This window comes from Geotrypetes seraphini, chromosome 6 (assembly GCF_902459505.1).
Source record: "Geotrypetes seraphini chromosome 6, aGeoSer1.1, whole genome shotgun sequence".
Classification (NCBI taxonomy): Eukaryota; Metazoa; Chordata; class Amphibia; order Gymnophiona; family Dermophiidae; genus Geotrypetes; species Geotrypetes seraphini.
Window position 1 is genome coordinate 236,999,802 of NC_047089.1, and position 72,089 is coordinate 237,071,890.

General features: G+C 44.5%; 1 long non-coding RNA gene across 1 annotated transcript; it reads left to right on the top strand.

Moving 5' to 3' along the window:
- Nucleotides 1-16,355: 16,355 nt before the first annotated feature.
- Nucleotides 16,356-32,100, top strand: LOC117362063. Its single transcript, XR_004539792.1, has 3 exons — nucleotides 16,356-16,493; nucleotides 16,584-16,675; nucleotides 31,433-32,100. It is a non-coding gene; the product is annotated as an uncharacterized LOC117362063 (long non-coding RNA).
- Nucleotides 32,101-72,089: the final 39,989 nt, after the last annotated feature.

The following is a 72,089-nucleotide window of genomic DNA, read 5'->3' on the forward strand; positions in this document are numbered from 1 at the left end:
CCAGCGTCCGAGATGGAAGAAAAGGCGTCCCGGCAGCCTGGAAGAAGGTGAGGACAGCGCCACATGCGCTGCAAACTGCCACAGGCCACACACTCTGTAGTACCATACCCTGTCTCTGCCACGGAGCTACTGATCACGGAGGCAGGGATCATGGCGTGTCAACTGCGCATGTGCGGTAAGGGTTTTATTATTAGTGATGAGGATGGAAGTAAATGATTGTTTAATGTAATAATTCTACTACCACTTATGTAGAGGAGTGCATTCACTATATAACGGGAAAAGGCCTCAGAAATGGAGTCTACGCACAGTCATAGACTGAATTAATTGGATTAATCGGCGTAATTGTCCCGCTCCTTGCTCCAGTCATCGGCCACCAAAAACCCGTGTATTTAAATTAAGTTTAAATATTCAGATGCTTAAGTCTTCCTCTGTTATAATAAAATATTAACTTTATATTGCTTGAAACTTAACTTATATCAAACTTCCTAAAACATTTTTATACATTTTTCTTTTTTATCACTCTTTTATCATTTTCTGTATTATGGTTTATCCCTTGTTACATGCACAACTCTATATTCACTGAAAAAAGTGATGCTTTTGTAACTTAGCTTAACACAGTGATGTGAATGCCACATACAGATGCCAACGCGGAACTGTCAAAAACCGCTGCGTCAGGGCCGGATTCAAGGCATTCCAAAAAAGGTTTCTGCACTGTATTGTTCCATGAACTATTAATCCGATTAATCCGATTAATTCAGTCTATGACTGTGCGTAGGCTCCATTTCTGAGGCCTTTTCCCGTTGAGTAAAAAAGTTATATAGTGAATGCACCTGGAATACTGTGTGCAATTCTGGAGGCCGCATTACCGTAAGGATGTGCTGAGACTGGAGTCGGTCCAGAGAATGGCCACCCGGATGGTCTCGGGACTCAAGGATCTCCCGTACGAGGAACAGCTGCAGCTGTACTCACTCGAGGAACGCAGAGTGAGGGGTGACATGATCGAGACATTCAAGTATCTCACGTGCTGCATCGAGGTGGAAGAAGATATCTTCTTCTTCAAGGGTCCAGCGGCAACAAGGGGGCATCCGTGGAAAATCAGGGGCAGGAAACTGCACGGGGACACCAGGAAATTATTTTTCACTGAAAGGGTGGTTGATCGCTGGAATAGTCTTCCACTTCAGGTTATTGAGGCCAGCAGCATGCCTGATTTTAAGGCCAAATGGGATAGACACGTGGGATCTATTCACAGAGAAAGGTAGGGGAGGGTCATTGGGGTGGGCAGACTAGATGGGCCGTGGCCCTTATCTGCCGTCTATTTCTATGTTTCTATGCTTCTCTACATAAGTAGTAGTAGAATTTTTTCTATTATATTGTTGGTTTATATACACCACTTGGGTTGGTTTATTTATGTATAATGTAATAATTGTATAGTTAATAGTGCGTTTTATGCAGAATTTATGATTTACCAATTGTATTGCACTATCAAAGTTTGAAAATCAATAAAGATTTAAACAAAACAAAACAAAAAAAAAGAAAAATAGTAAACACTGGGTTTTTCTTATTTTGTTTTAGACCAGTGTCCCGCAAACTTTTCCGGCCGGCGGCACACTAAATGCAGTGCCACGGCCGGAAGGCACCTGGAAGTCGGCGCAATGTCTTCACGCGCATGCATGACGTCTTTGCGTCCACATCTGCGCATGCGCAGAGGCCCGTCTTGCCGCGACCCCGCTGCAGGAGGTGCAGGGAGAAGAGGAGAGACGCCGGCCAGGAGGAGAGTCGTCCTTGCCGGCTGACTTCCTACAGGGCGTGCCTCTCACCGCAAGAGCCACGTCCTGTAGGCAGGCAACCGACATGGCTGACTCTCCTCTTCGCCAGCGTGTCACAGCACGCCAGAAATCTCAGGCGGCACACTGGTGTGCCACAGCACACAGTTTGCGATACACTGAGACAATATCACAAAAACAGGACAAAGTGATTGTAGGGTTCAGTGCCATTCATACATATAAAACATTGGTTTTGAAGAGTTTCAAGTTTCAAGCTTATTAGTGTTTTTGATTAATCGCTTAATCATACTTCAAAGCGATGAACATAAATAATAAACATTAAAAATTACAACATTAAGGAGTAATACAATATTTAACATAGACTTAAAATCAAACCAGACTATTAACAAACTTCACAAACAAGGAAAAAGGGAATTGAACTACAAAATATTATAAATAGAATAGTCAGGGAAAAAAACACAAGGTAGGGGATATAAAATTCCATAATCAAAATCAACACAATTAATAAATCCAAGAGGGAAAATTATCACTCAAAAGCATCTTTGAAAAGAAATGTTTTTAAATTAGTCTTAAATTTATCGAGATTGGACAGTCCTCTAAAAAGAGATAAATCCAGATGTCTGGTATCCCTAACCATTTTTCCTCTCTTCACTGCCCCGGGGCACATTTCCTCAGTAAGGCTTTATGCATTCCCTTGCTCCCCCCAATCTAAAGGGGTTCACAGTCCCTGGGATTGGGACTGGGATTGGAGTTGGGTAGGGCAGGAGGGAATTGCAAATGCAAACGTGCACAGACTCGGGCATGAAAGATCCAGGATTAAGATTTTTTTTTTTTAAATAGAGGGTCCCTGATTTAAATGTTAGACAAACCCTCAATCGCATTAATTCTAATTCTTGGAATTCCATTCCCTCAATGCATTCTTTATGAAACACGAGGCACAGTTCTACGGCAAAAGGCAGTATATGACCTACTACGCCCATTTTTCCTATGAACCACTTCCTAGAATCCTATGCAAGCAATGAAATGCGGCAGCTGACCTATTTAAGGTAGGAATAACACATAATTTTGCAAGTTTCCTTTGCCCGTTTTCTTTGAAATTGCTCTAAATCAGGGGTGTCCAACCTGCGGCCCAGTGAAGTATTTTGTGTGGCCCCGGTCGATGGCGATGTAGTGTTTTCCTCTGCTGTCCTGGGTGTTTACCATCTTGCCGGCTCCCTCCTCTGTCTTGCTGCAGCGTTTGTGCGGCCCCAGAAACATTTTTTTCCGGCCAATGCAGCCCAGGGGAACCAAAAGGTTGGACATCCCTGCTCTAAATGAAACATGGATGCAACCGAACAGCTGTCTACTCGTCGAAGCATGTGGCAAGCAGTAGATTTAAAAGGCTGTACAATTCCTTAATCATAGCTGGAATGATTTATTACGGTGCTGCTGTTAATGTGCATTTGGAGTGCGTTTGGGATGATATTCAAGGACAGCAATCTGATTAGCCAGAGTTGCTAACCAATAAGTGCTGGCAAGAAGAATATTCAGCAGACACCTGTGTTCTCTGACTGCCTCGGGACCAGGATGTGACGTCAGAGGTGACCCGTCAAATGAGCGCAGGACAATTCCGCTCCGACAAAAGCGCCCTGGGAATTGCACGCGGGGCCAATTGCAGCGGTGGATACTGTTTGTCTTTTTGAGGGTCACGAAGTAACCCTCTTTTTTGAGGAGGGTGGGGAAGGACCCCCCCCCCACTACACTTTAAAAATTCACTTGCTATCTAGTGTTCAGGTAAGGTTTATATCATGATATGGGAACCCTAATCATGAAATAAACTTTACCCTAACACGAAGGCCCTGATTTGCTGACACTCCTCAGGCCCCATCCCTTGGGAGGGGCTTGAGGCGCCTGAGATGCCAACCTCCCTTGCTACACCACTAACTGCTGCCTCTTGTTCGCTGCCCAGTCGGGCCCAAGAAATCTAATCTAATCTTCTATTTGTGCATCGCTTATACCGGCTCAAAACGACTGTACAGAGAGGTAAAAGGGGAGAGAGAGAGGAGGTGGATAGGTAAGAGGGAGAGGAAGAGGATAGAAAAAGAGGGGAGGAAGGGAAAGGGAGAGAAGAGAGGGTAAAGGAGATTAAGTATCGAACAGATGGGTTTTCAGTTTTCTTCGGAAGATGATGTGGCAAGGTTCAGTTCTGGTCTTTTCTGTGAGGCCATTCCAAGTTTTGACTCAAAGGAAGGTAAGCATGGAGTGGAAAACACGTTTATAGTGAAGATCTTTAGTGGATGGGAGATTTCGTAGCATCCGGTTGAGGGTTCTGCGGGAAGTAGACCAAGCTATTGAGAAGAGTTGGATGAGTGGGGCCGCAGAGTTTCCATAAACTATGCGGTGAATGATACAAGATATTTTGAATGTTGTTTGTGATGGAATGGGTAGCCAGTGCATTTGTTTGATGAAGGTTGTGACTGAGTCGTATTTTCTCAGGTTGAAGATAAGTCTTACGGCAGTGTTTTGGATGAGTTGCAGTTTGTGAGTTAGAGCAGTGTTGATTCCCATGTAGATGGGAGTCATGAAATGAATCTATCGTGTCTCCAACACATGCTCACGCCAGGAAAGCATCATATCTCTGCTTGAATACTGCAACCTATTTGAATGAGAAACCAAAAATTACTACTCTAATAATAAATCTGCTATTTCATTTTTGAGGTCTTTTGGTATTCCGGGCGGGACCGTCCTAAGCCTCAAATGCGACACACCTCCTAGACCTCCTATTCTGGTCACTGAGTAGCAGCCAAGCAGGGACGGCAATGGAAAGGACACAATTTTGGAGCCCCCACCTCCCTTGCCCTCTGTGGCCACACTGCTGCATATAAGAACATAAGAATTACCGCTGCTGGGTCAGACCAGTGGTCCATCGTGCCCAGCAGCCTGCTCACGTGGTGGCCCTAAGGTCAAAGGCCAGTGCCCTGAGGCTAGCCTTACCTGTGTTCATTCTGGTTCAGCAGAAACTTGTCTAACTTTGTCTTGAATCCCTGGAGGGTGTTTTCCCCTATAACAGACTCCGGAAGTGCGTTCCAGTTTTCCACCACTCTCTGGGTGAAGAAGAACTTCCTTACATTCATACGGAATCTATCTCCTTTTAACTTAGAGAGTGCCCTCTCGTTCTCCCTACCTTGGAGAGGGTGAACATAAGAACATAAGAATTACCGCTGCTGGGTCAGACCAGTGATCCATCGTGCCCGGCAGTCTTGAATCCCCTAACTGAGACTAGCCCTACCTGAGTACGTTCTGGTTCAGCAGAAACTTGTCTAACTTTGTCTTGAATCCCTGGAGAGTGTTTTCCCCTATAACAGCCTCCAGAAGAGCGTTCCAGTTTTCTACCACTCTCTGGGTGAAAAAGAACTTCCTTACATTTGTACGGAATCTATCCCCTTTCAACTTAGAGAGTGCCCTCTTGTTCTCCCTACCTTGGAGAGGGTAAACAACCTGCCCTTATCTACTAAGTCTATTCCCTTCATTATCTTGAATGTTTCGATCATGTCCCCTCTCAATCTCCTCTGTTCGAGGGAGAAGAGGCCCAGTTTCTCTAATCTTTCGGTGTACGGCAACTCCTCCAGCCCCTTAACCATCTTAGTCGCTCTTCTCTGGACCCTTTCGAGTAGTACCGTGTCCTTCTTCATGTACGGCGACCAATACTGGACGCAGTATTCCAGGTGGGGGGTGTACCATGGCCCGGTACAGCAGCATGATAACCTTCTCCGATCTGTAAATAGTGGGGTAACCCAGGGGTCTGCTGGGATCACTTCTTTTAACATATTTATCAATGATTTAGAGATGGGAATAACTAGTGAGATAATTACATTTACTGATGACGTAGGGCTCCTTTTAGAAAGCTGCGCTGGCCTCTACCGCCTCATTTGGAGCAGGTGGAAGATTTTCAGCTAGCACGTGTTAATCTGGTGCGTGCATTAAAACCGCTAGCACGGCTTTGTAAAAGGAGCCCATAAAGCTGTTCAAAGTTGTTAAATCGCAAGCCGATTTTGAAAAATTGCAATGTTGAACATTATTTTTTCCCTTTGAACATACACGTCCAAGATGGGGGTGGGGGGAATATTTATGTTTTCTTGTGATTAGACATTTGTTGGGTGTATGAGGGGAGGGATATCAGATATGAAATGGTCTTTGATAGAATATTAAGTGATGTTAAAGTGTGCAATGTTTATTTTTATGTTATATTGCACTTATTGAAGTTTTAAAATGAATAAAGAATTTTAAAAAAAATAAAATAAAATTGCAAGAGGATCTTGTGAGACTGGGTCAAAACGTGAGCAAGTACAAAGTGATGCATGTGGGAAAGAGGAACCCGAACTGTAGCTTTGTGATGCTGGGTTCTATGTAAGGAGTCACTGCCCAGGATAAGGATCTAGGGATCATCGTTGAGGATATGGCGATGCTCAAGAGGGTTCAGAAAAGAGCGACGCGATTGATAAAAGGTATGGAAAAGCTTTCATACGCTGAGAGATTGGAGAAACTGGGGCTCTTTTCCCCGGAAAAGCGGAGACTTAGAGGGGACATGATAGAGACTTACAAGATCATGAAGGGCATAGAGAGAGTAGAGAGGGACAGAAAGAGAGAGAGAAAGGGAGACAGAGAGAGAGAAAGGGAGAGAGAGAAAGAGAGAAAGAGATAGAGAAAGATTGGAGAAACTGGGTCTCTCTTCCCTGGAGAAGAGGAGACTTAGAGGGGATATGATAGAGACTTACAAGATCATGAAGGGCATAAAGAGAGTAGAGAGGGACAGAAAGAGAGAGAGAAAGGGAGACAGAGAGAAATAGAGAGAGAGAGAGAAAGATTGGAGAAACTTGGACTCTTCCCTGGAGAAGAGGAGACTTAGAGGGGATATGATAGAGACTTACAAGATCATGAAGGGCATAAAGAGAGTAGAGAGAGACAGAAAGAGAGAGAGAAAGGGAGACAGAGAGATAGATAGATAGAGAAAGATTGGAGAAACTGGGTCTCTTTTCCCTGGAGAAGGGGAGACTTAGAGAGGATATGATAGAGACTTACAAGATCATGAAGGGCATAAAGAGAGTAGAGAGGGACAGAAAGAGAGAGAGAAAGGGAGACAGAGAGAGAGAAAGGGAGAGAGAGAAAGAGAGAAAGAGATAGAGAAAGATTGGAGAAACTGGGTCTCTCTTCCCTGGAGAAGAGGAGACATAGAGGGGATATGATAGAGACTTACAAGATCATGAAGGGCATAGAGAGAGTAGAGAGGGACAGAAAGAGAGAGAGAAAGGGAGACAGAGAGAAATAGAGAGAGAGATAGGGAGAGACATAGAAATAGAGAGAGAAAGGGAGAAAGAGAGATAGATAGATAGAGAAAGATTGGAGAAACTGGGTCTCTTTTCCCTGGAGAAGGGGAGACTTAGAGAGGATATGATAGAGACTTACAAGATCATGAAGGGCATAAAGAGAGTAGAGAGGGACAGAAAGAGAGAGAGAAAGGGAGACAGAGAGAGAGAAAGGGAGAGAGAGAAAGAGATAGAGAAAGATTGGAGAAACTGGGTCTCTCTTCCCTGGAGAAGAGGAGACGTAGAGGGGATATGATAAAGACTTACAAGATCATGAAGGGCATAGAGAGAGTAGAGAGGGACAGAAAGAGAGAGAGAAAGGGAGGCAGAGAGAAATAGAGAGAGAGATAGGGAGAGACATAGAAATAGAGAGAGAAAGGGAGAAAGAGAGATAGATAGATAGAGAAAGATTGGAGAAACTGGGTCTCTTTTCCCTGGAGAAGGGGAGACTTAGAGAGGATATGATAGAGACTTACAAGATCATGAAGGGCATAGAGAGAGTGGAGAGGGACAGATTCTTCAAACTTTCGGAAACTACAAGAACGAGAGGGCATTCTGAAAAATTAAGAGGGGACAGATTCAGAACCAGTGCTAGGAAGTTCTTCTTCACCCAAAGGGTGGTGGACACCTGGAATGCGTTTCCAGAAGTTGTGATAGGACAGAGTACAGTTTTGGGGTTCAAGAAGGGTTTGGATGAATTCCTGAAGAAAAAAAGGATAGAAGGGTATAGATAGAGGATCACTATACAGGTCCTGGACCTGATGGGCCGCCGCGTGAGCGGACTGCTGTGTGTGATGGACCTCTGGTCTGACCCAGCAGAGGCACTGCTTATGTTCTTATATGTTTGAAACCTTCAGCTCCTTGTGCAGCAGCAGCAGCTAAGAAAGCACATAGAATGTTAGGAATTATCAGGAAAGGAATGGAAAACAAAGATGAAAATGTTATATTGCCCTTGTATCGCTCTACGTATGGCCACAGCAAGAATACTGTGTGCAATTCTGGTCGCCATATCTCAAGAAAGATATAGCAGAATTAGAAAAGGTACAGAGAAGGAAGACGAAAATGATCAAAGGGATGGGATGACATCCCTATGAGGAAGGGATAAAGAGATTGGGGCTCTTCAGCTTGGAGAAGAGACCTCTACAGGGGTAGGGAACTCCGGTCCTCAAGAGCCGTATTCCAGTCGGGTTTTCAGGATTTCCCCAATGAATATGCATTGAAAGCAGTGCATGCAAACAAATCTCATGCATATTCATTGGGGAAATCCTGAAAACCCGACTGGAATACGGCTCTCGAGGACCAGAGTTCCCTACCCCTGTAGCGGTCAATAAAATACTGAATGGCGTGGAAAAGGTAGATATGAATCGCTTGTTCACTCTTTCCAAAAATACTAGGACTAGGGGGCAGGTGATGAAGATACTAAGTAGTAGATTTAAAACAAACTGGAGAAAATATTTCTTCACACACGTGTAATTAAACTCTGGAATTCATTGCTGGAAAGTGCAGTGAAATCAGTTAGTTTAGCAAGGTTTAAAAAAGATTTGGATAATTTCCTAAATGAGAAGTCCATAGGTCATTATTAATAAATTTCTTTTATTTTTTTTTTATTATTGAGATGACTTGGGGAAATCCACTGCTTATTCTTAGAATAAGCAGCATAAAATCTGTTTTATTACTTGGGATCTAGCTAGGTACTTGAGACCTGGGTTGGCCACTGTTGGAAACCGGATACTGGGCTTGATGGACCTTCGGTCTTTCCCAGTATGGCAAATCTTATGTTTGTATGTGAGCCAAGTATAGGACAGTTAAGCCATTGTGACATCACTGATGAGTTTGACTCTTAGGCATTGGTGGAATGAGGCTTTATGACATCACAATCTCAGCTCTGGAATGTTGCTACTCTTTGGGTTTCTGCCTGGTACTTGGGACCTGGTTTGGCCGCTGTTGGAAACCGGATACTGGGCTTGATGGACCTTTGGTCTGTCCCAGTATGGCTATTCTTATGTTTCTATGTTCTTAACTTGCCTCTTTTTTTTTTTAATTCAATTTTCTATACCGTTCTCCCAGGGGAACTCAGAACGGTTTACATGAGTTTATTCAGGTACTCAAGCATTTTTCCGTCTGTCCCGGTGGGCTCACAATCTATCTAATGTACTTGGGGCAATGGGGGGATTAAGTGACTTGCCCAGGGTCACAAGGAGCAGTGTGGGCTTGAATCCACAACCTCGGGGTGCTGAGGCTGTAGCTTTAACCACTAGGCCACACTCTCCACACTCTCTCTGCTCATGTCCTTTCCTATTTTCTTCATTTGGATCCTCTTTCCAGGTTTTGAAAGATGTCCTTTTGATCTTAATAGCTCCCCTCACACCTCAACTATGCAAGCAGTGGCTTAGTCTTCATTCTACCTTTTTCTATAGCGTGGAGTACATTTAATCTGGGCTTTGCTCCAAAATAAAGGGACTTTGCTTCCAGTTTCTGTTTAATCCCCCTTCTACTTCATTCTACATTCACCGTACACCACTGTCAGTGGTAATATTTTGTGGCCTTCTTTGCTATCAGAGGTCAAACAAACTACAGTGTTGTATCCCAATCACGGAAGCTCCTCTGAGATTTTAACTTCAAGGGATTCAAAGTCGGTGAGAAAACGTCACCTCACACCTAGATTACTGCAAGGTGCTTCTCGCAGGTCTTCCACTAAGCCATCTCTCACCCCTTCAGCCTGTTCAAAATTCGGTTGCATGCCTCGTATTCTCCCAAGGTCACTCCCTCTCCGCTTCCACATACACTTCAGATTCCTATTTACTGACTACTCCTTCCATCAGGTAAGTCTCTCTTGTCTGTACCCTTCTCCTCTACAGCCAACTCCCGACTCCGTCCCTTCCGCCGTGCTGCACCATATGCCTGGAACAACCTGGCTGCCTCGGTACGACGGGCTCCATCTCTGGCGGTATTCAAGTCCAGGCTGAAGGCCCACTTTTCTAAACTATGTTTAAGTCTTAACCCTCCCAATTTGTAAAGCACCACATCTGTTGGTCATTCCCTCTGTAGCCCCCTACCCTTGCTACTTCTTCTCCCTTTGATTTACCATTTTTTGTCCAGTGTGTCTTTCATAATTAGATCGTAAGCTCCTTCAAGCAGGGACCATCTCTTGGGTGTTTAATGTACAACTCTGCATGCGTCTGGTAGCACTATAAGAAATGGTAAATAGTAGTAGAAAACCTTGACTCCTCTAGAAAAATCCTAAGAGAATTTCTTTGAATCTTAAATAAGGTGTATTTGCAGTGGGTGGGTGTGGCTGGCAAGATCGACCATGACGTCATGGAAAGCATTTGCTTGTCTGAATTTATGACTACACTACTAGTTAGAGAGACATTTAGAAGAAACTAAGGGCGCAGATAAGGCGCAAGATATGAACATATCACGCCTTATCTGCGACAGCTGCACTGGTTGCCAGTTGCTTTTAGAATTCAGTATAAAGCAATTATGATTTGTCATCGATTCTTATATGGTACGATCCCCGAATTCTTTAAGAATAAAATATCTGTTTGTCAACCAGGAAGATCTTTGCGCTCTGAAAATTCTGCGTTGCTGAAGACAAAATGCCAAACAATATGGAAACCAAAGCAATGACCTTTTCATGAGCAGGAGTAAAACCGTGGAATTCTCTTGTAGGGCAAATTTGGAAATGCGGTGATGGGGGGGGGGCATTTAAAAAGTTACTAACAACACGTTTATTATAGCGTTTGAAACCAATGTTGTTACCATCTGACTTGTGCTGTTGTACAAGCAATGATCTTGTCACGTCTGGACTACTGCAATATCCTGTACCTGGGCTTTGCAGGTGGCACAGAATGCCACGGCTAGATTGAGAACTGGAACATTAAGATATGAGCATATTCCTCCACCGAGTTGACAATTGCACTGGATGCCAGTTGCATTCAGAATCCAATACAAAGCAATTATGATATGTACGATCCCTGAATTTTTTAAGGGTTTGATGTCCGAGTATCAACCATTAATAAGATCATTGCGCTCCAAAAGTTCAGCATTTCAATTGATAATATTCCACTCAAATTAACTACTATTATAAAAATATTAGGGGTACTAATTGATCATAAGCTTACATTTCATCCTCACATCAGTACTCTAGTTAAAATCTGCTTCTATAAATTAAGGATGATCAGATCAATCCGTCCTCTTCTTGATGCTAAATCCCTTACAGTTTTAATACATTCCCTTGTAATATCCAAAATTGACTATTGTAACTCTCTACTCAAAGGCATAAATTTAAAAGAAATAAAACGTTTACAACTAATCCAAAACACCCCTATCAAACTCATATCTGGTTCTAAAAAATGTGATCATGTTTCTCCACTACTACGAAAAGCTCATTGGTTACCAGTCATACATAGGATAACATATAAAATCGCCCTTTTAACTTTCAAAACAATACAAACACACACCCCAGTATTCATTGACAGACTTTTAATCCCATATGGCCCACCTAGAGCCCTTAGATCCACTTCTCAACACACTCTTAGTGTCCCATCTCTAAGGATAATAGGTACTCGCCGTACCACAATCTTCTCGGTAATTGCTCCTATGATTTGGAATTCTCTTCCTATATATATATAAGATCCGAACAAAATATACAGAAGTTTAAAAGCAATCTAAAATGTTTTCTTTTTAAAGATGCCTATAATCGACTATTTGATTTAGTCCAGCAAATTTGTTAATTTTTCCCTACCCTAATGTACTTTCCTTTTATGAATCTTTTCTTGATAAATATTGTAGTTCTCCCCCCCCCCCCCCTCCCCTTCCACTGTACCACTAAGGTCTTAATAGTTAAGTAAGAAAACTGTCTGACTTATTTGTTTGTCTATAAAAGTTTTTATTATTATTGTACAACGCTTAGTATCCTAGGATAAGGGTTTCATCAAATATATGAATAAACTTGAAACTGTTGAAAACGAAGGCTATCCCTAAATACGTGGAAACAGATGCCATGACTTTTACATGTTCAGGGGTTAAGCTGTGGAATAGCCTGGTTGCTCAAATTCGAAAATGCAGAGATAGGAGCTCATTTAGGAAAATGCTGAAAACACAACTATTTGTAGATGCATTTCTTTGAGTAATTGATTTTATGTAAGGATTGAATCTGTTTGTTTTGTTCTTTCTTACCTTGTTCTGAATTTTATAAGATTTTATGTACGCAACTATTTGTAAACCGTTTTTGGAATAAAACAGTTTAGAAATTTTTAAAAAATTAAATAAATAGGTAATTGATTTTCCCTGTCTACTGATTCCTAAAAAGACTTGAATCCTTCTGCGTGTATCTGTCTCAATTTGTATCTAAAAGTTGTCTTAACTTGTTTTAAGCTTTTACATATGTAACAGTTTTGTAAACCGTTTTGGTTGAAAATGGTATAGAAATTTTTTAAAGAAATAAATAAATAAAAAGTGACCTGCACTATCCCCAGCGCAGGTCTTTGCCACATACTAAGGCCATTTTTAGCACTACTGAGAAATGGCCATGCGCTAATTTTCCCATTAGCTCATGGTCATAAGCGTGTGAGCACTTACACACACATATTTTCTAGGCGGTAAGGGCTGATGAGCTAATATCCAGTTAGAGGGTTCATAGACAAAAGCGCACGATGACAAAGGCGCGCCGACAACCCAGCACAGACAACTGAGCGCAAGGCGGAAGCGCGTCGAAGAAAAACAGTATTTTAAGGGGCTCCGACAGGGGGTGTTGGTGTGGAACCCCCCCCCACACACTTTACTTAACAGAGATCGCGCCGGCGTTGGGGGGGGGTTGGGGGGTTGTAACCCCCCTCATTTACTGGAAACTTAACTTTTTCCCTCTTTCTTAGTGAAGTTTTCAGTATAATGTGGGGGGTTACAACCCCCCAAACCCCCCACAAAGCAGGCGCGATCTCTGTTAAGTAAAGTTGAGGGGGGGGGTTCCCCCCATCGGAGCCCTTTAAAATACCGTTTTTCTTCGGCGCGCTTCCGCCTTGCGCTCAGTTGTCTGCGCTGGGTTGTCGGCGCGCCTGTGTCATCACGCGCTTATGACCTGTCACCCAATTAGAGCACCACAACACACAGAACATGCCTATGCTCCACCCCCTAGCCCCATCCCAGCCCTGAAAAACACCTATTTTCCGCACATGTGAAAACTACCGGAGCATGCCCTGAGGTAGTGCTTTTAAATTTGCAGTAAGCAAGCCTTAGTCATGTTATATTATTAGTGGTCTTATATCCTGCAAAATCCTCCAAAGTGGATTTGAAGCGGGTTACAACAAGCAATCCATTCAATAACGGTAATTAATGCAACTGTAATAGCAATCGATGTAACAATAGCTATCAATATTATGTTATGCTAATTTTGCTTTTACCTGTTCAGTTCAAGGTCAGATTACATTACAAGAGTTACAATGGACAGATTGACACGAACATTCAGTAGAGTTGCTAGTGCAACTCTTAACACAATTAGGTTGTAGTTACAAATACATAGTTGCAAGCAGGTCATTGTTGTCCCAGGAGTTGCATTTGGCAGTTTAGAAATGGGCTTTTACAATTACTATTTCAGTTACTTCAGGGTCAGCTCCCTGTCTTGGGAGAGAAACATAGAAACATGATGGCAGATAAAGGCCAAATGGCCCATCCAGTCTGCCCATCTGCAGCATCCACTATCTCCTTCTCTCCCTATTGGCTAAGGCTCTTAACATTTGCATCTCCTCTTCCTATTGGCTAAGGCTCTTTACAGCTGCATTGTGATGTCATAGAACTTTACGGTTATAGAAACATTGTAACATGATGGCAGATAAAGGCCAAATGGCCCATCCAGTCTGCCCATCTGCAGCATCCACTATCTCCTCCTCTCCCTATTGGCTAAGATATCGAAGCCATAGGCGTCAGAATGGGGGGGGGAGGGGGGCCATAAGTGCCATGGTCTCTCCCATAAAATTGGCAGTAGGACCCATTGTACAGCTCCCCGCAGGCGTTCCAGAGCCCTCCTCGCCTTAAAAAACTGCAAGTAGGGCGCTGGCACAGCACCGATTCTCCAAGACTGCCGGGGTCCTTCTCTATATTGTTCTTCTGCCGCGGTCTACCCCCACTGTGAAGCAACTTCCTGTTTCCGGCTGGGCAGACCACAGCAAAGGAACTGTGCAGAGGAGGCTGCGGGCAGTACCAGAGTGTTGCTCCCATGCCGGATCTACTTGTAGTTTTTGAGGTGAGGAGGGGGGGGCTTTGGAACCAGGTGGGGAGGTCATTTGGTGGAACAGGGGAGGGAGGGAGGGAAGAAGAAGGGAAAGATGCTGTGTGGGAGGGGCAGAAAGGAAAGGGGGGACATATGGATGAGGGGAGGGAAAGGAGATGATGACACATGGATGAAGGAGAAGGCAAGAGGGGAGGGAAAGGAGATGGTGCACATGGATAGAGGGAAATGGAAGAGGAGGGAAGAGATGGTGCACATGGATGGAGAGAAGAGAAGAGAGGGAAGGGACAGTGTACATGGATGGAAGGGAAGAGGTGGGAAGAGATGTTGCACATGGATGGAGGAGAGGGAAGAGAGAGAGAGGAGAATGGTGCACATGGATGGAGGGGTGGGGAAGAGAAGAGAGGGAAGAAATGGTGCATGGGGATGGAGAAGAGATAGAAAGGTAGATAGATTTGAGATGGAGGCAGAAAAATGGAAGAAAACTGAACATGAAAATCAGTGACAAAGATGGATGTAGTGAAAAAGATGAAGAGGAGGAAAAAACAACAAATGCATAAGGAAGATTTGGAAACAGAATTAAGAGCACATAGGAATCAAGATGATCAGGAAAAAAAAATTGCCAGATAAGAATATAAGAGTTGCCATACTGGTACTGACCAAAGGTCAATCAAGCCCAGTAACCTGTTTACAACAATGGCCAACTCAGTCACAAGTATCTGGCAAGATGCCAAGGAGTAAAACAGATTTTATTCTGCTTATCCTAGGAATAAACAGTGAATTTCTCCATCTTAATAATGGCTTATGGAATTTCTTTTAGGAAGTTAGCCAAACCTTTTTTTTTTTTTAACCCTGCTAAGCTAACTACTTTTATCACATTCTCTGGCAACAAATTCCAGAATTTAATTACATGTTGAGTGAAGACATATTTTCTCCAGTTTGTTTTAAATAGATTACTTGCTTAGTGATGCTCTGCCCCCCTCCCTCACTGTTGCATTTACTCATTATGCCACAGAATAGTGCTGTCACTTCCTTGCCACTTGCAATGCACAAGTGTACACTTACTGGTGAAAGCGTTTGTTTCTGTTTATGAACCATAACAGCCTAAAAAGGATCCAAGCGGTTTACAAGATATAGTTCACATTCATTAAGAAAAGAACTCCATTTAAAAATAGGAAAGAATAAAAACAAAAGTTAAAATTTTTTTTCATAAAATACTATAACAATCAACATCTCAATAATATCAATTCTAATAATACAATAATAAAATCTCAAGAAACCATAACTAATACATACAGCTAAAAATTTCCATAACAGAAATTAATCATTACATAACTACAGATTAAAGTCCCAGACTCAATTCTGTACGTTTAGACGCGCAAGTGCTGCAGAAATGCAGATGCCCAATTACAGAATTGCTCTCAGTATGTTTAGCAATTTTTACCGAGTTATACTCTCACCTACATTGTGGGGGGTGGGGGGGGGGGAGTTCCCAAGGAGAAGAATTAAGCTAAAGAGGCAACAATGTGCCCAGTTTGACTTTTCAAAACGATGCATCTCATTGAACACGGAAAAAGCACCTGCAACCCAGGGCGCTTTTTCGTGGAGCAATTTTCAACCAGAAAACCGTGCAACAGAGCCTTTGCAGCCATCTACGAAACCCGCCCGTAGTCGCAGCACGCATATACGTGTGTTCCTGGATGCAGACTTCAAAAAGAAGACATGAACTGCCCCCCCCCCCAAGAAACGGAATCTCGAGTCCTGCGCACCCAGAAAAAAAAAGTGGCTTTGTCGCATGTGATACCAGACTTTCGGAATTTCCTCGCAGAAATCCCAGGGCACAAAGAAGAGCCGCGACTCTGCCAGGGTAGCAGGGGGGAGAGCCGCTGGGGACGGTCCCTCTGCTGAGCGGGGATTTTGGGGTCTGGCTGCTGGTGGAGGTGGTGGGAGGATCTGGAGGGGAGGGGCCTGCGGGGAGGGGGGGTGAGTTGCTGCTGGAGTGAATGGAGAGCGGCATGTGCAGAAGTGCTCAGCTGAGCCTGCTAAAGGCTGCTAATTCCTCTAACTGGGAGGTGCAGTGCCGAAAATGCCTTAAGGCAACAGATAAAGGACAGCGCAGTGATCGGACAGAGGAAGGATGAGGTCAATTGGATCACATGTAAGGTTTTGTGTTCAAATCTGCCCTGTCCTTATTTTTATTTTTTCCCCCTTTATTTCTTTCGTTCCTTCCAGCCTCAGAGCTGACAACGACACTGAACTCCAGCGGCCGAAACAAGAAAACGAAAGCCGAATTTGACTGCGGCACTGACAGAAGAAACCGCAAGGTAGGGAAGGCATTTTGGATTTAGCTCAGGCTTTTCTCCACCCCCCCCCCTCCCTCCCTCCCTCCCAAGGCGATGACTGCTACAGTAGGCATTTGTCCTGTCCCCCCAGAAGGATCATCTGTGGAAGGAGGTTCGGTTCCCATTTTGCAGGACCCTCCCCCCCCCCCCCCCCCGAATCCTGCCCAGTCCCCTCGCCGCCTTTGATCTTCCTCAGGGCTAATCCAGCACCTTTGCCTGAGGTTTCGGCTTTAATTTTAAAGGTCCGCTCCATATAGTTTCAGGAGCAGTGTGATCCGGTCCTGGTTTTTACCACACGGCATGCGTGGACCTGTAGTCCTGCTTAGATTAGGACAATCCGGGCTACGAATCCTCACATGCGGTGCGGCAAAAACCAGGACTGGAATCAACCTGCCTTGAACAAATGGAACCAGTTTAAAAAAAAGCCAAGTCTAATTCCCCTGGCAGCAACTTGCTGCTTTAATTTAATGGTAGCTGGCAAGGTCTGGGTGAAAAAAAAAAAAACACAAGGAGGGGTGGGGGGGGGGGGAGAAGGTGGTGGCAGCCCCCTTTTTGCCATTCCTCAGCTGGATTAAGCCTGGAAGTGGTACAAAGTGTGTGGTCTCCCAACTCTGACTAATGCATTTATGTTCTCTGAACTGAGAATGCCTGACAGCCTGCCAGCACTGACTGAGAGCTGAGGAATGCGCTGCCTTTTCTGTCCTTTCTGCCTCCCTCCCTTTTAAAGAAATCCAACTTTTAGGAAGGAGAAGCTGGGCCAGGCAGCGTGTTCAAGGATTTGGGGGGTCGGAGGGAATGTTTCTGAATGGAGTAAATGCTGTGTACCCTGCTGGGACCCCCCCTCAGCCTCTAAACAGTTAAGGAGAGAGGGAGAGGAACAATTGGGGTGGAGGGGGGGAGGAAAGGAAGGGGTGGGAACGAGGGGCCCATTTCCCCCTTCTTCTGAAGCAATGACAGCTGTTTCAGTCCTGGCTCACATGATAAAACGCTATGGAGACAGACAATTAAAACTGCAGCCAGATAGCGAGGGTGGTCAGCTGATTTATTTTTTTTTTCCAAACTGTTAGTCAGGTGATCAGCTAATGTTGAGTAATCTGCCCGCTGTGATATACTGAACACAGGTAGGAGGGAAGGCATGGTATTTTGGTTCTAGCTCGTGCGTTTATCGGTGCCGCCAGATGAAATATATTCAGGTGGAGTGGATATGTTCCTCTGAAGGGTCAGGCGACTTGTCCAAGGTCTCAAGGAGCAGTGGTGGGATTTAAACCCCGATTTGCCTATTTCGTGGATGGTTGCTCTAACCTTGAAGCTGTTTCTTCACTCCACACTATGCCCTTCCTTCCCCCCACCCTCCAAGAAACATGGTCAAAATTTGAGGTCCTCTGCGGTGGAGCTTTTACGTTCCTCGTTTAAAAAAAAAATGCAAATGTGTCTGTTTTATACCACAGCTAATTCTGCCACTCTGGTTAGCACTCTGAAAGGGAAAGAAAAAAAAAAAACCTTTCATTATTAGTATAAGCTTTGAAGTGATTTCGGGAAAGGCGGCATGCTCTGTACAAGCTGCCACAGCTTTCTAGGTACGAGATGAGTGGTACAAGGTGTTACCTGGTCATCCAGCTGTACAAAGGAAGTGAAAGTGCGGGGAATTCCTTTGCCGACATGACAGTTTAAGGTTGAGTCATATATTTAAAAAAAGGTTACGAAAACTAGTACAAAAAAAAAAAAAGTCTCGTCTCTCATTTGGCAGATTTCTAAAGTCCTGCGGCTTTAAATTAACCCTGATGGAAAATTCATAAGAGGGTGGGCTTCGTAAGACTGAGAGGCCGCTAGCACATTCTCAGTAAGTCCCCTGGAAACACATGTTAACAAAATGTGTGTGCGTGGTGTGGGGGTGGGGTTCACATGGTGCTTATGGGCCGGATTTAATAAGCTTTACCCTTCGAAACAGAATGGAGGGAGAAGCCTTAATAAATAAGTTCCATGTGAGTATGTAGATGAGTTAAGTCAGGGGTAGGCAATTCCGGTCCTCGAGAGCCAGAGCAGGTTTTCAGGATCTCCACAATGAATATGCATGAGATAGATTTGCAACTCAAGGAAGCAGTGCCTGCAAATCCATCTCGTACATATTCATTGTGGAGATCCTGAAAACCTGCTCTGGCTCTCGAGGACCGGAATTGCCTACCCCTGACTTAGGTGATAGAGGGCGGGAGGGTGGTGGGCTGACCCCAAAGGCTTTAAAGAACACGGATCGCTATTTACCCCCTCCTCATACAAAGCCGCACTAGCGTTTTTAGTGCCGGCCGCCGCGGTAACGGTTCCGACGCTCATAGAATTCATATGAGCGTCCGAGCTGTTACCGCCAGGGCCGGCGCAAACGGCGCTAGCGCGGCTGTGTAAAGGAGGGGGTTAGGTAGCGTTATGCCATTTCTGCTCCTCCACACGCTTTTTCCTGTCGAGCGCAAGGCGTGCGAGTCTAGGTTTTGCTCTCGCCCTGGATGAAAAAGAGTTTTTGAACTGTGACTAAACAACCACAGCTCCCCTGGCAACATTATCTATCTGAGCGCCACAAAGAAAACCACCAGGAGACTAAAAACGATCCAAAACACCGCCATTCGCCTCATCTATGGCCTGAAGAAATGGGAACACATCTCCCCATACTACAACCAACTTCACTGGCTGCAATTCGAATCCAGAGTTCTTTTCAAATTCGCATGCATATGCTACAAATCGATAAATGGTCTTTCGCCAAGATACATCACTCCCCACTTAAATCTTCACTGCACCAACAAGAAATCCCGCAGAATTCAGCTGTTCGCATACCCTTCGCCAAAGCTTTGTCAACTCAAAAGATTCCTTGATAAAACCCTCGCCTTCCAAGCAGCCAAGATGAACCCATGGCTAGCCCAAATGATACTCGAGGCCCCCAACTACCTCGACTTCAGAAAATCACTCAAAACCCACCTTTTCAGCAAACAAAACCCTTAACTGACCCTTCAGTTAATCTCAAGGCCCCCTACCCGACTCTTCTCCTTCACGATAGCTCCTATCTCCCCCTGCTTCTCCTTCCCACTTCCTTCAAGTCTGACCAAATCTATTGTAAATCCGATTAATTTGTTGTAATTCTGCCCTCTTCATCTACGAAGTTGGCTAAACTTGTTGTAAATTTCCCTTTTCATCTGCCAAGTTTTGGCTACAGTTGTTGTAAATCCTATAAATTTGTTGTAAATCTACAAGTCTATGCGGATCCTAATCTAATTTAATGTAAACCACCTAGAACTCGCTGGGTATGGCGGTATATAAGAATAAAATTATTATTATTATTATTAAAACCAAATAACCTCAATTCTGCCATAGTTAACATTTAAATAAAAAGAAATAAGGGCTGCCCTGCTCCTCGAGCTTTTTCTGACCAAATGTCGAAAAGTACTGCTGAGGAGAATTATTATATACCGCATCCACATCTGTCGCTTTCCACATTTTTCTTTGCGCTTCTAGAAGTCTTCCTAATTATTGTGATACCCTTAAATGTATTTTAAGGTCCAGAGCCAGTGCAAGGGTAACGAGACTCCTAGAAAAGCCTTCAGCTTCGCACGGTCCTCAATTAACTTTAAAGCCCCTGGCCTGCTCCCTTCTGAATATTTCGATAATGATGCTCATCCCAGAGGAATCCTTTAAAAAAAAATTACAGCAGTTAGCTCTTTGAATTTGCCTAGCTCTCCAGACCTATTGCTTTACATTCACTGTAGTGGTTCTTTAATTCCATTTCCTACCTCGCAGGGGCTGCTGCCCTGGGCAACTGCCTAGTCATGCCTAAAGGTTGGGCCAGCCTTGCTAAGGTCAGAAGGATACAAGTATCTTCTCTATGTGCGTTCATGTTCTTCTCTATGTGCGTTCATGTAAATGTGTGTGTAATATTTTGGACTGGGTGATTGTATAATTGGATGCTTATGTGGGAAGTCCAGAAAGGATAGATCAGTAGCATGGAATGTTGCTACTCCTTGGGGGTTCCGGAATCTTGCTATACTTTAGGATTCTGAATGGAATATGTTGCTACTCCTTGGGAGTTCCGGAATCTTGCTATACTTTAGGATTCTGAATGGAATATGTTGCTATTCCTTGGGGGTTCCGGAATCTTGCTATTCTTTAGGATTCTGAATGGAATATGTTGCTACTCCTTGGGGGTTCTGGAATCTTGCTATTCTTTAGGATTCTGAATGGAATATGTTGCTACTCCCTTGGGGGTTCCGGAATCTTGCTATTCTTTAGGATTCTGAATGGAATATGTTGCTACTCCTTGGGGGTTCCGGAATCTTGCTATTCTTTAGGATTCTGAATGGAACATGTTGCTACTCCTTGGGGGTTCCGGAATCTTGCTATTCTTTAGGATTCTGAATGGAATATGTTGCTACTCCTTGGGGGTTCCGGAATCTTGCTATTCTTTAGGATTCTGAATGGAATATGTTGCTACTCCTTGGGGGTTCCGGAATCTTGCTATTCTTTAGGATTCTGAATGGAACATGTTGCTACTCCTTGGGGGTTCCGGAATCTTGCTATTCTTTAGGATTCTGAATGGAACATGTTGCTACTCCTTGGGGGTTCCGGAATCTTGCTATTCTTTAGGATTCTGAATGGAACATGTTGCTACTCCTTGGGGGTTCCGGAATCTTGCTATTCTTTAGGATTCTGAATGGAACATGTTGCTACTCCTTGGGGGTTCCGGAATCTTGCTATTCTTTAGGATTCTGAATGGAACATGTTGCTACTCCTTGGGGGTTCCGGAATCTTGCTATTCTTTAGGATTCTGAATGGAACATGTTGCTACTCCTTGGGGGTTCCGGAATCTTGCTATTCTTTAGGATTCTGAATGGAACATGTTGCTACTCCTTGGGGTTCCGGAATTTTGCTATTCTTTTAGGATTCTGAATGGAATATGTTGCTACTCCTTGGGTTTTGGTCAGGTACTAGGGACCTGGATTGGCCACCGTGAAAACGGGCTACTGGGCTTGATGGACCATTGGTCTGACCCAGTAAGGCTATTCTTATGTCTATTTTAAGCCTGTGTGTAGACAGGTTACATAGATGTCTGCTTGCTTTTATAAAACGGCTCTCGGAGGAAGTCCCAGATGTGTGTAGATCTTGGCACACACATTTACACCTGCTTCTAAGTATAGTCATGCATTTTGTTAAAAAAAAAAAAGTATGTACATCACAACTCTTCCTCTGGCCCATCGCAACTACATCGCAAATTGTGTAGCAGTAGAAGTGCACTTGATATGTTTAATCTTTACATACATTTTTATAAAAGCTCTTTTCTGTTATATAAGACAGACTTTACACGTGGAAAAGCTTTTTTTTGGAATGACTCTCTAGAAGTGCTGAGCCTAGTAGTAATGTAATTTGATTAATATAGGAAGGCAAAATATTTTGATTCATTTTTAGAAACTAGGCAACAAGGCTTGGAGAATGTTGAAAATTATGAAGAAGTAATTTACACAGTCGACAGAAACGTCAACCAAGGCCTCATGCAAATCCCCGGTGGAGTCTAGCTCTGGACATCACAAACCCATTAGAGGTAGACGGAGAAGGGTGGCAAAGGTGGTGTGGAGCGCAGAATAACTTCACGAGACACACTAGGGAGTGAGGGACGACAATAGCGCTGTCTAAATAAATCGGGCCCATGCAAGGGAGGTAGATTGCATAGCCAAAAAGACATGTAATAAAATTAAGGGAATGTCCTATATTCGCTAAAGGGGTTTTCCCAGTTTGTGTCTACATGAAAACTGCCTGGTGCATGTAGCGTCTATGTCTTATAATGGGAACTTTTGGGTTGTGATTGCCCTCTAACTGGTCTTTATTAGTGCACAGACAGGATGAAGAAAGAAAGTGCATCACCTTACTCCTCCCCTTCCGCCCTCCAAGGATAATTCTGGTACTGTTCTCCTTCCTTCCTTCCTCCTCTTTCCCGTAAATCACACAGAGGTCATTGATTTGTGCTCCAGGGAATGTCACACGTTCCCTCCTTCCCCCCCCCCCCCGACTCTTCCTCAATTGTGTCCAGGAGACAAAACAGACTAACCAGAAGAGAGAGTATAAAGATGGTCATGAGCGTAAGCAAGCGGGGAAGACCCAAGGAGAGGTTGGAAGAAGGCCAGTTTCCACCATCACACTCTACGGGGCATTCTACCAGACGGTGCCACTAATGAAGCTTAGCTTCCCTGATATCTCTCTCGTGGCATCAGATGTTGGTTCAATTCCTAGATGAGCAGAGCTTACCGTGAGGTGCCCTGTAGTGCCAACAGCCCAATGTCAAAAGGAGCGCCTACATCAAGATGGTAGCAACCAGCAGAGCTGGGAAGAAGACGGTGACCCCCGGACACGCAACTTGCTTTCTGCAAGCATCTTCCGCTTCCCACCGTCCCAAGACATGTGGCTGTCATTTTGCCCAAAACCAATCCAGCAGCCCTTAGGTTCTCGGGGTTTTGCTACTCCGCCAGCCCTGATCCATGTTTTCCAAGGATTCAGAAAAGCTCAGCAGGTGAATTTTGTACACTTGTCGGTATTTCTGTGATTTTGCAGTAGTCTTTTCTCGACAAGCAGCCCCGGACAGCTGTTTCCATTTTGCTTGTGGTGCTCAAATAGTGGCATGGTAGATTGGGGTTCACCATCTTCAGTCAAGGTGGCCCTATCTGTCTCGGCCACTCCTGGATTGATTGATTTAAAAACCTTTTTAATCCGCCTCTTATCCAAGGCGGCTTCCAAGTTTTCATACACAATAAAATTGCAAAATAAAAAGACGTACAATATGTAGAGGCAAATACAGAGTTACAAAAGTCTATTTTCATAGTTTCAATATGAAATGCATTCAAATTATTCTTGAGTATACCATCGTCCTATTTGACCTCTGCTGCTCCAGGTATGGTACAGTTTAGCTCTGTTGGCCTAGTGTAGGTGCAGAGGGCAAATGGATGCTGTTATATCCAGTGGCGTACAGAGGGTAGGAGGCATCCGGGGGCGGTGACCCTCCCACCACCATCACCCCCAGCTACCACCACACAATGACAAGAAGCCATACTATTTTTTTTGCAGACATTGACTCTCACCTAAAGGCCCTAGTGAGATGTGTCATTGTGTAAGATTCTTTCTAAACAGGTGGAGTCTCTTGAGGGGTCAGGAATCGGAGGTATGCTATCAGTCTGCCACCCTATAATCCATGTTAAATGCTCATGGGTAATGGCGGCGGCCAAGAAAGCAAACAAGATGCTTGGAATTATTAGAAACGGGATGGTAAACAAGACTAAGAATGTTATAATGCCTCTGGATCACTCAATGGTGCGACCTCACCTTGAGTACTGCGTACAGTTCATAGAAGATGACGGCAGAAAAGGGCTACAGTCCATCAAGTCTGCCCACTCTGCTTACCCACCCCCTGTCTATGCCCTAATGACCCAATTTCCTTATCTTGACCCTCGTAGGGATCCCACATGGGTATTCCATTTATTCTTAAAGTCTGGCACGCTGTCTGCCTCGATCACCTGCACTGGAAGCTTGTTCCAATGATCAACCACTCTCTCTGTGAAGAAATACTTTCTGGTGTCGCCATGAAATTTTCCGCCCCTGAGTTTGAGCGGGTGCCCTCTTGTGGCCGAGGGTCCCTTGAGAAAGAAAATATCATCTTCCACTTCGACACGTCCCGTGAGGTACTTAAATGTTTCGATCATGTCTCCCCTCTTCCTACGTTCCTCAAGAGTGTAGTTCTGGTCTCCTTATCTCAAGAAAGATATATAGCAACACTAGAAAAGGTTCAAAGAAGAACGACCAAGATGGTAAAGGGGATGGAACTCCTCTCGTATGAGGAAAGACTAAAATGATTAGGGCTCTTCAGCTTGGCAAAGAGGAAAGACTAAAACGATTAGGGCTCTTCAGCTTGGCAAAGAGACGGCTGAGGGGAGATATGATTGAAGTCTACAAAATCCTGAGTGGAGTAGGACGGGTACAAGTGGATCGATTTTTCACTATGTCAAAAATTACAAAGACTAGGGGACACTCAATGAAGTTACACTAATATTTTTAAAACCAATAGGAGGATATATTTTTTCATTCAGAGAATAGTTAAGCTCTGGAATGTGTTGCCAGAGGATGTGGTAAGAGCGGTTAATGTAGCTGGTTTTAAAAAAAGGTTTGGACAAGTTCCTGGAGGAAAAATCCATAAACTGCTGTTGAGACAGACATGAGAGAATTCACTGCTTGCCCTGGGTCAGTGGCATGGAATGCTGCTACTATTTGGGTTTTTCAGCTAACAAAAAATGGATCATTTCCTAAGTTATCCAACCCACAAAACTGTCGTCAATCAAAGAGAAAAGGAGGTATAAAGGATAATTTATACAAAATCTACTTCAATAAATTTTCTGCACATTGGTGTCTGACTACTTTATTGTGATTAATATTTATTTCTAATAGTCCATTTTTATCATACAAATAAAAAACCTTTTTATAACAACAACCTTACCCCAGTACATAAACTGAGAGGTTGAAGTATCATAAAGGATGCATTGTTCTCAGTAGAGAGACCACTTTTTAGTTTATCAACCTCATTGGTGTCAACATTGGTATCAACCTCATTGGTGTCGACACCAATGAGGTTGATAAACTAAAAAGTGGTACAGCAGCAATATTGTCCCCCGATGAAGGCTAATTAATAGCTGAAACGCTCTAAAACAGTTTGGGTAGCTCATGATCCACCAGCGTTGGTTCTGGCTGAGAAGCCACTAAGATAAGTGTTGCTGTTCTTCTTCAATACATGGAAATATATTTGATGAATTGAATGAATTGATTATAGGTTTGGATATCGCAATTAAATTCACTATTATATTGATAAGTTGAATAAAGTGACTTCAAGTTTGGATATTATACTCAAATCAAATCAATAACTTTTTTAATTAATTAAACTAAATTAATCGACAAAAATTTGGGTAGGAAGGAGGTTTGAAGTAAATTATTACACTACATGCATTCAGGATGAAGACTTGAAATAACATCCAAGTTATAAGAGGTCTCTCTACTGAGAACAATGCATCCTTTACGATACTTCAACCTCTCAGTTTATGTATTGGGGTAAGGTTGTTGTTATAAAAAGGTTTTTTATTTGTATGTCAAAAATGGGCTATTAGAAATAAATATTAATCACAATAAAGTAGTCAGACACCAATGTGCAGAAAATTTATTGAAGTAGATTTTGTATAAATTATCCTTTATACCCCCTTTTCTCTTTGATTGACGACTATTTGGGTTTTTGCCAGGTACTTGTGACTTGGATTGGCCTCCGTGAAGACGGGATCCTGGGCTAGATAGACCATTGGTCTGACCCAGTAAGGCTATTCTTATGTTCTTATGTGAGCCAAGTATAGGACAATCAAGCCATTGTGACATCACTGGTGAGGTTGGCTCTTAGGCATTGGTGGAATGAGGCATTATGACATCATAATCTCAGCTCTGGAATGCTGCTACTATTTGGGTTTTTGCCAGGTACTTGTGACTTGGATTGGCCTCTGTGAAGGCGGAATACTGAGCTAGATGGCCCATTGGTCTGATCCAGTAAGGCTGTTCTTAGGTTTTGATGTTCTTATTAAAACCATCTCTGGGGTGCAAAAGCCAGGTCTTAAACATGTCTTATGCTTTTGACTGCCGGTAATAACAGGGCTGTTACTTCAGGCAACCAAGATGGGGGCCTGCCCAGGGCGCTAAGCTGAGTTAGTCATCACTACCCCTTGTAAAGTTATTAGCAAGAAGAGTGGGCTGTGTATGACTCGTTCCTCTTCCTTCGACTTCCTTCCCATCCCTGGATGTGCCACTGTGGGAGTGGACCTGGAAGCCATGCATCCAGCCAGGGTAGGTAGGTGCCATGGAAAGGCAGGAGGGAGAGGGGGGGGGACCACGGGCAATCCTTGTCTGAGCTGGGAAGCTGTTTTCCAGTGATGGTCCTCATACATTCTCTAGTCATGTCTCGATTGGATTATCGTAAAGCCCTTTACCAAGGAACTACCCAAAAAGAACTCGGGGAGAATACAAATAATTCACAATACTGCCATAATGCATTGCCAGAGGTTGTGGTAAGAGCAGATAGCGTAGCTGGTTTTAAGGTTTGGACAATTTCCTGGAGGAAAAGTCCATAGTCTGTTATTGAGACAGACATGGGGGAAGCCACTGCTTGCCTTGGATCAGTAATGAATTGGCCCGTAGCTTGAAATAGCAGTCAATTAGAAGTGTCAAAATAATATAATACTAGGGGGGTTTATAGTCAAACCTCCCCTTCACCACCTTCTATATAAGGAGTGCTTCATACAATTCTTTCCGGCCCTCAGAAGTGCCACCAACTGTTCAATAACTTTCATAACATTTGGCTTTATGCACCCAATCGTCACCGGGTCGTTTTTTATAAAGATTTGTGTATATTTTATGAATAATTTAGTTATAAGAATGGTCCTTAGCTTGGGTAGTGAATCTGGAGGGATGGAAACGCCAACATGTTTCACCCATAGGGGGTTTCCTCAGGGCAGTAATCCCTCATTTAACCTATTTCCACGACGCAGCCACCCAAAAGTAAGATCTAAAGGTGGCTGGAAACAGGTTAAATGAGGGATTACTGCCCTGAGGAAACCCCCTATGGGTGAAACATGTTGGCGTTTCCATCCCTCCAGATTCACTACCCAAGCTAAGGACCATTCTTATAACTAAATTATTCATAAAATATACACAAATCTTTATAAAAAACGACCCGGTGACGATTGGGTGCATAAAGCCAAATGTTATGAAAGTTATTGAACATTTGGTGGCACTTCTGAGGGCCGGAAAGAATTGTATGAACTACTCCTTATATAGAAGGTGGTGAAGGGGAGGTTTGACTATAAACCCCCCTTGTATTATATTGCCTTGGATCAGTAGCATGGAATGTTGCCACTCCTTGGATTTTGGCCAGGTACTAACGATCTGGATTGGCCACCGTGAGAGTGGACTACTAGGCTTGATGGAGCATTGGTTTGACCCAGTAAGGCTATTCTTATGTTCTTATAAAAAAAAAAAAAATGTTGATAATCACCCTTTTAATTAAGGCACACCCATATCACATCGACTGAATTATAAAATTCTACTCCTAACCTTAAAAACCAGAATAACATAATCCCCGGAATTCATTAACAGATATCTTACTCCATATATACATACCCTCACTATCTCTACGTCCAAGCAATCAAAATTTATTAGAGATCCCATCAACTCGACAGATACGATAAGACCAGAAAATCAATCTTTTATGTCACTGCTCCATCGCTATGGAACACTATGCCCTTGCACCTTCGAGAAGATTCCCCTCTTACAAAATTTAAATCAAATGTAAAAACATTTCTGTTTAAGGATGCTTTTGATCGCTCATTGGGGGTTATTGGGCCTGGACCAGTACTTGAAACTTGAAAGGTCTGAGCTGTTTTATTTCTAACTTGAGTGATGGGTCCTCTTCCACATTCAAGCAGAATCCCTGCTGGCTTTTACTAAGCTTGTTCTCCCCGATCTAACTGAGCTTCTCAGTATGCCAGTATTGAAATAAATAGATTGCCCTCTGGTGGAAGATCTGCATTATTACATTGTATGGATCCACTGGTTACTTGGTTTAAAGCACCATTTGGGCTCTATGCAGATAATGCTCAAAAGAGGGAATAGGATGGTTACATGGTATCTTGCAGCCTTCAGAAGTAAAAATACTTCACATACAGTACATTTGTGTGTACTTTTAATGTTAGAACATGCTGGAAAGGTTTGGGGGTTTTCCCCTGAAAGTTCTCTTCTCCCTCTTGGCATTGGTCCTGGGTCAGGAGCATGATATACCTGGTAAACTCTCTTTATAGCTCCAGAAAAGGACCAAAGGGCAGATGGAAACCTGAAATTACAAAACACTAGAATGATTTCTGGTTTACTTCATGAAGGATGGTAGTCCTTTTGTTCAACGCCTTTGAAATGCATCTTCAGTAGTTTAAAGGAAAAGTGCTAGTTGAACTTTAATGTCTACCTCTAAAAAGAGTGTGTGTAGCGGGTTCCTGCCAGGTGTAGTTTTATCGTCAAATATATTTTATTGAGCACCAAGAAAAGCAACAAGAAGAAACAAGTACAGAGAAATACAAATAGCTCCAAATTTTACACAAAAATCCAACAATCCACCCAAACCCCCCCCCCCTCCCCACTCTCGCTGATGCCAAACAAAAATAAAGAAAACAAAGAAAAAGACCAATCTCAGGGACTTCAACAGTTCAAAATGCGGCTGCGAGCCACCGGAGACAATGTGGTCCAAAAAGGGTGTAGTTTTATAAAAAGTGATAGTAACAGACGGCCGGGAGCCAGGACCCTCTCCTTTCAAGGGCTCCCATTGTATAAATACTACATACAGAAAAAACAACTACAGTATTTAAAACCCCAAGTAAGAAATCCCTAGTAGAATTCAGCTCGTGCAGAAGGTCCCTGGTTGATTCCAGAGTTAGGTCTTCTTTGCTCCAGGTAGGCTGGGGTTGTTCACAGCCCCAGTCTTGGAGGAACACCTAATCTGTTGGATGTTAAAGGATTGCCATGATGAATATGCATGAGAGAGATTTGCATACACAAGTGTCCGATGTATATAAATCTATCTCGGGCATGTTCAGTTTGGTAGTCTTGAAAACCAGCCTGTCTAGGTGTGCCGCAGGGCAGCATTGGGGAAATGCAAACCTTAGTTGGTACTGAGATGAGGGCCATGCAGCTGACCCAATTTTGTATATGTTAGGATATGAAACAGATGACATGCAGCTCCTGATTGGTAAGGCCCGACTTTAGTACAGGAAGAGGCAGTCGGAGCATACAGCGAGTGATTTCCTTCACTCGCCGGCGCTCTGGCTGCCCGGTCATTGGCGGTCAGAAAATACCGCGAATGACCGGGACCGCGAATTTGCGGGGGAGCACTATATATAGAACCTGTCGGACCAGGTATAATGGAGCTTCTCCAAAGGCAGCTTTATAACATTGACGTCCCAACTTGAAGATCACTTGGGCCTCCACAGGAAGCCAATGCAACTCACGATAATGAGGTGTCACATGATCGTATTTCTTCAGACCATAAACTAATCTCAATGCCCTGTTCTGAACCAAGGTCAATCTAGCCATATTTTTCTCAGTGCTCATCAAGTAAATGACATTACAGTAATCTAATAGACCCCAGAGAACGACTGAACTAAAATTTTGAAAGCGGGAGCAACAAGTCACTTAATCCTTCATCGCCCAAGGTACAAAATAAATACCTGTATGTATGTAAACCACTTTGAGTGTGGTTGTGTAACTAACAAAAAAAAAAAAAAAGGCAGTATACAAGTTCCATTCCCTTCTCATTTTAAAAAAAAAACCCAAACTGTGGGGAAGGGGACATTATTGCCACATTAAAGAGGTTTCTTTTTGCATACCTGCATTCTGTTGGTTTGTGTTTTGCTTCCTGTGTAGAAATTTCACCCCTTTTTATTTTTGGGGGGCTGCTTTATTTGGATCAGTTTTTATCACCTTTTATCATGCTTTACTTAGGGTTACCAGATTTTCTTTCGGGGAAAATCCGGACCCAAGGCCACGCCCCCAGGACCACTGAGTTCTGCCTCTTTCCCGCCTCGCCCCCAGATGGCATGCGCGGACATGACGCAATGACATCGCACGCTTGCACGCATGCGTGTGACATCACCGTGTTGCATCCGTGCATGACCCTTCCCTACACGATTATGTCGGGAAGCTTTTCAAAACCCGGACTAAGTGCTGGGTTTTGAAAAGCTGTCCGGACCCCCGGACAGGTCCTCTAAAAGGAGGACATGTCTGAGGGAAATCCGGACATCTGGTAACCCTAGCTTTACTCCTTTCGAGGAAAGCCCACAAGAACATTGCTAACAACGGGCTCCTTTTGATGATGTCACAATGTTAACAATAGGTTCTTATGATGAAGTTACGATGTATGAGTAATTTGTAATTTTGCCAACCCTGATCAATGTTTTCTAAAGATACAGATATTGGCTGGAAACCTCAGTAGATTAGTCTTATAACAATCATTATTTCTGTGATTCACAGTTATCCTTTCTTAACAGGTAGCCATAGATACATTTTTTTTTTTTTTTCATTTCAGTTACTGTGTTCAAACAATGAATATTAGCAAAGCCATCTCTCACTGTGTCTCATTTTCATGTATGACTCCAACAGTTCTATACATTACAACAGGGGTCTCCAAAGTCACTCCTTGAGGGCCGAATCCAGTCAGGTTTTCAGGATTTCCCCAATGAATATGCATGAGATCTATGTGCATGTGCTGCTTTCAATGCATATGCATTGGGGAAATCCTGAAAACCTGACTGGATTCGGGCCTCGAGGAAGGCTTTTGGAGACCCCCCTGCATTACAACATCATCATCTTTAGTGTACTATGGGATTCTTAAGGTTCTGGAACATTGAACAGGTCATAGGCTTGCCACCTCACTGCCAATCATCCCTAGGGTTACCATATGGCTCCAGATAAAGGAGGATGGATTGAGACATCCAGGTTTTACTTCCATTGCTTTCAACGGAAGAAAAGCTCATCTGGGTTTTAATTCCGTTGCTTTCAATGGAAGTAAAACCCGGATGTTTCGATCCATCCTCCTTTTTCTGGAGCCATATGGTAACCCTATGCTAATCTAGTCTGTTTTTGCTTCATTGCATGCAGGGATGTATTCAGAACTACACCTGTGTGCAACCAGGGGGACAAAGTCAGGACTGGGTCAGCTGAATAGGATGGCTTGGAAGAGACTGTGACCCTAAAAGACCACCCTTCTGTCCCCTTTTCATAGTTCTTTCCCAGTTCCGTTTTTGTCAAATGAGGCATCGGAATGTTATCAAAGTAGCTAAAATACCTACGAGAGAGGCTACGGATTTTTTTACTGACATCGTCTGCTGTTGATGATACTTCTCTGGAATACCACGAGGATCACAGTCGACAAGCTGGTGTTTTGGAGAAAAGAGTGAAGCTTTGTCTGTCTCCTGTTGTCACTCTAAGGGGCTACAGTTGAAGAACAATTGCAGAGTTGAATTTTCTTTTTGAAGGCATCGGCCCTCTGCCGCATGCACTGGGCACTTTACCACTTCTGTTGCCGTTCTAAAGCTTGAATTTTTTTGTCCATTATCGGGTTTCCACAGTAGAAATGGCAGCCACGGCTTTCTAAGAGCTTTGCAAAATGATACTTAACTAACCAGTAAAGGACAAGGTGAAAGATGCCAATCTTTCTTGAGACCCTTCAATCATATATCATATCAAGTTTCCAAGTTTATTCATGTTTTTGATTAAACGCTTATCCAAAGGTACAAAACGCTGTACAAAGAGTAATAAAAAAAAAATAATAAAAAGAACATTAACATTTTAAGAAATTAAACGTACATGATTCATTATGAGACATACTTGGGTAACTGCTTTGTAAGGTCACAAGAAACAATAGGAAAGAGGGGGAGAACTACAATTTTAAAGAAAAAGTACATAGAAGGAAAATACATAAGGGAGGTGGGAAAAGAAAGATTGCTGGCAAAAATATATGTCAAATTTGGAAACTGCTAAAATTATCAATTTTAGAAATTGCTAAAATTGATAAGTAATATGTTTTTAGCTAAAAGCATTGTATTTTTTTTTATTATTTTATTTATAGTTTTCAATTTACAATTCAAGTATCACTTGTACAGAAAAATAAAGATAAGCCAATAAAGCACTAATATAAACATTCTATATCCCAAACTTATTACAAAGAAAATCATTATAGCTTAACTTCAACTCTAGTCCACAATAAGGATCCAAGGTATACATAGCGGAAAATTAAGGTAATATTAGCAAGCTAAATTGTTATATAAAAGAAAATAGGCCCTTGAGGCTGAGACAGGTTTAACAATAATCAATTATCCTCTTATTTCCCCTTAAACCTGAGGTGCTGTAGATAAGAATGTTGTCAACTGGCTTGGATCAAAGAAAACATATTTTTTCATACGATATTGTATCACACATTTACAAAGGTGTCGAAGATAAAAAGCTATAACCCCTGGTTTTAAAAGAAGAAATTCACGCCTCCTTCTTTGTGTATCTCGAGGCAGATCTGGAAAAATCAATATTTTAAGTCCCATAAATTTCTTAAGTCTATTTTTGAAGAAAAGCCTGAGCAACCAGTTTTTATCTGGTGCTAAGACTAAAAGCATTGTATTTTCAGTTAAAGGCATCTTTAAAAAGAAAGCTCTTTAAACTGTTTTTAAATTTCTGCAAATTTCGCTCCATTCTTAAATATAGGGGAAGAGAGTTCCAAGTCATTGGAGTCGTATCCGAAAAAAGGGGCTTTTCCAGGGGAGTACTGAGGGTGTTCCAAAAGTTTAAGTGCAGATTTATGGAATTTGCCCAAAGTGCACCTAAGCTTTGTGCCAGCATTTGCACCTGCTTTTAGCAGATGCAAGTACAAAGTCCAAAAGCTGGGCACAGGATCCATGCCATATGTTTCTATAATTGAAACCTATAAAGGGCAGGTTTCAATTATAGAAAACCACTTAGGCCCTGATTCTTTCAAAGATGTCTATAGTTAGGCACCTGGATTGGGCACGTCTAGCTGATCTACCGTGTTTCCGAAAATAAGCCTTAGTTGAAGTGCTGGATTCGCAGTAGCAGCACTTCCCGCGCACACTCCCACGCTGACCCTTCTATCTCTGCCTCCCATCTGAACCTCGCCGACCGCAAGACCGAAATAACTCATTTCAAACGGTAGCATTGGAAGCAATCTAGACAGGCTGCTTTGCGGCCTTCTCCCGTTGGGGCGTTCCGTGTGCCGCGTTGCAGATGACATCATCAGTGATGCGGCAGAGGAATGCCCTGACAGGAGAAGGCCGCGAAGCAGCCTGTCTAGATTGCTTCTGATGCTGCCATTTGAAACAAGGTATTTCGGTCTAGTTGGCTGGGTTCGGATGGAAGGGCCAATGGAGGGGGGGGTGCGTGGCGGCGTAGGGAGGGTGGGATAGAAATATGCTACACAGGGGGATGGGAGGGAAAAGTGAAAGGCACAAAGCTAGCACCTGGTGAAGGAGTAGAGGGGCACACATCATAACAATTTGCCTTGTGAAAAGAGAAAGGCAGAAGGGGGGTGTAGCAAGAGATAATTGGAGGAAAAGCAATGAGAAACTGGAGTGAACACACAACAGTATAGAACAGGGATTCCCAACCCTGTCCTGGAGGACCTCTAGCCAGTCGGGTTTTTGGGATGAATATGCATGAGATAGATTTGCATATCATGGAGGTGACAGGCATGCAAATCTGTCCCATGCATAGGGCTGTCCTGAAAACCTGACTGGCTGGTGGTCCTCCAGGATAGGGTTGGGAACCACTGGTATAGAACACTTGAGTATCCCAAAAAAAGACCTAGTGCTTTTTTGGGCCCAAAATTAATATAAGACAGTGTCTTATTTTCAGGGAAACACAGTAGGTGCCTAACCTTAATTTTTTTTATGGGCTTAATTGGCATCATTAATTGAAAGCACCATTAAAACCCAATTTAAAAATAATTTTAAAAACAAATTTGCTGGTAGGTGCCTATCTCGGTAGATGCCTACCACTTTGAGGTAGGCATCTACACCAAGACAGGCGCCTACCAACATGTAAGCCAAGAAAACCCTGGCCTAAAGGGCAGTGTCTCAGAATGCTTAGAAGCTGCTAAAACACGATTCTATAAAAGGCGCCTGTGGTTAACTGACCACTGTGCCGAATGGTGCCTAGAACTTAAATACTGTTTATAGAATCGGGGCCTTAGCGCTCAAGTTTTTTGGGTGCTGAATTTTCAGCACCCAAAAAACTTGCATTCGTTCCAAAGTGCTTATAATGTAACTTTACAAAGCTATCAAAGCTTATGTTAGCATTGGAAAAAAGCATATTTGGATTAAAAGATTTGAAAAGAATCTTCAGAATGTAAGGAATTGTTTACCATTGTTGAATCATTCGTTACTCCTAGAGTTTCTAAGAAATCCATCCCAAGAATTTGCTCACCAAAGACTGGGACTGATAATACATTTATAGGTAATGTTGAGTTATACTTTTCCGGGACCAATGAAATTTGGATAGCCTTTTTGCCAATTACATTGAATAATTACAGTAGTTCTGTTAATTCATTCTCTACTTCTGTTTTGAAGGTGTAAAATGTGATATACAGTAGTTCCATCTATGCCTATGATTTATTAACAAATCTTTTGAGGAGCATAAGAATAGCCTTACTGGGTCAGACCAATGGTCCATCAAGCCCGGTAGCCCGTTCTCACGGTGGCCAATCCAGGTCACTAGTACCTGGCCAAAACCCAAGGAGTAGCAACATTCCATAAAGAATCTCAAAGAATAGCAAGATTCCGGAATCCCAGAATGTAGCAAGATTTTGGAACCCCAAGGAATAGCAATATTCCATGCTACAGATCCAGGGCAAGCAGTGGCTTCCCCCATGTCTTTCTCAATAACAGACTATAGACTTTTCGTCCAACAACTTGGCCAAACCTGTTTTGTTGAAGAGAGCTGCTGTTTAACCAGTGTTTTTTTTAAAAAAAAGCCTTCTATGGATTCCCGCAAAGTTGAATATTTTTGCCCAATTTCTAATTCTTATAAAGCTGCACTAGAGGATTTTAGCGTGAGTCGGCGCGGTAAATGCCCCAAACTCATAGAATTCCTATGAGCGTCGGACCCCCCCCCCCTCAGTAGCGTACTAAGGGAGGAGCAGGCCCCCCTAGGTGCCGTCTTGGTGGGAGCTCCAGCACCTTTTCTCCTTCCTCCTCACTCCCCCCTACACTGCACACATGTGCCCTTTTCCATCCCCCATACCTCTTTAATTTTCCCGGCGTGAGCAGCATCTCAAACTTGCTGCCCGAATCGGGGGTCGGCCCTGTCTGACATCACTTCCAGGTCCCGCACCTAGGGAGTGACATCAGAGGGGAGTGACACCGACACGGACAGCAAGTTTGTAATGCTGCTCGCGCTGGGAAAATTAAGTTTCAAGTTTTATTTAAAATTATGATAAATCGCTTCATCAAACTTCAAAGCGATTAACATAGTTAAAAAAAATTATAACATTGAAGGGGAATCGTATAACAGACACCCAAAGACGTACAGGACTTACTGTGTCAAAGGGAAAGGATGGTAGGAAATACAATAATAGATAGGAAAGAAGAACAAGAAGGGGAAACACGATGGGTAAGTAGAAACAAAAAGAAGGCAGAGAGGAAGACAACTAGAAAGAAGCAAGAGAGATTGGAATAATCGAGAAAAGCCAGAAGGAAACGCAAGTGGAAGAGTAACTACAGAGGGACAAAAGATCGAATGTGAAAGTGAGAACCTGACATCAAAAGCAGAGAATGACAGGAACTCAGTCCAAGTGAGTTTTTGTCACTGTCTCTGCCCCATTCCTGTAAGCTCTGCCTTAACCGCAGAAGCCTTGGGACACTTATAATTTTAAAACATTTGGGTGAGGCTTGTGCAGATGAGGATGGAGCTTAGGCATTGGTGGAATGAGGCATTATGACATCACAATCTGAACTCTAGAATGTTGTTACCTATGATTTTAGTGTTTGAAGCTTGTGTAGATGAGGACGGAGCTTAGGCATTGGTGGAATGAGGCATTATGACATCACAATCTGAGCTCTAAAATGGTGCTACTTAGGATTTTAAAGCGTTTGAGTCTTGTGCAGATGAGGACGGAGCTTGCAGGGATGGGGCAGGGACAGGAAAAGAACTCTCCGGGATGGGAAAATGAGTTCCCGCAGGGACGGGGGGAAAATTTGTCCCTTGTCATTCTCTAATCAAAAGCTTAAAGATCACAGGGGGAAGGGAAGGGGCACCACTGCCCTGGTGCCACTTCCCTCGCTACACAACTGGGACCACTAACCTCACTGGCCCGCACTAAGTATAGCTTGATTAAAGGAGGGGGGGCGGGGTTTAATGTTTTTGAGAAAAGTACTGGAGAAGATAGTTCTCTCTCAACCATTAGACTTTGTAGACTAGAGAGAAGACCAATTTATTTGACCCATTTCAATTCAGTTTCAGGGTTAAATATAATACTAAAGCATAATATCTATGTCTAATGAGAACATAACATAAGAAGTTGCCCCCGCTGAGTCAGACCAGAAGTCCATCTTGCTCAGCGGTCCGCTCCCGCGGCAGCCCATCAGGCCTAGTGCCTGAACAGTGGTCCCTGATTAATTTTGTAACTTACCTCTAATCCCATCCCTATAATCTACCTCTACTCTTATCTGTACCCCTCAATCCCTTTGTCCTCCAAGTACCTATCCAAAGCTTCTTTGAACCCCTGTAGCGTGCTCCTGTTTATCACATCCTCTGGTAGCGCGTTCCATGTATCCACCACCCTCTGTGTGAAAAAGAACTTCCTGGCGTTTGTTTTAACCTCTCCCCTTTCAATTTCTCTGAGTGCCCCCTTGTACTTATTGATCCCCATAATTTGAAAAATCTGTCCCTGTCTATTTTTTCTATGCCCTTCATGATCTTGAAGGTTTCTATCATGTCTCCTCTAAGTCTCTGTTAGGTTTTGATAGCGGTGAAAGGTTCTTTCTAGTATCAATAGGTGCAGGAAATGACTGTGAATCACATTATATTGATTAATTGTTTAAACTCTTGTGATATTTCTGGTAAGGTATTATCGTGGTTCAATCTTTCTTGGCCAAGTGTCAATTTCAAAAAGTTCTAGGAAATGCCAAGCTGGATTGGTTATCATTGAGATCAGCTCAGCTACAGCATTTTTCATTATCGGCCTTGTTGTCTAATCTATTTATATTTTCCAGTATGTAGATTATTAGTTAATCTAGATATTAATTATAGGTTATACGCGTCTGACCTTCAGTTTCATTTTTCTGTGCCTGCTAAGATTGAGGAGGGATTTCAATTGATGGTACTCGTCCGAGTATAAAAATGTTTTGTGCCTGGATATCTGTTGAGTGTCTGTCCTTGAATGTGTCAAAAAAACACAAGTTCTCTGGTTGTCTTAATTTGATTCAAGTCAACCTACTTCAGAAAATAACGGTTCCAATTATGAATTCAGTTAAAAATTTGCAAGTAGTTTTAGATTCGTCTTTGTCTTTTAAACAGATTTCTGCTGTTATTAAAACAGTTTAGACTAGTGACGAGGCTTAAAAACTGTTGCCAGAAGGAAAAGCTTTGTTTTGCAACGTTTGGACTACTGCAATGCTCTTTTTTTTTTTTTTTTTCTGGTCTCTTTCAGACAATCTATATGTGCTTTGCAGGTAGGCCAGAACTGCACCGCATGTGTAATTAGGGGAATGGAGTAAGGATCGATCTTTCTACATCCCAGCTTATTGAACTTCATTGGCTCTCGATTGGGGAATCGGATTTAAAAGTATTATTGCTAGTGTTTTAAGACTTTGCATAATGATGCACATATAGACTTTTCAACCCATCTAAAAGATTATCATCCTGCAAGAACTTTTGAGGTCTCGGGGAAAAGGTTTGCTGGACATTCCCTCATCTCACGAGGTTTGACTAGAAGATCGCTCTGTGGAATGATCTTCCTATAGCACTGTAGCAGATAACTTCTTTTCCTTTCTTTAGGAAGCAGTTCAAAACACATTTATTTCAAAGGGCATATTTCTGAAGCAGATAATACTCCTTTCTTGTTGAATGATTTAAACTCCCTATTGCTGTACTTGGATGGCATGGAAAAAGAAACCTGATGCTTCGTGCTGTTTCTTTGAGTTAGTGTGTCCTCTGGTTATGTTATGGAATGGGATGAAGCCAGATGTATATGTCTTAGACGTCTGTTGTATTTTAGTGTTTTTTGAATGCTTAGATTGTATGGATAATGTGGGATATAAATTTGAACAACTCACAATCTGTCTAACGTACCTGGGGCAATTAGGAGATTAAGTGACTTGCCCAGGGTCACAAGGAGCATTGTGGGTTTGAACTCGCAACCTCAGGGTGCTGAGGCTGTAGCTTTAACCACTGCGCCACTCTTGAAATCAAAACGTAGTAAAAGTGTGAGCTAAGTATAGGACAATCCAGCCATTGTGACATCACTGATGAGGTTGGCTCTTAGCCATTGGTGGAATGAGGCATTATGATGTCACAATACCAGCTCTGGTTATCAGAGGCTGAAGCTTTTTACACTATTTATTTATTCAATTTCCTATACCGTTCTCCCAGGGGAGCTCAGAATGGTTTACATGAATTTATTCAGGTACTCGAGCATTTTTCCCTATCTGTCCTGCTGGGCTCACAATCTGTCTAATGTTCCTGGGGCAACCGGGAGGGGGGGGGGTGGATTAAGTGACTTGCCCAGGGTCACAAAGAGCAGTGTGGGTTTAAACCCACAACTTCAGGGTGCTGAGGCTGTAGCTTTAACACACTCTCCCCAACCACTGTGCCACACCATGGGAAAATGTGTCATTTTCTGGCCACGACACAAGTGGCCTTAGTGCATGGGAAAAAGCAGCGTAAGGGGCCCACTAAGGCCACTTTTCCCATAGTTTTAGTAAAAGGGCCCTTATGAGTCTGTGTGGTGTTTGGCTGAGTGCGGCTGGTGGGTATGGATGGACTGGTGCGTGCGGTTTGTTAGTTGGGTAGGATGGGGTTCGATTCTGGGGGGGGGGGGGGGCTGGTTGGGGCAGGGTTGACCTGTTTGGTGCTGGCTGGGCGGTATAAGAACACAGCTTGCTCAGCAGTCTCTCTGCTTGCTCTACTAGTTTGGGGGGTATGGTAGGGGTTCTGGGGGAGGGCTTCTGGGGTGGGAGGATGTGTTTGTATACTTGGGCAGGGGTTTGGGTTGGAACGGGGGCTTATTTGAAAAATGGTTTGGTTGTACTTTTGGTGCTTTTGACCTGGTTGCACTCCTGTTTTGTCTATTTGCTGATTGTGTATCAAGAAAATATGATTTACACTAGAGAATGACACGGTGACAAAATTTATCACCGTTCCCGTCCCCGCGGATAACCGCGGGAAACCATCTTCATGTCATTCTTTAAGGAGAGAGGGAAGAATCAGAGTACGAATGGCCACAACTACTGCCTCGCAAGCTTTGCTTTGAAGAATGCTGGGGTAGAAGGTCTGAGGTTGAAACAGACACTACAGAATGACAGTCTCTGGTATCCAGAGCAGATATTGTGATGTCATAATGCCTCATTCCACCAGTGCCTAAGAACCATTCACATCAGTGATGTCACAATGGCTTCATTATCCTTGGCTCACATAAGAATCAGAGTGTGAATGGCCACAACCACTGACCCGCAAGCTTTGCTTTGAAGAATGCTGGTGTAGAAGGACTGAGGTTGAAACAGACACTAGAAAATGAGATGGGATTATTTCCCACGGTTATCCGCAGGGACGGGAACGGTGATGAATTTTGTCACCGTGTCATTCTCTAATTTACACTAAAAAGGGTCTGTGCATAAACCCCATTGATTTTCACACACACCATGGGTCCATTATACAAAGAGAGAATCCAGGACACAAAGCGGGCCCCCAGGCCTACATGTCGGAGGACCGTCTCCATGAATCGCCAATCCGCGCAATCAAATGCCTTTTCGGCATCCACCGCCACAGCTACCCAGGAGCCGCCACTACGTCGGGCCTGCCATACCAAGTTCAAAACTTTACGGATCCCATCTGCCGCCTGCCGTCCCCCAATGAACCCCACCAGATCTGGGTGGATAAATGTCGGCATATGAAACGACAAAATGATCAGCCAACACCCGAGCAAGAATTTTGGTATCGATACCCAGCAGGGAGATTGGCCTGTAGCTCCCACACTGAGTGGCATCCTTCCCACCGGGAGGGGGGAGGGGGGATGACCCCTGTTCTGCAAATTGACTGTACTGTTTTTGTACTGATGTGTTGGTATGAGGTTCTTTGTTATAAATGAACAATTACAAAAAAAGGGTCTGTGTAAAGAGTATACAGTACTTTTTCCCAGTTGTCCTCGTTGCTTAATGAGTGTGTCATCTTTCCACATACCCCTGGATTCTATAAATCAGTGATCTCAAACTCAAATTTATAGAATATGGGCCTTAACCTAGGGTTGCCAGATTTCCTCTTTTAAATAAGAGGATGCCTGACTCCACCCCATTCCGCTGCTGCTCCATCCCGTTCCTCCCCCAGCCACACACCCTCCCCCACGAACCTCCCCGAGCTCGAAGGCCGCATTTGGAAGTCTTCGCGTGCGCGGACATTGACGCAATGATACGTGCGTATGATAGCATCACGGAGACGGCTGCTCGGGCGCAAAGGCTTCCAGACGCGGCCTCCGAGCTCAGGATTCCCAAAATCCGGACAAACTCCGGGCGCCTGGATGTATGGTAACCCTACCTTAACCCCTTCATTGTTCCAGGTACCACAGTTATTGTGAGCCTCCCAGGATAGATAGGGAAAATACTTAAGCGTATTGTAAACCGCTTTGGGTGAATCTCTTCATGAAAAGTTGGTTAATAAATTCCAATAAATAAATAATATGTCCTATTTAAGAGGAATGCACAACATTATCAGCAAATGACACTTCCTTTGCAAATGGCAGCCCAGCCCCCACTTGGCATTTCAATCCTCTCTACATTATTCATAATCAAAGATCTAGATTCACTAACCTACCCTATCGTATCCGATCTGTGTGCGATTCGTGGCAGGCTGACAAATTCTCAAAGCGTCCTCATGTATTTCAACAGAACTCTCTCATACCAAGCTGGCAGATGGACAAACTGCCTGACCACCCTTATTTCATCTGCCCCATGTTACTTATCCTTCAGGAAATCTCTCAAATCTTTCCTCTACGACAAATTTCTTGAACCTCCCCCATCACCAAATAACTAAAGACTACCTCTTTAGTTAGCCTCTCGCACTGCCTCACCACTACATACTTAACTCTGCTGTATATGTACTGTCCCCTGTATGATAAACCTACTCTGTTTCTTTACTGTATAAAATACCTATACTGAATATGTACAGTTCGCATTGTATCATCGCTGTAAATGTACAGTCTCTTACTCTGTAAAGCGCTCTGAACTGTTTGTGGTACTGCGGTATATAAAAATAAAGTTATTATTATTATTATTATTATATGGGGGCGATCAGGGGCACGCCCCTCCCCCCCCGACCTCACGGATCACTGGAGAGCGAACCTGACGCATGCGCAGATCATCTTCTTTGCTTGTAGATGGTCTGCGCATGCTCGCCGCGAAAGGAAGAGCTGGAAGGGTTCAAAGCGGGGCTGCACCGTGGGTGCGGCAAGAGTAGGCGATTCGGGGCAGAGAGCGGGGTCGCTTGTTTTTGGATCGGCCAGCCCAGTCGGTGTTCCTGAAATTTGTTTTGTGAATCTTGCGCCCTTCCTACTTTGCATGCCGTCCGTCCCCCCCTCATTTGCATGATGGGATCAGAGGATGATCGGCCCAGAGGTTAGTGAATTGGGTCGGTACACGATCGTTGGGCTTAGTGAATCTAGCCCAAAGTGTTGGGTCATCGCACAGAAGCTTGATCACGCCTTCACTGCAAGTGTGAAATCTCAGCTCGAATCGGAGCCTCGCCCAGCTACCCACACCTCACAGTACTATCGCATTAGAAAATCACAACCAAACTCAAAACCTGTTTGTTGGGGAGGGGGGGGGGTGTTTTTAGCTGACAGATGGATCTGGGATAGTACTGCTTGATTTGGCTTTTTACATGCTTTTGAATTAACATATGCAGACTAATAAAGTAGCACTTCTGACCTCGGGTAGAGGAGCCCCTGTGCTCTCTGTTTGGGGTGAGGATGAGGGGTGAGAACCAGATCAAGAGAGCTTGAGCGTCCCCTTTTATGAAACTGCGCTTCCCTGGTTGCTTGACAAGCAAGGGATGCGATCCGAGCACTGAACAGCTAAGTGGTTAAAGGTGGGCACGGGGAGGAGGTTTATTGAAGGCTGTGTGGTTTGGGAGGGGGGGGGGGTGCAGGAAACCCCACTGGTGTGAGAGGAGAATGGAATGTGGAGGCCGGGGTTTGGAGCCTGCAGGATGAGGGCGGCTGCTGTGGGAAGCTCTGACTCTGTCAGCCCGCCCCCTCACAGGATGTGAGGGGGAAAGTATGACTAAGTGGGCCGAGTTCACAGAAATGCTGCTGGTGGGCTGCCCAGAGACTCCTGGGGACCACTGTGGTCGTGAAGCCTGACTTTCCAGCGCCTGCTGGCATGGCTTTGTGGAGAAGGGCGGTTCTGCAGGATGCTTGGGCGTGGGGAGGGGGGAGCGCCTAGGCTGCTTTGGAACAGCAGTGGGTGGAGGATGCTGCATTTCATTAGTTTTTCCTCTGACACCTTTTCAAGATATGTCCCTGATGCTTTCCAGGGTGGGGTGGGGGGTCTGTACCCTGGCATTCAGTCTGTAAACCTCCATTGTGTCACCAAAAGCAGTAAGGGAATGTCTCGCTAAAATCTAGATTCTAGTTTAAGGTCTGATGCAAGCATGGCTGTGGAAAGATGCTCTCTCTTTCTCTCAAGAAGGAGCAATTTAAATATGGAATTCACTCTTTTCCCCTTAGCAAGCAGATGCTCGGCAGAATTGTGGAAAAGCAGCTTTGAAAGGGACTGGCCGCATTTGAAGCTAAAACCAAATGGTCAAATAAGTCTCCAGCTCCAAACGAGCTTGGCTGTGTCTGTCGCTTTATGAACGCCTGAGAGAGATTCTTCTACACGCTACTGAGGTAGATGTATTTTCCTGTCGGCAGCTGTTCCAAATAGTTTTTGATAACTATCAACAAGCCAAAGGCCCTCTAGCCCAGGGGTAGGCAATTCCGGTCCTCGAGAGCCGGAGCCAGGTCAGGTTTTCAGGATATCCATCATGAATATGTATGAGATGGATTTGCATGCACTACCTCCTTGAGATGCAAATTTATCTCATGCATATTTATTGTGGATATCCTGAAAACCTGACCTGGCTCCGGCTCTCGAGGACCGGAATTGCCTACTCCTGACCTAGCCCAGGGGTAGGCAATTCCGGTCCTCGAGAGCCGGAGCCAGGTCAGGTTTTCAGGATATCCACCATGAATATGTATGAGATGGATTTGCATGCACTGCCTCCTTGAGATGCAAATCTATCTCGCGCATATTTATTGTGGATATCCTGAAAACCTGACCTGGCTTCGGCTCTCGAGGACCGGAATTGCCTACCCCAGCTCTAGCCCAACACCCAGTCTCAGATGGTTCTACACAGTGGCCCCTTTCTGGAGATAATGTGGCACATTTATTTTACTGTTTAGCTCATGCCTTTCCAGTGTGGACCAAGATGAGTTAAATTCAGGATCAGGAGATATTTTCCTGTTCCTGGAGGACTAATAATATAAGGCAGGGGTGTCCAATGTCGGTGCTCGAGGGCCGCAATCCAGTTGGGTTTTCAGGATTTCCCCAATGAATATGCATGAGATCTATGTGCATTCACTGCTTTCAATGCATATTCATTGGGGAAATCCTGAAAACCCGACTGGATTGCGGCCCTCGAGGACCGACATTGGACACCCCTGATATAAGGGATCGATGCAGAAAAGCTCACGGTACAACCATTCGTCGATGTCTTGAGTGTGTGGCTTCTGCCACAAGCTTAATACCGAGGCATGCAGGAAGCAAATTGCATGTAAATTTTATGCACAGCAAAATTGCGGCAAATGCTTGGGAGAGTATGCCAGATGCATGAGCACAAGGTTTCACAGTAAGCGTGGCTTCTTGTGTGCATGTCCAAACCAAAAAGAAAAGTGTCGGAATATATCGGCACTTGTATTTCTTTTTTTCTTTCTTTCTTTTTTTTTTTTTTTTTTGTAGTTAGCATTTCAAGAAGTTATTCACAAGAAAAACCTCTTGTTGCAAGTAACCCAGAGACAAACAATATATTATAAGGAAAAAGAAAATAAATATCTTCAAAGAAGCATTAAATTTTTACCCTTTCATGGACTCCAAATATTGGGGAGTAGACAAAGAAAAAACAAGATTAATAGAGGTCAAGGCCTAATGTCACCCCTTTCGTACAATCATCATTCTAATCCCAGTGATTTTTTTAATCAAAGTTTTTTTGTTCAGGACAATAAAAAACATATTTAGGAAACGGAGTTTCCTTAGCACCCCAGTGAAAACCGGAGTAACTCGTCCGTGAGTTATAGTTAACGTGGCCATTAATTTTTTTCACCAAAACGGGACATCTATTAATTGTCAGTCCCGCACCCAATCCTACCCTAGCCCCGCCCCCAATTTCTTCCATTCATTTTTCATGTACACATAATATCTTATTAATTCATAATGGTAACCATAAAATTAAAAAACCCCACAAAGCACACTATACGCAGAGAAAATGTTAATTATAATTTATATTGGGGGTATTTCAAAGATGTCAAGGCAGATGACTTTAAAATATGCAATGTCACCTCAGTTATAGAAAAATAGATAAATATAGTGCAAAATATAGACAGAAAATATAAATTCTCAAAACTGACACATTTTGATCACTAAATTGAAAATAAAATCATTTTTCCTACCTTTGCTGTCTTGTGATTTCATGAGTCTCTTGGTTGCGTTTCCTTCTGACTGTGCATCCTTTCTTTCTTTCTGCACTCAGGCCCAACTATTGTCCCTTTCTATTTCCTCCCTCCTTCCTTCCTGTGTCCTTAGTGCCCCCAGTGCCTCCTTCCTATGTCCTTAGTGCCCTCAGTGCCACCTTCCTATGTCCTTAGTGGCTCCTTCCCATGTCCTTAGTGCCCCCAGGGCCTCCATCCCATATCCTTAGTGCCCCCAGGGCCTCCTTCCCATGTCCCCCTCATTGCCTTCTAACCTTTGTCCCACCCCTTCCCCCCAAGCCTACCTGCCTATCTATCTACCTCCCTGCCAAGTTAAAGTCTGCCTCCCTCCCTCCAGCACTGATTCAACCCCCCCCCCCCGGGTCCGCCACAGCCGCTGCTTCTTGACGCCCAGAAGCCTTCTTCCCTATATCAATTCTGACAACCCCCACCCCACAGTAAAGTGATTTTGTCCAAATAATAAAGAATGTCAGTGGAAATTTGAACCCTGGTCACTCAGGGTCACAGCTGGTTCTCTAAGCACTATATCAGAACTGTGCTAGCATTTTTAGCACCAGCCACGGTAGTAACAGCTCGGATGCTCATGAGCGTCGGAGCTGTTACCATGGGGGCCAGCGCTAAAAATTCTAGCACAGTTTTGTAAAGGAGGTGAATTATTTGTATTCAGCAGTACACTTCCGCCCTCAATATTCGCGGGGGTTAGGGACAGAGCCGACCCGCAAATAACTTTTAGGGCCGACTGACCCCCCTCCTGCCTCCCGGACCTCTATACAGCTTACCTAGTGGTCTAGTGGTGAAGCGGGGGCATCAGCGCTCTTCCTACGCTCCTGCCCCGTGCAGAGCCGTCCACAAATATGGCTGCCATGAGTTCCCACTATAGTCTCGTAGCAGTCATTTTTGTAGACGGCTCTGCACGGGGCAGGAGTGTAAGAAGAGCGCTGATGCCCCCGCTTCACCGCTAGACCACCAGGTAAGCTGTATAGAGGTCCGGGAGACGGGGGTGCTTCCAGGTTTTTTAAAAAAAACTCACAAATAACCGAAGTCGAGAGTCTTAAATGTGTGAATCGGGAAGGTGAAGTGTATAGTGATTTAAATTCACATATGAATAATCCAGTACTAAATACTACTGAAATAAATACTCGATTTTCTGATTTTCACGTTGCTTCTTTTATTATTTGTTACGTTAACGCTCAATGCCCATTATTCAGTATTCGTATTTGGCTGAATAGTATCTTTCATATGCGGCCAAATAGTAAATATATGTTATGGCACGGAATACCTAAAGGCCCTTTTTTTATCAAGATGTGCTAGAGATTTTTAGCGCGAGCCAGCGCGGTAAATGCTCTGATGCTCATAGAATACTTTTGAGCTTCGGAGCACTCACCTCGCCAGCCAGCCCTAAAATCCTCTAGCGCAGCTTGATAAAATGGGGAGGGAGGGAGGTAAATTAGCTCATTAGCAAACATTTTAATACAACATGTGCTGCTGTGTCTTCCGTGTGAGTTAACGCCCGCTATCGGCCTCTAAGTTTGTACCTGAGATAGTGAAGGGTTTTGATTTGATTTATTCCATTCCTCTCTTTTTCTGTGTGTCCTTTTAAATGTCTGTGGCTTCTTATTGTAGCCATTCCCCCAGTTGGTGGGGGGGGGGGGGGGCTGAGGTGAGGAGACCCCCTGAGGGGTTATTATTTTGTTATTATTTTAAATATTTTTTTTTATTGTATTTATTGTATAAATTGTTAGTTTTTTTTAATATCGTATATGTTATTTCCTATTTTAATATTATGTTTAATTTACATGTTACTTTTATATATTGTAATTCGCTTAGAAACAATTTAATTAAGCGATTAATCAAATATAAATAAAACTTGAAACTTGAGGCAGGTACAGCAGGTCCTATTAGTATCTTGACAAAAAAAAATCACGATCTCCTCTCGTACACCATCCACTCCTCGTGCACACGGAACAAAGAAAAAGGGTCTTTGGAGATACATTACATTAGTGTCTTTTATTCCGTCAATACCTTGTGGTTCTAGGCGGATTACAAAAGAGGTGTTCTGGACATTTCCAGTATAATTACAAGATAGATATTTAGTAGGAACATTAAGACCCAGGGATAGGTTGAGGTGATCTGTTATATCATTATCTTGTCTTGATAAATTTCCTGAATAATATGGTTTTTATTTCTCTCCTGAAGGTTTTGTAGTCTTGTCTGGTGTTGTGATCAGTAGGTTGGAGAGAGGTGGTGGTCTAGTTTCGCTACTTGAGTGGCCAGTAAGCCGCGGTACATTTTCTTGAGTTGTATGCCTTTGATTGGGGGGGGGGGGAGTAAAGGGTGTTTGCGTTCTCCTTGGTCTGGATGTGTTGTTCCGGATTAGGTGATCGTTCAAGTAGGTTAGTCCATCGCCATTTAGGGCTTTGAATAGTATGCAATAGATTTTGAAAGGTGTACGCGCTTGTACTGGGAGCCGTTGTGTGTCGAGGTAAGCGGCGATGATGTGGTCGTACCTGTTCAGCGAACAGATCAGTCTGAGAGCTGTATTTTGTACTGTTTTATCGTGATTGCGGGGCAAGGTAGGTATAGGATGTTGCAGTAGTCTAGACCAGTGGTTCCCAACCCTGTCCTGGTGACCCGCCAGGCCAATCGGGTTTTCAGGATAGCCCTAATGAATATGCATGGAGCAGATTTGCATGCCTGTCACTTCCATTATATGCAAATCTCTCTCGTGCATATTCATTAGGGCTAGCTTGAAAACTCGATTGGCCTGGTGGTCCTCCAGGACAGGGTTGGGAACCATTGGTCTAGAAGTCCCAAGACTAGAGACTGGACCAGGAGCCTGAATTGTTTTTTGCCAAAGTATTTTCGGATATGTCTTAGGTTATGCATGATTGCGAGAGATTTTTGGACGGTTTTGTTGATTTGTAGCTGTACGGTACAGCCTCTGTCTTGGTACGCCAGAAGTATTTCTTATGTACATTATCTCTTCCACTGGGCCCAGCCTCACTGGTTTTCAACATGTTAGCTAGACAAGGGAGCAGTATAGTATGGGGAAGTGAGAGAATGTGGTGAAAGCAGTTAGCAGGGTTTAAAAAAATGTTTGGATGATTTTCTGAAACAAGAAAGCATCTTGCCAGATACTCGTGACCTGGGTTGGAAACAGGATACTGGGTTTGATGGACCTTTGGTGTGTCCCAGTATGGCAACTCTTATGTTCTTATGGCCAAGCAAGTTCATAAAGCGGCAACAAAAATTCGGAGAGAGTACTGGGGTACCTAGGGAGAGGAATAACCAACAGCAAAAGGGAGATGATGATGGTGCTACCATTTAAATCGCTGGCAAGACCTCATTTGGAATACTGTGAGCAGTTCTGGGAACAACACTTAAACAGGATAGAGCTACCCAAAAGACCGCCACCAAAACAGTGACCTTCACCATAAAACATATGGAGCCAGGGTAGTGGCGTACCAGGGGTGGGGGGTGGGGACAAACCGCCCCGGTTACACGCCCTAGGGAACCTCCTAGGACCTGCACTTCAGCGTAGCTGCCGGTCCACCCCCGCAGCCAAGAAAAAAGGCTAAGAAGCCGGTGGGAGTGGCGAAAGCACCCTTTAAGGAATGCCCTCCCGATCTGGCTCTATTCCGCCCCCCCCTCATGATGCCACCGGACAGCGTTCTCAGCCATTGGTCGACCTTGCCTGGGCTGCGAAGAGAACAGAAGCGATCAGCGTTCTGGCGTCCCAGTCAACAAGTCCAATTTTAATTGTAGGCTCTGACTCTTACTGAAATATATTTTGTTTGTATAGATTGTCAGTCTGTTTCATGGTAAAATGGTTGTTTCTCAGTACTACAGAAAATAATTATTTGGACCAGCTTGAGCGACATTGGATTCTGTCTTGTGGAGTTTTATTGTTCTGCTTAATTTCCTTTTATTTCAAATCTTCAAACCAGTGGCGTACCAGGGGCGGGGGGTGTCAAAAAATGATGGGCCTGGGGGGGGAGTGTCAAAAAAATGATGGGCCGGGGGGAGTGTCAAAAAAATGATGGGCCGGGGGAGTGTCATAAATGATGGGCCTGGGGGGGGAGTGTCAAAAAATGATGGGCCTGGGGGGGGGAGTGTCAAAAAAAAAATGGGCCGGGGGGGAGTGTCAAAAAATGATGGGCCAGGGGGAGTGTCAAAAAAATGATGGGCCGGGAAAGAGTGTCATAAAATGATGGGGCGGGGGGAGTGTCAAAAAATGATGGGCCAGGGGGAGTGTCAAAAAAATGATGGGCCGGGAAAGAGTGTCATAAAATGATGGGGCGGGGGGAGTGTCAAAAAATGATGGGCCAGGGGGAGTGTCAAAAAAATGATGGGCCGGGGGAAGTGTAAAAAAAAATGATGGGCCGGGGGAAGTGTCAAAAAAATGATGGGCCGGGGGAAGTGTCAAAAAATGATGGGCCTGGGGAGGGAGTGCCAAAAAATGATGGGCCGAGGGGAGTGTCATAAAATGATGGGGCGGGGGAAGTGTCAAAAAATGATGGGCCGGGGGAGAGTGTCATAAAATGATGGGGTGGGGGGAGTGTCAAAAAATGATGGGCCGGGGGAAGTGTCAAAAAAATGATGGGCCGGGGGAAGTGTCAAAAAATGATGGGCCTGGGGGAGAGTGTCATAAAATGATGGGGGGGGGAGTGTCAAAAAATGATGGGCCGGGGGAAGTGTCAAAAAATGATGGGCCGGGGGAAGTGTCAAAAAATGATGGGCCGGGGGAGAGTGTCATAAAATGATGGGGTGGGGGGAGTGTCAAAAAATGATGGGCCAGGGGGAGTGTCAAAAAAATGATGGGCCGGGGGAGAGTGTCAAAAACTGATGGGCCCTGGGTGTCACATGCTCTAGGTATGCCACTGTCCTTGTATACATGTAGGCAGTCGGTAACATGATTATGCTTTTTGCAAGAAATGAAATTTGCCGTACTGCAATATAGGTGTTGCAATACTTAGATGCGTTTGTTGAAGATACCATTGTTAGTTGAACAATATTGTCTGTTTGTAGATGTCATCCCTGCTATGTCATGTGCAGTGGCGTAGTGAGAGTGAGAGGTGCCTGGGGCGGAGGCACCTCTCCCCAGCCCTCAATTCCGCCCCCCATTCAAATGCCCCCCCCATCCTTTCCCCCGTACTTCTAGTTGTTCACCGTCGTGAGCAACAACTTCAACGGCCCCAGCCGCTCTCCCTTTGATGCCATTTATGCGCGGCACCCGGATGCGACATCAGCGGGAGAGCACGTTGAAGTTGTTACTAGAGCAGGGGTGGGCAATCCCAGTCCTCGAGGGCCGGAATCCAGTCGTGTTTTCAGGATTTCCCCAATGAATATGCATTGAAAGCAGTGCATGCAAATAGATCTCATGCATATTCATTGGGGAAATCCTGAAAACCCGACTGGATTCCGGCCCTCGAGGACCGGAGTTGCCTACCCCTGAACTAGAGGTACAGGGGAAGGGAAGGGGGTGTGTGCATGACGAGGAGGGGGCAGAGAGGAGAAGGTTTGCGGGAGCCCCCACCAACATGGTGCATGGGGTGGACCGCCCGCCCCCCCCCCCCCCTCTTTACTAAGCCACTGGTCATGTGTTACCCATGACACAATCTGAGGGTGAAACAAGACGTTTTTTTGTGGGTGTGTCGAGCTCTTGTTATTGGTTTCTGTGCTTTTCTCACACCTCTAAAACCATCCCCCAAGTCTTTCTCCGTTAGAAGTAATTCAATATGGTACCACAACCACACTTAACACAACGGGGCTTCTGATTTATCTCCACTTGTGAAGTTCCAGTAGTGATATTGCAACAACATCATACTGCATGGCTGCCTAAATGTAGGTCTCTTCTACATTGTATATCAAATACGTAGACTGTTTTGTTGAATTTCAGATTTGACCTATTTTGGGAGGTGAAAATTGTGCAGCTTTCTTAGTTTGAGATATTTCTCACTGTTTCATGGCACTTTGATTTCCTACTGTTAGGTTGACCTGGGATAATTTGATGATGGTGTGTGGGAGAGGGACTTGGGAGGATGGTGAAGAATGTCATTATTTCCTATCGAGAGCATTGGTCAACGTGGAACAAGTCGCTCATCTTGACGGGCAGCTCTGACTAAAATCTGAGAATGAGGGCAAGGAAAATTAACTCATGCTGCTCCTTTTTAAGTTCTTCACAAGGAAAGATCTCAAGCAAAAATAGCACTTCTTTTATCTTGACGGCCAACTTGTTCAAGTGGATCACTGCTACCCTTATATTCAGTGGCGTTGGGGGAAGCCACTGCTTGTTCTGGATCGGTAGCATGGAATGTTGCTAGTCCTTGGGGTCCCGGAATCTTATGTTGCTCTTTGGGGTTCTAGAATCTTGCTATTCTTTAGGATTCCGAATGGAATGTTGCTACTTCTTGGGGTTCCGGAATGTTGCTATTCTTTAGGACTCTGAATGGAATGTTGCTACTCTTTGGGTTTTTGTCACATATTAGTGACCTGGATTGGTCACCATGAGGATGGACTACTGGGCTTGATAGACCATTGGTCTGACCTAGTAAGGCTATTCTTATGTTCTAATCTAGGCCACATGCCCAAAAAATAGCTATACCTTATCTGATGGGACAAAAATCTAACCAACGGTTCTTGGGCCTGTATTCCAGGACCCAATTAAAGAGAATGGCCTATGCTAAGAAACATGATTGAAGAAAGGCAGGACAGTAGTCAGATTGAGACATGAACAAGAAATTAATTGGAAAACCAAAGAGAAATAGGCCTGTAGCCTTGTCTAGCTGGCAAATATTTTTGTGCACAGTCTCTGTGACTTGTTTCCATCCAGCTCCCTCGGGGATTAACCTTTTGTCTCTCTGTCTGCTCGCCGGTGTTTCAGCTTGCCAGGGCCTTAGTACAAGTGTAAGAAACTAGAGGTCGAAAAATGAAAATAATTTAAGATTGCTTATACTGTTTGTTAAGCTCCATGCACTTACAGAGAACATTCAATATCGCTTTCCATCTCACTGCTGTTCAGCAGTTGTGTGCTATAATTGACAGTGGCGTACCTAGGGTATGTGGCACCTGGGGCCCATCATTTTTTGACACCCCCCCCCCCCATGTAAAAAAATATTTTTTGTAATGACCATGAAACGGAATAAATGGTCAGAATAGAAACAGGCAGTGAAAATTTTGTTATATTCCAAACATAACATAACATAAATTATGTCTGAATTGTCATGACATCAGAAGTACATATGGAGTAGTTGCAGGTGATGCTTGGGACAGTTCTGATTGTGTTAGTTCGGTTTTATGTGTTTTTTGAATAGAAGGGTTTTTATTTCTTTTTGAAGGTTTTGCAGTCTGTGGTCGATGTCAATTGGTTGTAGAGTTGGGGGTCGAGTGTTGCAGCTCGAATGGCTAGGAGGTTGTCGAACAGTTTTTTTCTTTTGACGTTTTTGGTTGGAGGGTGTGTGAATGGTGCGTGAGTTCTCCTATGTCTGTTTGAAGTGGATTGAATTATTTAGCTGAAGAAATTAGTTACCCCCTCATCCCACACACATTAATTCTCTTCCATTTTTGTTCCCATTATAAAAAACACTGATAAGTTCCCAGAAAAAAATACATTAAAATAAGAAGTAAAAACAAAGGCCCCTACAGATGAGAACATAACATAAGAATAGCCTAACTGGGTCAGACCAATGGTCCATCATGCCAAGTAGCCCATTCTCATGGTAGCCAATCCAGGACACTAATACCTGGTCAAAACCCAAAGAGTAGCAACATTCCATGCTACCGATCCAGGGCAAGCAGACACTTTCCCCATGTCTTAATAACAGACTATGGACTTTTCCTCCAGGAATTTGTCCAAATCTTTCTTAAAACCAGCTACAATATCTGCTTTTACCATAACTTCTGGCCACTTCATTTTTAAGTTTAGATCTTTCCTTTCAAACAGAGACCTTGCTAGATGTCAAATACAGCACAAGGTAACTTCACATGGACTTAGCTGTGCAGGACTTAGCTGTGAATCTCCTCATACACCCACCATATAGTGCAAAAATGTGCAAAGGTCTGTTTTTTTTTTCTTTCGATCACTACATAGCCTAATGCCACACAAGCAGCGCTGTTACAAACATATTCTGTAGGTCAATGCTAAGGATAACAAAGTTTCCTTCCTTGGACCAGAAGGAGATACTGATAAACCACTGGAAGAGATCCCAAAACAACACCCAAAGACCCACTCAGTGTGTGAACCAGTTGAGTGGAGTGGACTAACTGGGGGGTGGAAATGGGCCCGGAGTTTGCTCAGCAGAATTTCCCAGACCACCTCTTCCTCTCAACACATTGACACGCTGCCACCACCACCACTAGGAACACCTCACTGGGTAGGCCAGCTATGCTATAAACTTTATAAAATACATTATTATATTTTCTTATAAAGCACATATTTTAACTGAACTCTCTGACATCCTCAGCCTTTCCATTCACAAAAATAGAAGGAAGAAAAGTTCCCATTTCCTTCTGTCTCATGTCCCCGGCCTATACAATATTTTTTTTCTGCAGACTCTTCAAAATCTGACCAAATCCTCGTTTCACTTGCATTATAAAGTACTGAGGATGCCATCTCTCCCCAATCCCAGGTCCTAAAGTCTAAGACAGTAGCGCAAACTAATGCTGCCAGATTCAGGAAAAAAAATTTTGATTCGATTCAGCCTATTGAATTGGTTTTTCAATTCGATTTTCCTGCCCAGTTGGGTGATTTTTTTCAAAACTCCTGGTGGGTTTTATAGCTTTTTCACCCCCTTTGGCTTCTCCTAACCACACTGGCGCTGTGGTGTAAATAAAATAAAGGAAAAAAAGGACTTTTCCTCTCTCTGTTAAATCCTAGCTCACGTTTGCAGTCCAACACCAGCTGTGGCAGGATACACATTTCAAATCTGACATATTATAATCACAAAACAGAAAATAAAATTAATTTTTCTACCTTTTGTTGTCTGGTTATATTTCAAATCTTGTTGGTCCAAGGCTCTGATAACTTGCTTGCCAGGGTCTCCTTCTTTCTTCTTTCTGCATGCTAACCATCCATCTGCCAACTCTGTCCTCCCTTTCCATTTCCCTTCCCTCCCCAGGAAGTCTGGTATCTTTCCTTTTTTTCATCTCCCTCCACAGATCCACCTTTTCTTAACTACCCTTTCATCCGGCATCTCTCCCTCCTTCCCCACCACCCCAGAGTCCACTATCTCTCCCTTTCTTTTCCCAATTACCCTCCTATCCAGTATCTCTATCCCTCCTCCACACCATCCCTTGTGTCCAATTTCTCTCCCTTTCTGTTCCTTCCCTTCCTAAATCCCATGGTCCATCATCTCTCTCCCTCTCCTCTATTTTCAGACCCATTATTTCTTCCTCCCCCCCCCCCAAAGTTTGGCATATGCACGTCTCTTTGAACACCCCCTTCCCTCTGTGTACTTCTAAACCAGGGACCCCCCCAAAGGCTTGTCCCCCCTTAAAGGTCTGCCTGTCCCCCCTTGAAGGCCTGTCCCACCCCCTTGAAGGCCTGTCCCACCCCCTTGAAGGCCTGTCCCACCCCCTTGAAGGCCTGTCCCACCCCCTTGAAGGCCTGTCCCACCCCCTTGAAGGCCTGTCCCACCCCCTTGAAGGCCTGTCCCACCCCCTTGAAGGCCTGTCCCCCCCCTTGAAGGCCTGCACCCCCCCCTTGAAGGCCTGCACCCCCCCCTTGAAGGCCTGCACCCCCCCCTTGAAGGCCTGCACCCCCCCCTTGAAGGCCTGCACCCCCCCTTGAAGGCCTGCACCCCCCCTTGAAGGCCTGCACCCCCCTTGAAGGCCTGTCCCACCCCCTTGTAGGCCTGTCCCCCCTTATAGGCCTGTCCCCCCCCTTGAAGGCCTGCCTACCTGTCCCCCCCTTGAAGGCCTGCTTGCCCCCCCTTGAAGGCCTGTCCCCTCCTTGAAGGCCTGCCTGCCTCCCCCCTTGAAGGCCTGCCTGCCCCCCCCTTGAAGGCCTGCCTGCCTGTCACCCCCCCTCCCCCTTGAAAGCCTGCCTGCCTGCCCGCCCGCCCCACCCCGAAGGACCGCTCGCCGCCTCTGGCCTCCCCGCACCACCTATGAAGCAGCACTACCTATGCTCCCGGCCTTGCCGTTCAATCCCCCCCCACCACCACCCCCAAAGGACCGCTCGCTCCACTGACCTTCCAGCACCACCTATGAAGCAGCCGCAACAGGATCGCGACATCAGCGATCCCTGCGCTGCTTAGGCGCTGCTTCTTGCGCCACGGTCCCGCCCCTCCTCTGACGTCAGAAGAGGGACGGGTCCGCGGCGTATGAAGCAGCGCCCAAGCAGCTCAGGGATCGCTGATGTTGCGATCCTGCTGCGGGCTGCTTCACAGGTGGTGCAGGAAGGTCAGTGGGGCGAGCGGTCCTTCGGGGGTGGGGGGGACTGAACGGCAAGGCCGGGAGCACCCCCTCAGGGCTGGCACCCGGGGCGGACCGCCCCTCCGGCCCCCCCTTGGTACGCCACTGATAATTGAGAAGAAGTAAAATTTTGAAAGGCAAAAGTTTAGGAGAATGGGGAAGGGAAGGACGGGGCAGGGAGTATAAATGGATGAAAAATCCCAGGTAGTTGGATGCCCAGGTGAATGAAGTTGAATTTCTAGTGCCTACTGAACACATGGAACTCAAAACCAGGCCATGGGGAGGAGACCATGAATATACGGGCTTCAGTCAGGCTGCAATCAGAAGAGCCATAGGCACTCGGCAAGATTGGCCTAACTTGAAAAACAAATGCGATGATACAGCCTGGCAGGCAGAGGTGAAGATTCTGCGGGCTGGGGAAGAAGAGAAGAGGTTTGTGGGGTTGTGAAGAGATGGAAGGGGGCAGGGGGGGAAGGGATGCGGAGGAGGAGGAGGAGGAGCTGGGAGAAAAAAATTAAAAGTGCCCCCCCCAAAAAATAAATTAAAAGTTTATGAAAATAAATACAAAATTAGAGCGAAGGAAAGAAACTTATACTGTAAAAGCAAAAACGTGATATTTTCACTGGATCCTTCATGATTTTGACTGGCACCTAATTTTTCTAAATATTTGTTTTAATGTTATCCTTATTAAAATTAGCAGTCTTTCTGGTTGACAAACTGAAGTCAAGCCCTTGACCATAACCCCTATGGAGAGTATTGACCACATCAACCACAGCGTCAGATAGTTCTCTGTCAGCTCGGCGTAGAAGAGGGACATGTTTTATGAGCAGTCTCGTTAGTCTAGACATGTTGCAAGTTTTATGCACCGTTGCAAGTTTGAAGTTGAATTAAAAACATTTTGATCAAATGTACAATATAAAATGGGGAAGAGATGGACAAAACAATTAAGAACGTTAACGTAGACGATCACGACCGTTAGATACGAAAGCGACGCGGGGAGAACTACAATTGTGATAGGAAAGATGACAGTAAAAGGATAAAAACATGAGGACAGGAAAAATAATAAGCAAAAACCTCGTCGGAATCCTGTCTGTCGAAAGTGCCTTTATACGGAAAGCTTTTTAATGATCCTTTGAATTTATCTAATGACTTCGCTTCCCTCGGTTGTTTTGGTAGTGAATTCCAGGTTTGAAGAGCTACAATTGAAAAGATAGTAACCCTCCGGGTATTAATGTATCTTAAAGATGGGATGGACCGGAGATTTTTGTCATCTCCAATTAGAATGGCCAACTGCTCGGTTTTTAGGGTTCTTATACTGTGTCCAGTTAGAACTTGTAATGGGATTCTGTAACGTCTAGTCCAGTGTATCGCAAATTGTGTGCTGGGGCACACTAGTGTGTCTCCTGAGATTTCAGGTGTGCTGCGACACTCTAGGGGGGGAGGAGGAGAGGTGCTGGCTGACTGCCTCTGGGACCTGCCTTTCATGGCTGGTCCAGCCCTATTCACTGCTGGCACACCCACTGGTAGCTCAGGGCCCATCTGGAGGGCCTTTGCACATGCGTAGACGTGATGACGCCACACATGCACGTGATGTCATCACAGCGACATCCATGCACTTCTGGATGCCTCGAGCTGCGGCCACTACATTTAGTATGCCGCGGCTCGAAGGTTTGCGGGACACTGGTCTAGTCAAATAACTTTCAGCGCATGGTGGGGGGGGGGGTTGCTCCAGCTCGCTGCTGGTGCCATTTGCAACACACGTCTCGTCTTCCATCCAGGCACTTTGCCCAATCCCCAGCTACAGCACTAAGCCATCCGACCACCACCATCGCCTGATTATGAGGAGAGGAGTGACTCCTTGAGGGCCACACCCAATGTTCCCTCTAAGGATCGAGGTCATGTGAGCAAAAATTTTTATTTTTCTACCTCTATGTTCAGATTTAACTCATTCTTACTATCTAGTCTTCAAGTTCTCTTTTTTACAGTCTGCCGGCAGCTTTCCATCTCTCTCCCCCCACCCTGGCTCTCCTATTTTACTTCCCCTTATTCACAGTCTTTCACTAACTCTGCCCTCTTTCTCTCCTCCTTCTATATAGTGTTTACCCCTATATCTGCCCTTTCTTTCCCCTTTCATCATTATCTCCCTCCTTTCTGTCTCTTCCCCCCAAAAAAAATCTGCTTATTTCTCTCCCCTCTTCCATCCAGCATTTTCCCCCTTCTATACAGAGTCTGCCTCCTCCCTTCCTTTCCCTCCTCTGTCGCTTCCCCTTTCCATATTGTCTGCCCCCTCTCTCCCCTTTCACTTTCCCGGTTCCATCATCTCCCTCTAGTCTCTCCCCTCTTCATCCAGGCTTCATCCTTCTATTCGGCTTATTCCCCCGCCCCTTTCCATCCAGCATCTCCCCTTCCATCAATATTTCCATCCTCTTTGTATCTCTCCCCTTTCACTTCCCCAGTTCCATCATCTCCCTCCTTTCTATACCTCCCCCAACATCTGCCCTCTCTCTCCCCTGTTCTATCTAGAATCTGTCTTCCCACTTCTGTACAAAATCTACCCCCTCTCTCTTCTCCCAACCCAAATTATTTCCACCAGCTTCTGCCCCATCTCTCTCCTCCCACCCCACTTCCACCAGTATTTTATTTTGTCTGTGAACTGAAAGAGGGCCAAAAAATGTGCATTAGAAGCTTAGGTCTAAGGCAAGAATGAGCATAGCAGGAGGAGATGCTAGGGTGAGACACAGGCACTCACTGAAGCAGAAGCTGCCTGGGAGGGTGTCAGCAATGAGGGGTGTGGCCAATGTTCCCTCAAAGCTGCGCAGCAGGAGAAGTTGGGACCAGCACCCCTCTGGTATCATTCTTCCATCTTATGCCGTCGCCGCTGCTTTTCTGAAGCAGCAGAAACAAACCGGCTGTAGAACCTTCCCATACATGTCTTGCGGCCCTCTCCAATGTCACTTTTTCTTCCAGGGCAAAGCCGGCAGCCACGGATATATATGGGAAGACCCCATAGCCAGTTTGTTACAGTTTATTACTCCTGCCTTGGGAAAATATCAGCAGCAGTGGGGAGGCTAGGGGGCAAATGCTGGTGGATGTGGGGTGGGCGAGAAAGAGGGAGCAGATTTATGTGGATGTAGGGTTAGAAAGGGGGGGCAGGCGCTGGTGGATGTGGGGTGGGCGGGAGAAAGGGGGTAGATGTAATATAGTAAGTGAATGCAGTTTACAGAATTATATGGCGCAGGACCTGCTTACATTGGAAAGTTGGTCCTCAACCTGGCAGCTAGGCTTCAATGCTAAGAAATGTAAGGTCATGCACCTCGGAAGCGGAAATCCATGCAGGACGTACTTCTTGAACGGAGAAACTTTAACTAGGACTTCAGCAGAACGAGATTTAGGAGTAATCATCAGTGCAGACATGAAAACTGCCAATCAAGTGGAGAAGGCTTCATCTAAGGCAAGGCAGATATTGGGTTGTATCAATAGAAGTTTCGTCAGCCGAAAGCCTGAAGTCATAATGCCGTTGTACAGGGCCATGGTGAGACCTCATCTGGAGTACTGTGTGCAATTCTGGAGGCCACATTACAGTAAAGATGTGCGCAGAATTGAATCGGTTCAACGGACGGCCACCAGGATGATCTCGGGGCTCAAGGGTCTCTCGTACGAAGAGAGACTGAACAAATTGCAGCTCTACACTCTTGAGGAACGTAGGGAGAGGGGAGACATGATCGAAACATTTAAGTACCTCACGGGACGTGTCGAAGTGGAAGATGATATTTTCTTTCTCAAGGGACCCTCGGCCACAAGAGGGCACCCGCTCAAACTCAGGGGCGGAAAATTTCATGGCAACACCAGAAAGTATTTCTTCACAGAGAGAGTGGTTGATCATTGGAACAAGCTTCCAGTGCAGGTGATCGAGGCAGACAGTGTGCCAGACTTTAAGAATAAATGGGATACCCATGTGGGATCCCTACAAGGATCAAGATAAGGAAATTGGGTCATTAGGGCATAGACAGGGGGTGGGTAAGCAGAGTGGGCAGACTTGATGGGCTGTAGCCCTTTTCTGCCGTCATCTTCTATGTTTCTATGTTTCTATATTGGTGGAAGTGGGGTGGGAGGAGAGAGATGGGGCAGAAGCTGGTGGAAATAATTTGGGTTGGGTGGAGAGAGAGGGGGTAGATTTTGTACAGAAGTGGGAAGACAGATTCTAGATAGAACAGGAGAGAGAGATCTGAGGAGACGTATTGGCTCATGTGATCAGGTATTTTTCAATAAACTAGGGTGGGGGCGGGAGGGGGGATCTGGTTTGTAGTGTTTTGTAAATCCTGGACTGATTGAATCCAGCTCTTATTTTGTAAACCACTTTGAACTGTAACCGGGTATGAATGGCATAGAAATACTGTACAGGTTGTTGGTAAGGCCCCACTTATAGTATTGTGTTCAATTTTGGAGACCGTATCTGGTGAAGGACATAAAAAGACTTGAAGCGGTCCAGAGGAAGGTGACGAAAATGGTAGGAGGTTTGTGCCAGAAGACGTATGAGGAGAGACTGGAAGCCCTGAATATGTATACCCTAGAGGAAAGGAGGGACAGGGAGATATGGTTCAGATGATCAAATACTTGAAAGGTATTAACATAGAACAAAATCTTTTCCAAAGAAAGGAAAATGGTAAAACCAGAGGACATAATTTGAGGTTGAGGGGTGGTAGATTCAAGAGCAATGTTAAGAAATTCTTCTTTATGGAGAAGGGTGGTGGATGCATGGAATGCGCTCCCGAGGGAGGTGGTGGAGAATAAAACAGTGACTGAGTTCAAAAAAGCATGGGATGAACACAGAGGATCTCTACTCAGAAAATAAAGGGTATACATTGAAGGAACTAAGGCCAGTACTGGACAGGCTTGCACGGCCTGTGTCCCGTATATGGACATTCAGTTGAGGACAGGCTGGGGAGGGCTTCGATGGCTGGGGTAGTTAAGATGGGCTGCAGTGAGCTTTGATGGAGACTCCAGTAGATGGAACTAAGCACACAACCGGGCAGGGCTCTGGGTTTCTGGCCCAGAAATATCTAAGAAAAAGGACCATTTAAACTAAATGATTAATTTATGGAGCATGTATGGTTGGGCAGACTGGATGGAACACTCGGGTCTTTTATCTGCCGTCATCTACTATGTTATGTTACTATGTTAATAAAAGTAGTACATAAAAGCAATGTCTTCAGCTTTCTTTTAAATTGATGTACATCTGATTCCGCTCTAATCTCTTTAGGCAAGACATTCCACCACGTAGGTGCCATTCCTGAGAACAATCTTGTACTAATATGCTAATCTAATCTAATCCTTAGGTTTGTATACCGCATCATCTCCACGTTCGTAGAGCTTGACGCGGTTTACAGTAGGAGAAATAGGAAGGAATTACAACAGAGGGTTAGAGGTAGAAGTGTGAAGAAAATTTAGAGGACTTGGGATGCCAAGATATAAGAGTTTCCTTGATTCCTAAGTTGGAGGGAAACTTACATTTTTTGAGAAAAGCCAGGTTTTCAGATGTTTGCGGAAAACTTGGAGAGAGCTCAAGTTCCGAAGAGGGGAGGTAAGGTTGTTCCAGAGCTCAGTGATTTTGAAGTGGAGCTTTCCTGTGTGGGAAATGCCTTTTAGCGAGGGGAAGGGTAGTTTTAATTTGTGGGAGGATCTGGTGGTATTAGGGTTTGAGGAATTCCAAGAAAGAGGGATAAAGGGAGGGAGGATACCATATAGGATTTTGAAAGTTAAACAGGCGCATTTATAGTGGACCCTGGCGATTATCGGATTATTTGATTTCCTTAAAAGAAGGCATCTCCAACAAAAAGATCTTGACCAGAGCGTAATGACTGTTTTTTTGCCACATATTTGTTTCATCTAGTCTGCAAATATTGAGGTTCCAAAGATTTCAGCACCTTCAATATCAATAGCAAGACCTTAAATTCACCCTACTTTCAATTGTGAGCCAATGCAGCTCTTTAATTTATTGATTTCATTTGTTTTATTACCCTAACCCTCTCCAACGAGCTCAGAAGAGCTTACAGGTTGATCATATAACACCATTTTACCGGAAATTGCACTGGTTGCCAGAGGAAGCGCGTGTGAGGTTTAAATTTGGCTGTTTTTAGTTTTAAAATTCTGTTCGGACTTTCTCCCAAATATTTGATTGCCCTCTTTACTTTTGCAAATAAGAAACGTAGGACAAATTCGCACTTGAGCTTTGTCTTTCAGCCCTGTCAAAGATTGCACATTTAAAAAAACATCAGCTGCATCTTTTGTCATATCGGGCAGCATTATGGGAGCAAGGATTTGGAAAATATAATCGTATCTTCGAGTTCTTATGTGAAATTTTAGAAGAAATCTAAAAGACATATATTTGTTTCTTAAATATCTGGGTAATTAATTTCCATGCTTATGGACATTATACTTTAGTAATCTATTCTGTTAATCTTATTTTTTTTAAGTTACATAGGGCTCCTTTTACTAAGGTGCGCTAGCGTTTTTAGCACGGAGGATATTTCCGCACGCTACGTGGCTAGAACTAACACCAGTTCAACGCTGCATTAAGGTCTAGTGCGCGGGGAAATTCAGCGCCCGCTATTCCGCACGTTAATGCTTAGTAAAAGGAGCCCGTAATCGTCAATCTATTCAATTGTATACGCTATTATAATTTTTTGTTAACTGCATAGAACGTCACGGTCCTGCGGTTTATAAGATGACTTGTTATGTTATGGTATATTACATAATCGTAGACAAACTGGGTTATAATATACATATGTACAGTATAGACTGAATTTCTTGGGTTGATATACATAGTCAGGTTTAGCACACAATTTGGTCATCTTAGGTTGTTAGCTAAGTTTATATACAGAGTTAGCATATAGAGCAAGGGTCTCAAAGTCCCTCCTCGAGGGCCGCAATCCAGTCGGATTTTCAGGATTTCCCCAGTGAATGTGCATGAGATCTATGTGCGTGCACTGCTTTCAATGCATATTCATTGGGGAAATCCTGAAAAGCCGACTGGATTGCGGCCCTCAAGGAGGGACTTTGAGATCCCTGGACTAGACGTAGGGGGTGGGCAACTCCGGTCCTTGAGGGCCGCAATCCAGTCGGATTTTCAGGATTTCCCCAGTGAATGTGCATGAGATCTATGTGCACGCACTGCTTTCAATGCATATTCATTGGGGAAATCCTGAAAAGCCGACTGGATTGCGGCCCTCAAGGAGGGACTTTGAGATCCCTGGACTAGACGTAGGGGGTGGGCAACTCCGGTCCTTGAGGGCCGCAATCCAGTCGGATTTTCAGGATTTCCCCAGTGAATGTGCATGAGATCTATGTGCACGCACTGCTTTCAATGCATATTCATTGGGGAAATCCTGAAAAGCCGACTGGATTGCGGCCCTCAAGGAGGGACTTTGAGATCCCTGGACTAGACGTAGGGGGTGGGCAACTCCGGTCCTTGAGGGCCGCAATCCAGTCGGATTTTCAGGATTTCCCCAGTGAATGTGCATGAGATCTATGTGCACGCACTGCTTTCAATGCATATTCATTGGGGAAATCCTGAAAAGCCGACTGGATTGCGGCCCTCAAGGAGGGACTTTGAGATCCCTGATATAGAGGTAGCCTACATAGTGAGGATCAGTTTCAACGTAATGGCTTAAAGGGGTGGGTTAAGGAAAAATACCGGGGGAAGTACTGAAGGATGGTAAGCGAAGAGAGTTTATGGGAAGAGGTGTAGGACTTTATTGCTCTCCTAAAGCTCAAAAGTCCATCGAGGGATCTGATATGAGAAGGCAGTTGATTCCAGTAGCTTGGCAGGAAATGTGAGTAAAAACGACGTCTAGCCCTCTGGAGCTCGAGGGTGTGGCTGGGGGGGGGAGGGGGGTGAAACGTATTTGAAGACATATTTCCCCCTGAGAGCGGAGTAGTCTGTTTGGGACACGCGGAGGAAGCTTGTCTATTATGTAGCTGGATGCCATGTTGTATAAGGACTTGTAAGATACAACGTTTGGTGAGGGGTAGCCAGTGGACTGATCACGGTGCTTGTGAGACAAAGTGGAAGATCTTTTAGAAGCCTAATAACTGCGTTTTGTACTCATCTCACCTGCCATGGTTTACCCAACAAGAATCAGTGAATAGAGCTACAGCCTCGTCACCCTGAGGTTGTGGGTTCAAATCCTATACTACTCCTTGCGACTCTGGGCAAACCACTCAATCCCCTATTGGCCCAGGCATATTAGAGTGTGAGCCCAGCAGGACAGATAGGGAAAAATACTTGAATACCTGAATGTAAACCACTTAAGCTATAAGAGAGAGGAAACTGGTTGGGGGACTGGGAGGAACCGTGAGCGACAGAAACTGGCTGGAGAGGACCAACGAGTGACAGGATGGAGTCGGTCCAGAGGAAGGCTACTAAAATGGTGTGTGGTCTTCATGATGAGGAATATGGGGACAGACTTAAAGATCTCAATCTGTATACTTTGGAGGAAAGGCGGGAGAGGGGAGATATGATGGAGACGTTTAAATGCCTATGTAATATAAATGTACATGAGTCGAGTCTCTTTCATTTGAAAGGAAGCTCTGCAATGAGAGTGCATGTAGAGTCTGGCATCTTAGGGTTTTGTTTGTATATGTGAGTACTTTTAGTCTGTGGTCCTGTATTTGCATAGAGGTTATCTGTTTTCTGCGTGTGTGACCAAGGCCAGGTGTTCTGATAGGAATGAATGTTGAGAAGCATACAATGTAGTTTAATTTTGTGGCTAATGTTAATACGATTATATTTTGTGTATATATTAGAGAATGACTCGGGGGGGAAAAAATCTGTCCCCGCCACTGCCCCATCACCGGACCACCGTCCCCGCCATCCCCTTCACCGCCCTGTCGTCCTCTTCACCGCCCTGTCGCATCCACCCTTCCCTCTCGCCACCTCACTGCCCTTCAGCAGCCTGAGAATCTCCCTCCCCCCCCTTACTTTCGCGGCGCTTTAGTAAAGAAACTTACTGAAGCGCCACGAAGGTAAGGGGGAGGGAGGAAGACAGATTTGGCCGTAGGTAGGGAGGGAGGGGGGGGGGCTGTGTGCGATTGGTGACCACACGCCTTCCCTCCCTTAACTGCGGGGACATCCACGAGGCGGTGGATGGCCTTGTCCCTGTGCCCGCAGTGAGCACTCCCCCCCCTCACTGTTTCGGGGGGTTACCCGCGGGTAACTGTCACCGTGTCATTCTCTAGTATATATGAAAAATGAATTGACATTACAATTAGAAAGGTTGTTATAGGGGTGGAGCTTGGTTGGGGTCTGGGGCAGGGCTTTTGAGCACCCCCAGTCATTTTGAAAATTTGGCTCCTATGCTGTGTAGTATCCTTTAGCCAGCAGGAGGAGTCGTGAGCAGTGCTTTTAACATACTTCTTATTTCTCTGCTAGTTTTTCTCTGCATTCAAAAACATTCAGGTTCCTCTTTGTCTGAGTTTGGAGTTTTTAAATGTATTAAATGTTATGATGATGGAGGCAGACAAACAGTTAATCCTGCCCTGGATACCTGCCCCCACACTCACACACACATGCACTCTCTCCGCTTGCTGATGGGTGTCCAGTTAAGATTTGTGGGAAAAGTTAGCAGCCCAAACCACCATATCAGTGCAAACAGGACAGGTATTCACACATCAAACATGGAACCAAACCCTATGAATCAGGAAAGAGTGGCTGGGAGAGTGCCAGGGTGAGGGGGTGTGGGAGGGGCAGCGCTTAGATCCCGAGACTCCTCAGGCTACTCATAACTGGATTACAATCGAGTCTCCCTGCAACTGCAGCCAGAAACAACTGGGGATGTTCAAAGGTGCAATTTAGGGCGGTTGGCTTGTAAAGCAGCGCTGCTGAAATGGCCCATTGCGGGCATACAGAGACGGGATTATTTATAGAGCCTTACACGTGACGAGAACAAAAATGACTTGATACCACTTTTTGGGAAACTTTATCGGGTACCTGGACCCAGCACAGCTTCTTGATGTGGCTCTTCATGGGATCCAAGGGCAGCCAGAAGTACAGCCCACAAATCAAGGAACAAAATAATTTTTTATACGTTTAGACTGTGTCTGAATTCAAGAAAGCCTGGGATAGGCACGTGGAATCTCTTAGAGAGAGGAAGAGATAATGGTTACTGTGGATGGGCAGACTGGATGGGCCATTTGATCTTTCTCTGCCATCATGCTACAATGTTTCTATAACCATAAAGTTCTATGACATCATAATGCAGGTGTAGCCAATAAGAAGAGGGGATGCAGATGGTAAGAGCCTTAGCCAATAGAGAGAGGAGGAGATAGTGGAGGCTGCAAATGGACAGACTAGATGGGCCCTATGGCCTTTATCTGCCATCATGTTTCTCTATTTCTATAACTAAATACATCTACATCAGTTTCATAAATATATATGACGCGTTCATTAATTAAATAGTGCTCAGACCCACAACCTCTTAATGTTCGAGTGAAGTGAACCAAACATAGGCTGCCATCAGGAAGGAAACCAGTTGTGATGTAAGGTGAACAGGATGCCAGAGAAGGAGCCGGGTGGGGGCAGCATTTGAGAGGGTTGTCACGAAACTCGAGTTGGGGGGAAGAGTTTTTCATGGTGTTGCACTGGCACTTTTTACACATAAGTTTGCCTGTCATGTAACCAGCCCATATCAACCACCGCTAGCAGATAAGTGGATTTTTATTGCTATTCTGCTTATGAATATGAGTTTAACTGTGGTGATAAAGACATCATTGGTGCTATGATGGTCTAATGGCAGCCTATGTTTGGTTCACTTCACTTGAACATTAATAGGTTGTAGGTGTGATCACTATTTAATTAATGAATGTGTCATATGTATTTATGAAACTGTGATAAAGATTGATTGATTTATTTGAAATAGTTACTCCCTTAGTTTATATTGTTATAAGCTATGTTTTTATAACCATAATGTTCTATGACATCATAATGCAGGTGATAAGAGCCTTAGCCAATAGGAAGAGGAGATGCAAATGTTAAGAGCCTTAGCCAATAGGGTGAGGAGGAGATAGTAGATGCTGCACATGGGCAGACTGGATGGGCCATTTGGCCTTTATCTGCCATCATGTTTCTATGTTTCAATAACCATAAAGCTCTGTGACCTCACAATGCAAGTGTTAAGAGTCTTAGCCTATAACAATAATGCTCTATGACAGGGATCTCAAAGTCCCTCCTTGAGGGCCGCAATCCAGTCGGGTTTTCAGGATTTCCTCAATGACTATGCATTGAAAGCAGTGCATGCACATAGATCTCATGCGTATTCATTGGGGAAATCAAGAAAACCCGACTGGATTGCGGCCCTCAAGGAGGGACTTTGAGACCCCTGCTCTATGACATCACAATGCAGGTGTAAAGAGCCTTATATAACGTCATTCAAAAAGAACCATTCATTTGGTAAATAAAGCAAAAAACAAGACTTCAGATAGCTAAGAGAGAAAAGAAACTCAGTGTGGCACAGAATAAGTGAAAGGCAATAATAGCCAAGCATCAAGGGCTACCAGCTACTGATATTAAATCAGAAGGGACAAACACATCATGGGTACAAAACCTCCCATAGACTATAACACAATTTTCAGTATGTGCAGACTGCATAGTAAATTTCAAGTGCAAGAATATAGCAAAGTACAGTAAAACCTTGTATTGCAAGTAACTTGCTTTGCAAGAGTTTTGCAAGACAAGCAAATCATTTTATTAAATTTTAACTTGATAAACAAGCAATGTCTTGTATGACTACATACGGTATATACGTGTCACAACAGTGACTGTTTGGTCTTACAATACGAGTACATACAACATTTTGTATTAAAGTTTTTGGGTTGTGGAACAAATCGTCTGAGTTTCCATTATTTCTTATGGGGAAATTTGCTTTGCTATATGAGAGTCTTGGATTTCAAGCATGGTGTCGGAACGAATTGTGCTCGCAAAGCAAGGTTTTACTGTACTTATCTAGGCGAACGATGCTTTGGTGCCAGAAGGGCAGAACTTCGACAATCCAAAATGCTGCTTCTTGAAACGAGCAGGAGTCCAATGCTGAGAAAAATATTTGAACTCGGGGGTTCCCGACAAGGGCCCTGTTTAGCTACTGCTGCATCAGGGGAACCACTGCCAAAATAATGCAAAAAAATAATCGGCATAACTAAAAACCAGAAAAACTAAAGTAACGTACAGAACACCGCCAGCTAACACATGCATGCAACACGGCTGCTTGGTTTACATTGCGGTTTAAATAGGCTGAACATTTCTGTTGAATGGCGGGGCATTTTTTTTTTTTTTTAACCACTTACTGCAGAGTGTGCCCTTTTGTGTTGCTGCTTTTTTTCATCAGGACGCTGTAACGGCCTATTTGAACCGCGATGTACACCAAGCAGCCATGTTGTATGCATGTGATAGTTGGCAGTGTTTTGTACGTTACTTTAGTTTTTTGGGGTTTCTTTTGGTACTTACCACAGTTTAGTAAAAGAACCCCTAAATGTTCCATCTTTGCCTACACCCTATGCTGTCTACGCGAATGTTTTCCTATGCATTACCTTCTCAACTACTACTTTTGAGAACCAAAGTGGCTTTCTTTTCCTCTTATCTTTACTTGCTTACAAAAAGATTTGTCACCCTTATAAGAACTCCTTTCAGTTTTGCCCACTGCATTTCTACTCCTTCCAGACATTCCCATCCAGACAATTCCTTGACTTAATCCCCCACCCAAAGTTATTTTTTAAAAGTCTAGACCCTTTACTTTTGAATGAGCCCTCTCTATACCCGTCTTAATATTAAACTGTACCATGCAGTGATCACCCACTGTAATACTTTTCCCCATTTCTAAGCACCGAGTCCAGCATGACCCCCATCCTTTGTAGGTTCCATTATCAACTGCAGGAACAGTTCTCCTTGCAGAGAATCTAGGATCTCCCTACTTTTGGAAGACCCTGAAATAGGGATATCCCAATCAACATTCGGAATGTTAAAATCACCATGGTAGGAAGGAGTGGGCGTCCCTCCTGCCAATTTTCTTTTGTGGGGGGGGGGGAGAGTTGCTATGGCAGGAGGGAGTGGGTATCCTCCTGCCATTTTTCTCATGCGAGAGAGAGGGGGTCAGCATGGCAGGAAGAAGTGGGCATTCCTCTTGCCATTTTTGCTGGTGGGGGGGAGGGTTTAGTTCTTGGTGCCGGTTCATTGGGGAGGACCGTCATCAGCAAGGGGGTGCTTCCCCCCCCCTTTTTTAATGGGGAAGGCATTGTGCGTATGTAACATATGCAGTATCTGTGACCATAAAAAAAAAAAAAAGGTTTCCTGTCCTGAACATGAACCGATGTGTGAATCATTGGCATGCAAACATTTTTTAGTGCATCAATAGCTCATTTTGAATCGGCCAAAAAATTGGCTCAGAGAGACCCACACAGTCTTATCAGGACAATATATCTCATTCTCATTTTATTAATATTTTTCTTTTTTTAAGCAAAGCAGAAAAAAATTTTTTCTTTTACCCTTCCTTTTGTTGTAACCTTAAATGTCTCTTTCCTGTCAAAAATGTAGTTATTTATTCCTTCCATTTTCTATACCGTTCTCCCAAGGGAGCTCAGAATGGTTTTACATGAATTTATTCAGATACTCAAGCATTTTCCTCTGTATGTTCTGGTGGGCTCACAATCTATTCATGTACTTGGGGCAATGGGGGGGGGGGGATTAAGTGACTTTGCCCAGGGTCACAAGTAGCAGCGTGGGTTTGAACCCACAACCCCAGGGTGCTGAGGCTGTAGCTTTAACCACTGCGTCACTCTAGAAACCAAAATGTAGTAAAAGTGAGCCAAGTCTAGGACAATCAAGTCATTGTGACATCACTGATGAGGTTGGCTCTTAGGCATTGGTGGAATGAGGCATTATGATATCACAATACCAGGGTGCTGAAGCTGTAGCTTTAACCACTGCGCTACAGTCAATTTGTTATTTATCATCCTTAAATGTATTGGTTATTGTAAAGCTGCCTGCAATTTTTAAGTGTAAACTGCTTAGAAACCATGTATAGGCGATTTAACAAATTTTAAATAAACTTTGAAACTTGTTTTCCGATCCTCTTTAGTGCATCTAGGCCTCAGTCGTGATTGAAACAGGTTCAGATAAAACATCCCATTTTTTTGGCACTAGAAGTTTTTATTTTGTTCCATTATCCCGGCGAAAAGTTCAAATTCTGAGCCCGCCCAAAACATGCTCCCCTTACATCTTGAGCTAAATGCAGGGAAAAACTGTCTTTTAAATCTGAGTTTCAAACATCGCGACTTGGGGGACGTTTTCTCGTGAAAAATGACCGTCTGCCGCTTTTGAGATGTTTTTCTCTTTTAGAAAATGAGAGCCAGAGCCTTTTCTGAAACACCAGCAGGAGCGTATGTGCGTTTGCCAACACATGCAACAGGAGTAGGGTTGCCAGATTGCCTCTATTAAAAAAAAAAAAAAAAAGAGAGAACACCAGCCCCGCCCCCAATCCGCCTCCAGCTCTGCCCCATTCCATTTCCACCCCGCCCCCACACGAACCTCCCCGAGATCGGGACCGCGTGTAGAGGGCACCTGCACATGCGCGAACGTCGGCACGATGACCTCGCACGCATGCCTACGACATCACCGTGTTGACATCCGAGCATGCACAGACGCTCTCCAGACGCGGCCCTAAGGTCAGAGACGTCCAAAAACCGGACAAACTGCTGGGTTTTGGAAATCCCTCTGGGGCAATCCGATAGTCCTCTAAAAAAGACACGTCTGGGTTTTCCCGAACATCTATTAGCCCTAATTGGGAGCAGCCATTTTGCTTCGGCGCTGTCTCGGACGTCTCTTCCTAGGCGCAGGTCCTGGAAGTGGTGTCGAAGAGAGCGCCGAAGCCGACGCAGGCAGCAAGTCGGTGGTTTCTCGTGCCGCAGTTTAAAAGGTACAGGGGGGGAAGGGAAGGGACGCACGTGTGGCAGGGAGAGGAGCGGGGAGGAGGGGTGCCAGTGCCCCGAGCAAGAGGGCGCGCAAGACAGACTGCCCCCTTGCCCCCCCCCTCACTACGCCACTGGAGAAATCGAATAGCATTTTTTGGGGGGGCATGGGCATTCTCAGATGCCCCACTCTGGAGAGCCAACATAACCTTTCCTGAAGCCCTGAAAGGGTTAAATTTACTTCCATGCCTTCAGCTTAAAGAGTGCTATAACTTTGTTTGAAGTCCAAAGAACACAGATATAGCACAATGTGAAAAAAAACACTCTTGTGTTCAAACTGGTTGCCAACTATGCGGCCTTCAATTGAAAATTAATGAATGAGAAACAGGGCAGGGCGGTGATCAGCTGCAGTATGAACAAGGTGCAGTGCCTGGCAAAGACCTGCTTCTAAGTAGCTGTTGCTAGGTCCTCCTCCGAAGGTGTTTGGGGACTTTTAGGGCTGGGTTTTATCTTTCAAGTTTATTTCAAGTGCATTGCGTTGCTTTTAGCCGTCTTTATTCGGGAAAGATTTATTTCACTAAGAAATGTTTCTGCCAAGAGGTGCTTGATGAGGTCAGTCTATTGACCTGCGAATGAATGTCGTATCGTACAATTAACATTAGGATAAATGCTGCTTTTTAAATGGAGGAAAATGTCATTTTAATTATTACATAGAAACATAAAAGATGACGGCAGATAAGGGCCATAGCCCATCAGGTCTGCCCACTCTACTGACCCACCCCCAAGTCTACTATCCTAGGGATCCCACTCCTGGTGACAGGTTCCCTTGGCTTAACCCTGTAAGGGATCCCACATGGGCATCCCATTTGCTCTTAAATTCTTGCACGCTGTTTGCCTCGATCACCTGCACCGGGAGCTCGTTCCAAGGATCAACCACTCTCTCGGTGAAGAAATATTTCCTGGTGTCGCCATGAAATTTCCCGCCCCTGAGTTTGAGCGGATGCCCTCTTGTGGCTGAGGGTCCTTTGAGAAAGAGAATCTCTTCTTCCATCTCGATACGGCTGGTAATATATTTAAACGCCTCGATCATGTCTCCTCTCTCCCTACGTTCCTCGAGTGAGTACAGGCGCAAATTTTTCAGCCTTTCCTCGTACGATAGCCCCAAGACCATCCTGGTGGCCATCCGTTGCACCGACTCTACTCTCAGCACATCTTTTCGGTAGTGTGGCCTCCAGAACTGCACACAGTATTCCAAATGAGGCCTCACCATGGTTCTGTATAATGGCATTATGACTTCAGACTTCCGGCTGACGAAACTCCTGCGGATGCAACCTAACAACTGTCTTGCATTTATTATGGAGTAGCACTCAAAGGTATTGAAAGCAATAAAAACAATTTGAAAGATAACTCTGGAATCGGATTTCAAATGGACTT